The 70304-nt window shown below is 46.6% G+C and overlaps 5 protein-coding genes across 12 annotated transcripts; 3 read left to right on the top strand and 2 right to left on the bottom strand.

Moving 5' to 3' along the window:
- The first annotated feature begins 1637 nt into the window (after positions 1–1637).
- Positions 1638–23981, top strand: ANTKMT (adenine nucleotide translocase lysine methyltransferase). 4 transcript variants are annotated; one of them, XM_069982180.1, is made up of 6 exons: positions 1638–1693; positions 19148–19311; positions 19391–19495; positions 19573–19713; positions 23397–23447; positions 23515–23981. In XM_069982180.1, the coding sequence occupies exons 2-6, from the start codon at positions 19150–19152 to the stop codon at positions 23701–23703; spliced, it is 648 nt and encodes a 215-aa protein (XP_069838281.1). In that variant the 5' UTR covers positions 1638–1693; positions 19148–19149; the 3' UTR covers positions 23704–23981. The 4 variants fall into 4 exon arrangements, with proteins under 4 accessions (XP_069838281.1, XP_069838280.1, XP_069838283.1 ...); XM_069982179.1 differs by lacking the exon at positions 1638–1693 and adding an exon at positions 12135–12328; XM_069982182.1 differs by lacking the exon at positions 1638–1693 and adding an exon at positions 12385–12402.
- Positions 23982–24842: 861 nt separating this feature from the next.
- CCDC78 (coiled-coil domain containing 78) lies at positions 24843–32600 on the bottom strand. Of its 5 annotated transcripts, none has more exons than XM_069982190.1 (15): positions 32347–32600; positions 31534–31665; positions 31005–31091; positions 30418–30597; positions 30080–30238; positions 29772–29822; positions 29577–29665; positions 29425–29503; positions 29195–29320; positions 27808–28010; positions 27458–27632; positions 27340–27374; positions 27101–27176; positions 26017–26117; positions 24843–25436 (listed from the first exon to the last, which is right to left on the bottom strand). In XM_069982190.1, the coding sequence occupies exons 1-15, from the start codon at positions 32410–32412 to the stop codon at positions 25313–25315; spliced, it is 1683 nt and encodes a 560-aa protein (XP_069838291.1). In that variant the 5' UTR covers positions 32413–32600; the 3' UTR covers positions 24843–25312. The 5 variants fall into 5 exon arrangements, with proteins under 5 accessions (XP_069838291.1, XP_069838287.1, XP_069838288.1 ...); XM_069982186.1 differs by having other exon boundaries at positions 30122–30238; positions 32347–32513; XM_069982187.1 differs by lacking the exon at positions 30080–30238 and having other exon boundaries at positions 32347–32513.
- A 10979-nt stretch (positions 32601–43579) lies between these two features.
- IGFALS (insulin like growth factor binding protein acid labile subunit) lies at positions 43580–47778 on the top strand. Its single transcript, XM_069982184.1, has 2 exons — positions 43580–43661; positions 45199–47778. The coding sequence occupies exons 1-2, from the start codon at positions 43643–43645 to the stop codon at positions 47013–47015; spliced, it is 1836 nt and encodes a 611-aa protein (XP_069838285.1). The 5' UTR covers positions 43580–43642; the 3' UTR covers positions 47016–47778.
- Positions 47779–51815: 4037 nt separating this feature from the next.
- Positions 51816–53884, bottom strand: LOC138800484 (E3 ubiquitin/ISG15 ligase TRIM25-like). Its single transcript, XM_069982185.1, has one exon. It carries the CDS (start codon positions 53871–53873, stop codon positions 52302–52304), a length of 1572 nt encoding a protein of 523 aa, XP_069838286.1. The 5' UTR covers positions 53874–53884; the 3' UTR covers positions 51816–52301.
- Positions 53885–67595: 13711 nt separating this feature from the next.
- Positions 67596–68524, top strand: LOC138801859 (chemerin-like receptor 1). The gene has a single exon (XM_069984959.1). It carries the CDS (start codon positions 67646–67648, stop codon positions 68522–68524), a length of 879 nt encoding a protein of 292 aa, XP_069841060.1. The 5' UTR covers positions 67596–67645.
- Positions 68525–70304: the final 1780 nt, after the last annotated feature.

Genomic DNA, 70304 nt, shown 5'->3' on the forward strand with positions numbered 1-70304 from the left:
TAATATATATACATGTACACATAGGTGTACAGTAATATATACATACATGTACACACAGGCGTGCAGTTATACACATACATGTACCCACAGGCGTGCAGTTATATATGCACAAGCCAAAAAGACAGAAATGGCTGCACATCGCACCCATGGCTGACACGAAAGCTTATTCAGCTACATTTAAAACCAACATCAGAAGTTAGTATATAATTTGGCCAAACCATATTGCCTCATGTACCACGTGCAGGTCTTCTGATACACATGAGTCCCTAACCAAAAAACATCACTGTGCCGGTCAGCGACCACAATCCCCGCAAAACGTGCGCAAGCAGAGAAGGGGGGCCATGGAACGGCCCTGCAACCCCATTGTCACAGGACCAGACCCAAAAGGGCCCCCCCAAACCCTGCAGGCGCCACCGGCGGAAAAAGTGGACGCCAAGCAACACAAGTGTGAACAAGCTCTTACCTCTCTCCATTCCTCTGCAGGTAGAATGGGAGAATACTAGGAGATCCTCCCCTTATGTACACAGGTGCTTCCTGCTAATTTGGATCACATGGGTCTTACACAGCACGAGTGCTAGCCACAATGAAAAAAGGGACAGAATACATAAAATATGCACAAGCCAAAAAGACAGAAATGGCTGCACATCGCACCCATGGCTGACACGAAAGCTTATTCAGCTACATTTAAAACCAACATCAGAAGTTAGTATATAATTTGGCCAAACCATATTGCCTCATGTACCACGTGCAGGTCTTCTGATACACATGAGTCCCTAACCAAAAAACATCACTGTGCCGGTCAGCGACCACAATCCCCGCAAAACGTGCGCAAGCAGAGAAGGGGGGCCATGGAACGGCCCTGCAACCCCATTGTCACAGGACCAGACCCAAAAGGGCCCCCCCAAACCCTGCAGGCGCAGTTATATATACATGTACACACAGGTGTGCAGTTATATACATACATGTACACACAGGTGTGCAGTTATACACATACATGTACACACAGGCGTGCAGTTATATACATACATGTACACACAGGTGTGCAGTTATACACATACATGTACACACAGGTGTGCAGTAATATATATACATGTACACATAGGTGTACAGTAATATATACATACATGTACACACAGGCGTGCAGTTATACACATACATGTACACACAGGCGTGCAGTACTACACATACATGTACACACAGGCGTGCAGTTATACACATACATGTACACACAGGCGTGCAGTACTACACATACATGTACACACAGGTGTGCAGTTATACACATACATGTACACACAGGCGTGCAGTTATATACATACATGTACACACAGGTGTGCAGTTATACACATACATGTACACACAGGTGTGCAGTAATATATATACATGTACACATAGGTGTACAGTAATATATACATACATGTACACACAGGCGTGCAGTTATACACATACATGTACACACAGGCGTGCAGTACTACACATACATGTACACACAGGCGTGCAGTTATACACATACATGTACACATATGAGTAACTTATATCACAGTGCCAGTTTTTCCCCATGTATCTGATCACTTCCTGGTTTCCTCCCTGACCTGTGACCCTGCAGTTGCCAGGCAACAGAGCATACACTTTCCCACAATCCCCCTTGCTGAATGTGAAGTGAAAACCAATTGCCAGTACTAATGGAGCAGATCATGTGAGTGGGATTGAACTGAGCATGTGTGACCCAACCTAGTGGATGCCTTGTGGGCCGTAACCGAGGGCAACAGGTTATGACACACAGCAGCACATGGGGGATTAGTGAGTCTCTATCTCTCAGACCATAGACACCACTGCTTTAAGATTGTTTAGAGGTAATGTATTTGTATACAAGAAGGGACCAGTCATCATCCCAGCCCGCCAGGGGTTAAGGTTCTTGCCCGTCGCCGGCATCAGACGCCAGCTGAGATATTGGGGGGTGTCAGACTGTATCTTATAACGTCCACACAGCTGGCAGGGGGGCTGACATTACAGGCCGCAGACAGACAGATGTGCTGTGCAGGGCATTGTGGGTAACAAAGCCTATAAAATGATAGTAACCCCTTCCTCCCCGGGTCAGGGCTTTTATATGGCGTGGAGGTAATGGTGCTTTGCAGCTGCCATGTCCTTGAGGTGCCGCTCTAAAGATCCCTGCACCTGTTGGCTGAAATCCCCCAGTGCTGGAGGTAGATGGCGGCCATGCTGCACCTGTCAGGGTCTCTATCCAGAAGTGTGAGAACGGAGTGCTGGCAGCCATAGAGCAGGAGAGGGGCTTAGGATGCAGCCTGGCGGCCGGGGAGGTGTACTGGTGCCCCTCACCCCTTCACTGTCTGTCTCCCCCTCCTCCTCCTCTCTCAGGCCTACCTTTGTCTACGCTCATAACTTTCCCACAGCCCCTGGGCCTCTGCATGAGAATGGCTTTCATTAGGAGAGAAATCCGGGCTGAGAAAGAGACCAGCGGGGGACGCCGGCCACCGGCCCACTCCCTGCTCCGCCACATATACATTACATATATACTGCTCCGCCACATATACATTACATATATACAGATCCGCCACATATACCTTACATGTATACTGCTCCGCCACATATACATTACATATATACTGCTCCGCCACATATATATTACATTTATACTGCTCCACCACATATACCTTACATGTATACTGCGCCGCCACATATACATTACATATATACTGCGCCGCCACATATACATTACATATATACTGCTCCGCCACATATACATTACATATATACTGCTCCGCCACATATACATTACATATATACTGCTCCGCCACATATACATTACATATATACTGCTCCGCCACATATACCTTACATGTATACTGCTCCGCCACATATACATTACATATATACTGCTCCGCCACATATACATTACATATATACTGATCCACCACATATACCTTACATGTATACTGCTCCGCCACATATACATTACATATATACTGCTCCGCCACATATACATTACATATATACTGCTCCACCACATATACCTTACATGTATACTGCCCCGCCACATATACCTTACATATATACTGCTCCGCCACATATACATTACATATATACTGCGCCGCCACATATACATTACATATATACTGCTCCGCCACATAGTGCATATACATTACATATATACTGCTCCGCCACATATACATTACATATATACTGCTCCACCACATATACCTTACATGTATACTGCCCCGCCAAATATACCTTACATATATACTGCTCCACCACATAGTGCATATCCATTACGTATATACTGCTCCGCCATATATACATTACATATATGAACTGGAGAGAGTGGAACGGCTGCACATCCCATCTATGGCTGATACTAATGCCGCTAGGCCTATATTAAAAATCAACACCAGAGTGTCTGTATATGAATTGATCAAGCCATATTGCCCCGTGTACCACCGTGCAGGTCCTCTGGTCCACACGGGTCCCTACGCTAACTCCACACCGTGTCGGTCAGCGACCGCCAACCCCGCAAAGCGTGCACATGCAGGGAAGGGAGGCCATGGAACGGCCCTGCAACCCCAATGTCACAGGACCAGACCCAAAAAGCCCCACCAAAACCCAGCCAGCACCACCGGCGGGGAAGGCTGCCCCCAAACGACACAAGTATGGATATGGTATTACACTTACCATTGCTGCTCTCACAGAATCTCCTAGTATTCTCCCATTCTACCTGCAGAGGAATGGAGAGAGGTAAGAGCTTGTTCACACTTGTGTTGCTTGGCGTCCACTTTTTCTGCCGGTGGCGCCTGCGGGGTTTGGGGTGCCCTTTTGGGTCTGGTCCTGTGACAATGGGGTTGCAGGGCCATTCCGTGGCCCCTCTTCTCTGCTTGCGCACGTTTTGCGGGGATTGTGGTCGCTGACCGGCACAGTGATGAGGTTTGGTTAGGGACTCATGTGTATCAGAAGACCTGCACGTGGTACATGAGGCAATATGGTTTGGCCAAATTATATACTAACTTCTGATGTTGGTTTTAAATGTAGCTGAACAAGCTTTCGTGTCAGCCATGGGTGCGATGTGCAGCCATTTCTGTCTTTTTGGCTTGTGCATATTTTATGTATTCTGTCCCTTTTTTCATTGTGGCTAGCACTCGTGCTGTGTAAGACCCATGTGATCCAAATTAGCAGGAAGCACCTGTGTACATAAGGGGAGGATCTCCTAGTATTCTCCCATTCTACCTGCAGAGGAATGGAGAGAGGTAAGAGCTTGTTCACACTTGTGTTGCTTGGCGTCCACTTTTTCTGACGGTGGCACCTGCGGGGTTTGGGGTGCCCTTTTGGGTCTGGTCCTGTGACAATGGGGTTGCAGGGCCATTCCGTGGCCCCTCTTCTCTGCTTGCGCACGTTTTGCGGGGATTGTGGTCGCTGACCGGCACAGTGATGAGGTTTGGTTAGGGACTCATGTGTATCAGAAGACCTGCACGTGGTACATGAGGCAATATGGTTTGGCCAAATTATATACTAACTTCTGATGTTGGTTTTAAATGTAGCTGAACAAGCTTTCGTGTCAGCCATGGGTGCGATGTGCAGCCATTTCTGTCTTTTTGGCTTGTGCATATTTTATGTATTCTGTCCCTTTTTTCATTGTGGCTAGCACTCGTGCTGTGTAAGACCCATGTGATCCAAATTAGCAGGAAGCACCTGTGTACATAAGGGGAGGATCTCCTAGTATTCTCCCATTCTACCTGCAGAGGAATGGAGAGAGGTAAGAGCTTGTTCACACTTGTGTTGCTTGGCGTCCACTTTTTCTGCCGGTGGCGCCTGCGGGGTTTGGGGTGCCCTTTTGGGTCTGGTCCTGTGACAATGGGGTTGCAGGGCCATTCCGTGGCCCCTCTTCTCTGCTTGCGCACGTTTTGCGGGGATTGTGGTCGCTGACCGGCACAGTGATGAGGTTTGGTTAGGGACTCATGTGTATCAGAAGACCTGCACGTGGTACATGAGGCAATATGGTTTGGCCAAATTATATACTAACTTCTGATGTTGGTTTTAAATGTAGCTGAACAAGCTTTCGTGTCAGCCATGGGTGCGATGTGCAGCCATTTCTGTCTTTTTGGCTTGTGCATATTTTATGTATTCTGTCCCTTTTTTCATTGTGGCTAGCACTCGTGCTGTGTAAGACCCATGTGATCCAAATTAGCAGGAAGCACCTGTGTACATAAGGGGAGGATCTCCTAGTATTCTCCCATTCTACCTGCAGAGGAATGGAGAGAGGTAAGAGCTTGTTCACACTTGTGTTGCTTGGCGTCCACTTTTTCTGCCGGTGGCGCCTGCGGGGTTTGGGGTGCCCTTTTGGGTCTGGTCCTGTGACAATGGGGTTGCAGGGCCATTCCGTGGCCCCTCTTCTCTGCTTGCGCACGTTTTGCGGGGATTGTGGTCGCTGACCGGCACAGTGATGAGGTTTGGTTAGGGACTCATGTGTATCAGAAGACCTGCACGTGGTACATGAGGCAATATGGTTTGGCCAAATTATATACTAACTTCTGATGTTGGTTTTAAATGTAGCTGAACAAGCTTTCGTGTCAGCCATGGGTGCGATGTGCAGCCATTTCTGTCTTTTTGGCTTGTGCATATTTTATGTATTCTGTCCCTTTTTTCATTGTGGCTAGCACTCGTGCTGTGTAAGACCCATGTGATCCAAATTAGCAGGAAGCACCTGTGTACATAAGGGGAGGATCTCCTAGTATTCTCCCATTCTACCTGCAGAGGAATGGAGAGAGGTAAGAGCTTGTTCACACTTGTGTTGCTTGGCGTCCACTTTTTCTGCCGGTGGCGCCTGCGGGGTTTGGGGTGCCCTTTTGGGTCTGGTCCTGTGACAATGGGGTTGCAGGGCCATTCCGTGGCCCCTCTTCTCTGCTTGCGCACGTTTTGCGGGGATTGTGGTCGCTGACCGGCACAGTGATGAGGTTTGGTTAGGGACTCATGTGTATCAGAAGACCTGCACGTGGTACATGAGGCAATATGGTTTGGCCAAATTATATACTAACTTCTGATGTTGGTTTTAAATGTAGCTGAACAAGCTTTCGTGTCAGCCATGGGTGCGATGTGCAGCCATTTCTGTCTTTTTGGCTTGTGCATATTTTATGTATTCTGTCCCTTTTTTCATTGTGGCTAGCACTCGTGCTGTGTAAGACCCATGTGATCCAAATTAGCAGGAAGCACCTGTGTACATAAGGGGAGGATCTCCTAGTATTCTCCCATTCTACCTGCAGAGGAATGGAGAGAGGTAAGAGCTTGTTCACACTTGTGTTGCTTGGCGTCCACTTTTTCTGCCGGTGGCGCCTGCGGGGTTTGGGGTGCCCTTTTGGGTCTGGTCCTGTGACAATGGGGTTGCAGGGCCATTCCGTGGCCCCTCTTCTCTGCTTGCGCACGTTTTGCGGGGATTGTGGTCGCTGACCGGCACAGTGATGAGGTTTGGTTAGGGACTCATGTGTATCAGAAGACCTGCACGTGGTACATGAGGCAATATGGTTTGGCCAAATTATATACTAACTTCTGATGTTGGTTTTAAATGTAGCTGAACAAGCTTTCGTGTCAGCCATGGGTGCGATGTGCAGCCATTTCTGTCTTTTTGGCTTGTGCATATTTTATGTATTCTGTCCCTTTTTTCATTGTGGCTAGCACTCGTGCTGTGTAAGACCCATGTGATCCAAATTAGCAGGAAGCACCTGTGTACATAAGGGGAGGATCTCCTAGTATTCTCCCATTCTACCTGCAGAGGAATGGAGAGAGGTAAGAGCTTGTTCACACTTGTGTTGCTTGGCGTCCACTTTTTCTGCCGGTGGCGCCTGCGGGGTTTGGGGTGCCCTTTTGGGTCTGGTCCTGTGACAATGGGGTTGCAGGGCCATTCCGTGGCCCCTCTTCTCTGCTTGCGCACGTTTTGCGGGGATTGTGGTCGCTGACCGGCACAGTGATGAGGTTTGGTTAGGGACTCATGTGTATCAGAAGACCTGCACGTGGTACATGAGGCAATATGGTTTGGCCAAATTATATACTAACTTCTGATGTTGGTTTTAAATGTAGCTGAACAAGCTTTCGTGTCAGCCATGGGTGCGATGTGCAGCCATTTCTGTCTTTTTGGCTTGTGCATATTTTATGTATTCTGTCCCTTTTTTCATTGTGGCTAGCACTCGTGCTGTGTAAGACCCATGTGATCCAAATTAGCAGGAAACACCTGTGTACATAAGGGGAGGATCTCCTAGTATTCTCCCATTCTACCTGCAGAGGAATGGAGAGAGGTAAGAGCTTGTTCACACTTGTGTTGCTTGGCGTCCACTTTTTCTGCCGGTGGCGCCTGCGGGGTTTGGGGTGCCCTTTTGGGTCTGGTCCTGTGACAATGGGGTTGCAGGGCCATTCCGTGGCCCCTCTTCTCTGCTTGCGCACGTTTTGCGGGGATTGTGGTCGCTGACCGGCACAGTGATGAGGTTTGGTTAGGGACTCATGTGTATCAGAAGACCTGCACGTGGTACATGAGGCAATATGGTTTGGCCAAATTATATACTAACTTCTGATGTTGGTTTTAAATGTAGCTGAACAAGCTTTCGTGTCAGCCATGGGTGCGATGTGCAGCCATTTCTGTCTTTTTGGCTTGTGCATATTTTATGTATTCTGTCCCTTTTTTCATTGTGGCTAGCACTCGTGCTGTGTAAGACCCATGTGATCCAAATTAGCAGGAAGCACCTGTGTACATAAGGGGAGGATCTCCTAGTATTCTCCCATTCTACCTGCAGAGGAATGGAGAGAGGTAAGAGCTTGTTCACACTTGTGTTGCTTGGCGTCCACTTTTTCTGCCGGTGGCGCCTGCGGGGTTTGGGGTGCCCTTTTGGGTCTGGTCCTGTGACAATGGGGTTGCAGGGCCATTCCGTGGCCCCTCTTCTCTGCTTGCGCACGTTTTGCGGGGATTGTGGTCGCTGACCGGCACAGTGATGAGGTTTGGTTAGGGACTCATGTGTATCAGAAGACCTGCACGTGGTACATGAGGCAATATGGTTTGGCCAAATTATATACTAACTTCTGATGTTGGTTTTAAATGTAGCTGAACAAGCTTTCATGTCAGCCATGGGTGCGATGTGCAGCCATTTCTGTCTTTTTGGCTTGTACATTACATATATACTGCTCCGCCACATAGTGCATATCCATTACATATATACTGCTCCGCCACACATACATTACATATATACTGCTCCGCCACACATACATTACATATATACTGCTCCGCCACATAGTGCATATCCATTACATATATACTGCTCCGCCATATATACATTACATATATACTGCTCCGCCACATAGTGCATATCCATTACATATATACTGCTCCGCCACATATACATTACATATATACTGCTCCGCCACACATACATTACATATATACTGCTCCGCCACACATACATTACATATATACTGCTCCGCCACATAGTGTATATCCATTACATATATACTGCTCCGCCACATATACATTACATATATACTGCTCTACCACATATACCTTACATGTATACTGCCCCGCCACATATACATTACATATATACTGGTTTCCCGGTTCGTCCGCTCTCGAGCCAATGTGGTGGAACGCCACCAATTGGAAGGCGACAACATGTTGTCGCCTCATGGTTTCCGACGGCACACATTTGACCGACATAAGATCTGACATCTTCCTCTCAGGTATACAAGACGGCATAGAGCAGGCCATATACTTGCTGGGCGGGGGTCGGAGTCCTGTTTAGGTTTATCAGTCCTCCTCCGTGGCGGCTTTGGTGGATTTAAAGTAATGGAGCAGTTATGGTTTAGCCAGTAAGAACGATGTGCCCGTTGGGAGTCCAGCGGCCGGCACACCGCTTCCGGCTCGAGTTTGGTATCTGCAAGTTGAAGTTAAGTGCCTTATAATTACTTGGAGAAGTAAGTTAATAAAAGCTGTGGCCGACCACCGTCCAGCAAAGATTTAACCTGTGTCGTATCTTCATTATGCCTACCCAGGTTTAAGGGGTTATAGCTCACCTTACTGCAGTCCTGTTCTGTGACATCACTGTGTGTATTATCCCTGTACTGTTACATCACTGTGTATTATCCCTTTACTGTGACATCACTGTGTATTATCCCTGTATTGTGACATCACTGTGTGTATTATCCATGTACTGTGACATCACTGTGTGCCTCATTCCTGTACTGTGACATCACTGTGTGTATTATACATGTACTGTGACATCACTGTGTGTATTATCCCCCCTGTCCTGTGACATCACTGTGTGTATTATACCTGTACTGTGACATCACTGTGTGTATTATACCTGTACTGTGACATCACTGTGTGTATTATCCCCCCTGTACTGTGACATCACTGTGTGTATTATACCTGTACTGTGACATCACTGTGTGTATTATCCCTGTACTGTGACATCACTGTGTATTATCCCTGTACTGTGACATCATTGTGTGCCTCGTTCCTGTACTGTGACATCACTGTGTATTATCCCTGTACTGTGACATCAATGTGTATTATCCCTGTACTGTGACATCATTGCGTGTATTATCCATGTACTGTGACATCACTGTGTATTATCCCTGTACTGTGACATCACTGTGTGTATTATCCCTGTACTGTGACATCACTGTGTGTAGTATCCCTGTACTGTGACATCACTGTGTGTATTATACCTGTACTGTGACATCACTGTGTGTATTATCCCCCCTGTACTGTGACATCACTGTGTGTATTATACCTGTACTGTGACATCACTGTGTGTATTATACCTGTACTGTGACATCACTGTGTGTATTATCCCCCCTGTACTGTGACATCACTGTGTATTATCCCTGTACTGTGACATCACTGTGTGTATTATCCATGTACTGTGACATCACTGTGTGCCTCATTCCTGTACTGTGACATCACTGTGTGTATTATACCTGTACTGTGACATCACTGTGTGTATTATCCCCCCTGTACTGTGACATCACTGTGTGTATTATACCTGTACTGTGACATCACTGTGTGTATTATACCTGTACTGTGACATCACTGTGTGTATTATCCCCCCTGTACTGTGACATCACTGTGTGTATTATACCTGTACTGTGACATCACTGTGTGCCTCGTTCCTGTACTGTGACTTCACTGTGTGTATTATCCCTGTACTGTGACATCACTGTGTGTATTATCCATGTACTGTGACATCACTGTGTATTATCCCTGTACTGTGACATCACTGTGTGTATTATCCCTGTACTGTGACATCACTGCGTGTATTATCCATGTACTGTGACATCACTGTGTATTATCCCTGTACTGTGACATCACTGTGTGTATTATCCCTGTACTGTGACATCACTGTGTGTAGTATCCCTGTACTGTGACATCACTGTGTGTATTATCCCTGTACTGTGACATCACTGTGTGTATTATTCCTGTACTGTGACATCACTGTGTGTATTATCCCTGTACTGTGACATCACTGTGTGTATTATTCCTGTACTGTGACATCACTGTGTGTATTATTCCTGTACTGTGACATCACTGTGTATTATCCCTGTACTGTGACATCACTGTGTGTATTATCCCTGTACTGTGACATCACTGTGTGTATTATTCCTGTACTGTGACATCACTGTGTGTATTATCCCTGTATTGTGACATCACTGTGTATTATTCCTGTACTGTGACATCACTGTGTGTATTATTCCTGTACTGTGACATCACTGTGTATTATCCCTGTACTGTGACATCATTGTGTGTATTATCCCTGTACTGTGACATCACTGTGTGTATTATCCCCCCTGTACTGTGACATCACTGTGTGTATTATCCCTGTACTGTGACATCACTGTGTGTATTATCTCTGTACTGTGACATCACTGTGTATTATCCCTGTACTGTGACATAATTGTGTGCCTCGTTCCTGTACTGTGACATCACTGTGTGTATTATTCCTGTACTGTGACATCACTGTGTGCCTCGTTCCTGTACTGTGACATCACTGTGTGCCTCGTTCCTGTACTGTGACATCATTGTGCCTCGTTCCTGTACTGTGACATCACTGTGTGCCTCGTTCCTGTACTGTATATGTAACATCATTATTAGACCAGATTAGGATGGGCCCTCATCCATGTTTGGCTATGGGGCCCCATACACATCATGCTTTTGATAAGACATGTATCGGGCTCAGTTATGAGGATATGTAAGGCTGTCACTGTCATCACCCAACTTTCCCCAGATTTATTAGTGACAATCTGCGCTTCATGAAGTGGTCAGGGAGTTGATCTCCTGCGAGGCGGCCATCATGGACATCTGGTCACCAGGTAATGGTCAGACGTGTCCTCACTTGTCCTGCAGGACAGATGGCCATTCCCAGGGAGTCATTGAGATGGTAATGTCCTGGATGTGATGGATTCTTAATGATCTCCTGACATCTTCATTGTCACAAGCTTCACCCATAATCAATACACATGATAATACCTTAGAACGACCCCACCCATGGAGAGAGCGGGGGGGTCCTCTGAAAGCCAATGCACCTGGCAAAGTGGAAAGATGTCCGCTGCTCTCCCACTATCCTAATAGGTGGGGGTCTGTTTTATCAATAGCAGTGACCCTCAAACCTGGACAATCCCTTGAAGTCCCAACTCACCTGTACAGGAGGACCCCAGAATTACTAGTTGGTGGGGGCACCATAAGGGTCTATTCACATGTTACGTGTGGCCTGCTTAAGGCACCATTCACATGACAAAACATGGCTGCCTTTTCAATATTGGGACACCCCTGCCCTCCTTCCCCCTGTGGTTCAAATGGACTGAACTTAGATCACTACAGAACTCTATGTGACCTGGGGTCAGTCCACTTGTATGGAGGGGGGGACAGGGGATTGTAGCTGTAATATAGACACCTGAACAAGGTCTGACTCTTTTATGTGTGACGGGGTAGAGACGTGTATTTGAGGTACATACAGGGTCGGCAGCAGACCACCATGATTAAAGATTACGACACAAGAAGCTGTATGCTTGACTCTCTAACTCAGCAGTAACCATGGTAACACCTCATAAAAATATTATCTCCTAGTTGAAACCAAAATGGCTGCTCCCTGTCCTGTCACCTTAAAGGACTCTCTCGCTCTCTGATAACGTCTATATAACACAGTCGCTGATCTCTGCTCCCTTGAAGTGTCAGCTGTGATCACCTCATAACAATCGCACTGACCCCCGAGGGTGAAGTCAGGCCACAAGATGGCGGCTATAGTCAGTCCTGGACAGGTGACAAGTCCTGACGTATCCTCGGCTCATCCCTCAGGTTATACACCATCACCTATTGTCCCTAAATCCCCCCATTGTGCCTCCCTCCCCCTCCTCTCAGGGGGGATTAAGGTAAAGAATTGCTAATTGAATGAATATTCTGATAATTAGAGATTTTTTTTAGGGATTATTCAAGTCAATTACCAATGACAATAAGGTACAGGAGGGCACGAGGCGTCTATAATATAAACACGTCACTGTATAAATCCCTGTACAATAGCCAATAACTTTACCCATACCTATCCGTCTCATATGTCTTACACACAAGCCACCATCCTGATGGTTTTCTATTACCAGAGAGCAGGGCATCATGGGAGCTCACAACAACAGCTGTGATGTAAGGACCAACACGACATAGAGAGAAATCAAAATTTAATTCCAGCAGAATTTAGAATGCAGCTCTGGAGTATATAATGTAAGTTATCCAGCGTTTAAAAAAACATGGCCGCTTTCTTCCAGAGACAGCACCACTCATGTCTCCAGGTCAGGTGCAGTTTGCAGTTAAAGGGGTACTCCAGCAAGGGGCACTTTTTCACTGGGACCGGGGAGGAGGTGTCTGAGGGAAAAGACGTCCATGATCCCGCCTCTGTCACTGACTGGCTGAGCGGACTTGAAACGGATCCCGCCTCCTTCACTGACTGGCTGAGCGGACCTGAGACGTCACGTCTCGGGCCCGCGTCAGACACCAGGAAGCATCCGGGAACCGGGCACCGGAATCCCAGCGAAAAAGTGCCCCCCCCCCCTGGAGTACCCCTTTAAACTGCATTCACTTCAATAAAACCAAGATGGGAAAACCGGCACCCAACCTGGAGACAAGAGCGGTGCTGTCTCTGGAAGAAAGTGACCACGTTTTTCTAACACTGGATAACTCCTTTATGGTGCGTTCACACCTACAGGATCCGCAGCAGATTTGATGGTGCAGATTTGATGCTGTGTTCAGCTATTTAAATGAAATCAGCTGCAGATCCTGTAGGTGTGAACGTACCCTTAAAGGGCGAAAATCTTTTTCTTTCAAATCAACTGGTGTCAGAAAGTTATATAGATTCGTAATTTACTCCTACTTAAAAATCTCCAGTCTTCCAGTACCTATCAGCTGCTGTATGTCCTACAGGAAGTAGTTTATTCTTTCCAGTCTGACACAGTGCTCTCTGCTGCCACCTCTGTCCGTGTCAGGATCTGTCCATAGCAGGAGAGGTTTCCTATGGGGATTTGCTTCTGCTCTGGACAGTTCCTGACATGGACAGAGGTGGCAGCAGAGAGCACTTATTCAGACTGGGAAGAATACACCACTTCCTGCAGGACATACAGCAGCTGATAAGTACTGGAAGATTTTAAATTTTAAATAGAAGTAATGTACAAATCTGTGTAACTTTCTGAGACCAGCTGATTTAAAAAAAATTGCTGGAGTAACCGTGGAGTTACTCGCATTACCTAATGGAGTATACAAAAATGAGGTTTCCGTCGTGGACACATCAACGTAGATGCAGCCTCTGCCTTCTGATTCTGATAGGAAACCCATCTACACAGTACACATCACAATGCCATGATGCTAAATTTAGGCGGAATTCCCCTTTAAGTCATATTTAATATTAGCACTAAGGGTTGCTCATTGGGAGTTAAAATCCTGACAGCCCCTCATCCACCACTAAAGGTATATACTATATCTACTATCATAGAGTGCCGCATCTCCTTGTATCTATGCTGTGAGCACACAGTGTGGTACAGGGGGACACCTAGTGGCAGTGCCCGGTACTGCAGGGAGTTTATGCTAAAACTACAATTCACACCAGAACTGCAATCTTTCCCATAGCGCTGAGGTCTGGTCTTGATTTGGGGTATTACTGACTTTCCTTCCCATACCGCCGGAGTATGACTAATGGGGCAGCTGGGATTGTTTAACTACAACAAGGAAGACCCCTCACGACGCCGGGCTGTCTTCAGGAAAGGCTTTGATATTTGTAGGGGGGCAGAAAAACTTGTGGGGATCTAGTAAAAAAAGAGGAATAGAGGAAATAAATATATCTTTATTAGTTACATGAACGGCGGTGAGAAATATCCTGGCTGGAGGTTCACATCCAGCTGTGTGTCAGGGCGGGTTCTTGTATGGTGATCTGGCATGGTTACCAGCGGTGGTTGCGGTCTGGTGCCAAGCTCCATTACAGCTTATAGGGCACCAGATACAGTGGGTCCAGCTTGTTGCATCTGGTGTTCAGGAGCAGCTGCCGCCTAGAGAGAAGCAAGCCTGGAGACTGTAGGAAGTATAAGCTGCAATGCATATAGCATCACCTCTTACCTTTAGGCTGAGTGTACAGGAGCAGGGACACCTCTCAAAGATACCTGTCTCTGCTACTACACAGTACACCTGAGCGGGTGGGCCAGGTGCACAGCATACGGCCTAAAATGCGATGCATATAGGATCACCTAGGCTGCTAAGTGTACAGAAGCAGGGACACCTCTCAAAGTGTAATGCCTGGAGTCGTGGATCCACTGAACCGTCACTAGCGATGGCAGTAACCGCACCAGGGAGCGGAGTCTTGCTGCGGCAGGCGACCCCCAGGTCGCTACCCCTGGCTTGGTTGCTAGTGACAGCAGGCGAGGCGTGGCAGGAGCAGTAGGCAGAAGATAGTGCAGGCAGAGGTCTGTAGGCGTAACCGCAGGTGGCAGGCAGTGCTCAGGAACAATGGGTAAGCAGCGGACAGGGGCTAGGGACCGGGACAGCGGACAGGAACTAGGAACAAGGACTGAGGACAGGAACAACAGGGAGCTGGGCCAAATGCTATGGGAAGCATGCAGAGGCTCCAACACCTGTAGTGGGGCAGGGCTGGAATTTGTAGGAGAGTGTGATGTGCAAGAACCAATTAGGGTCGCACTGCCCCTTTAACTCTGAGACAGCCTGCGCGCGTGCGCCCTAGAAGGCGGGGACGCGTGCGCCGGCCGGCACAGCGACGGACAGGAGCGGGGCAAGGTGAGGCGCCCCCAGGGGCTGAAGTGGCAGCAGCGCCGGGTCCCTGCATGTGGACACCGGCGGCTGCAGGACAGGGTGAGGGGGTGCGGCAGATACCTGTCTCTGCTACTGCACAGTACACCTGAGCGGCTGTACCAGGTGCAGAGCCTACAACCCGGAGACTGTAGAAAATATAAGCTGAAATGCATACAAGATCGCCTCTCACCTTCAGTTTACAGGAGCAGGGACCCCTCTCAAAGACAAGAGTCCCTGCTCCTGCACAGTACACTGAGATACTGGGCCAGGTGCTGGGCACACAGCCTGGAGACTGTGGCAAGTATAAACTGCGATGCATACGAGATCACCTCTTACCTTTGGGCTGCTAAGTATACAGGAACAGGGACACCTCTCAAAGACAAGCGCTCCTGTTACTGCACAGTACACTGAGAGACTGGGCCAGGTGTAGAACACAAGGCCTGGAGACGGTAGTAAGGGCCAGTTCACATGAAGTAAAACTAGCGGAATTCCCGCCAGCCTCTGTGTCATACTGGCAGTCTATGGGAGACGGAGAGAAAAGCTCACACACAGATTTTTGTGTCTTCAGCAGAAAGCAGCAGCTGAGAACAGGGGGAAGGAGACTGAATAGATACTAACAAGTATGGAAGGAATTGTTAGTCTCATCATGGGCAGTTATGTTTGAGTGGAATATTCCATTAAACAACCATTGCAGCTACAACTTATGGTGATGAGAAAGGGGGACACATAGCAGTACCCTCCATTACCGGAGTCCATTCTCCCTACAATGCTGTCTCCATTTCTTTATATGACTGCCTATTCTTGGATCTAAATATGGGGGGAGGGTCCCATCCAGTTATTACGTTAGATCCACTGAAATGAATGGGTCATACTATATCATGATTATATTATGATTATATATATATGTATATATATATATATATATATATATATATATATATATATATGTTGTAATCTAAGTTACATGGATACATTAGGCTGAGAGATGGTGAGTGTAACCACACACTGTGCACCTGTAACTTTAGAAAAAAAATGGCGACGTGTTGTAGACATAACAAAGTTTCTGATCAGCAAATTTCTAAGTGTTCCGACCCCAACCAATCGCTAAAACTAGTGGGGAGAGAAGCACCTGGTAGAGCGCTTCTCTCTCTCCTCTCTGTGTATGCGACTGCGATGGTCCCATAGACTCCCAGCGGAGTCCCTCTTAGCACCCACCTTTCCTAGCCGATTCTAATGATCGGTTGGGGTCTACATACCCAAACCCTGACCAATAAAAATAGGAATGACACTACACATTTAAAGGGGTATTTCACCAAAAAAGGTTTGTTTGTTTTTTCATAATAAAGTGGTGCCAGAAATTTGTAATTTACTTCTATAAAAAAAATAAAAAATCTCAAGTCTTCCAGTACTTATCAGCTGCTGTATGTCCTGCATGAAGTGGTGTATTCTTCCCAGTGTGGAGAGCAGGGGGGGGGGGGGTTTCCATGGGGTATTGCTGCTGCCCTGGACAGTTCCTGACATGGACAGAAGTGGCAGCAGAGAGCACTGTGTCAGACTGGAGAGAATACACCACTTCCTGCAGGACATACAGCAGCTGATAAGTACTGGAAGACTTGAGGTTTTTTTTTTTATAGTAAATTGCTAAATCTCTGGCACTTTCTGGCACCAGTTGGGGGTGTTTACCAACATTTTTTGTAAACAACCCCTTTAAGGCCTGATAGGATAGACTTGATTAACCACTGAACAACAACTTATGTGAAAGTCTATGGGCCCCTATGTAGAAATCCGACTTACATCTAACTCTCTAATCTATTGATAAACTACAACTCCCAGCAACAGGCTGTGACCAGAGATCAGCAATGAGTTTTTCTTCATAGGTTTCTACATGACTTTGTAGTAGTGTTTCCTCTCACACAGACACAGCCACCCACAGCTACAGTCACAGTAACAGAGGTTTGCACACCCATAACACTGCACATGGCAATGCAACCTGCATTACAGCCTGACCTACCCAGAACTGAAGGCGTCCGACGATGTTCCGGCCGGTCAGCATTTCCGTGTGCACACTTCCTGTTCTCGCGGCTCGGGTAAGCGGGGTGAGACGCTGTGTAGTTGCTATGGTGATAACAATAGGGGAAAGATAAGGGGCAGCTGGACAGAGGAGACGGCTGTCAGTGTGCGCGGGGGGTTGTGGGAGTGTCTGGGCGGGAATCGGGTGGTACGTGGTATAGACTGAGCACGTGACCTCTAAGGTGTCCAGGGGCGGTGGAGGAGCCGTGTAATATATCAGTATAGACACCCACATGTGTAACCTGCAGTCCTATGTAACACCACAGATAACACAGTGATATCTCTGAGTACAGAGAATGTAGTAGATGTCACCTGCAGTCCTATGTAACACCACATACAACGCTGACTGATCTCCTCTGCAGTCCCATGTAACACCACATATAACGCTGTCTGTTCTCTTCTGCAGTCCCATGTAACACCACCTTTAACGCAGTCTGTTCTCCTCTGCAGTCCTATGTAACACCACATACAACGCTGACTGATCTCCTCTGCAGTCCCATGTAACACCACATATAACACTGTCTGTTCTCTTCTGCAGTCCCATGTAACACCACCTTTAACGCAGTCTGTTCTCTGCAGTCCCTTGTAACACCACATATAATGCTTCCTGTTCTCCTCTGCAGTCCCATGTAACACCACATATAACGCGGTCCGTTCTCCTCTGCAGTCCCATGTAACACCACATATAACGCGGTCTATTCTCCTCTGCAGTCCCATGTAACACCACATAAAACACGGTCTGCTCTCCTCTGCAGTCCCATGTAACACCACATATAAAGCTGGCTGCTCTCCTCTGCAGTCCCATGTAACACCACATATAACGCGGTCCGTTCTCCTCTGCAGTCCCATGTAACACCACATATAACGCGGTCTATTCTCCTCTGCAGTCCCATGTAACACCACATAAAACACGGTCTGCTCTCCTCTGCAGTCCCATGTAACACCACATATAAAGCTGGCTGCTCTCCTCTGCAGTCCCATGTAACACCACATATAATGCGGTCTGCCCTCCTCTGCAGTCCCATGTAACACCACATATAACGCAGTCGGCTCTCCTCTGAAGTCCCATGTAACACCACATATAACGCGGTCTGCTCTCCTCTGCAGTCCCATGTAACACCACATATAACGCATTCTGTTCTCCTCTGCAGTCCCATGTAACACCACATATAACGCATTCTGTTCTCCTCTGCAGTCCCATGTAACACCACATATACAGTGTACTGTTCTCCTCTGCAGTCCCATGTAACACCACATATAAAGTGTACTGTTCTCCTCTGCAGTCCCATGTAACACCACATATAAAGTGTACTGTTCTCCTCTGCAGTCCCATGTAACACCACATTTAGCGTGTTCTGTTCTCCTCTGCAGTCCCTTGTAACACCACATGTAACGTGTTCTGTTCTCCTCTGCAGTCCCATGTAACACCACATGTAACGCGGTCAGCTCTCCTCTGCAGTCCCATGTAACACCACATTTAGCGTTTTCTGCTCTCCTCTACAGTCCCTTGTAACACCACATGTAACGTGTTCTGTTCTCCTCTGCAGTCCCATGTAACACCACATGTAACGCGGTCAGCTCTCCTCTGCAGTCCCATGTAACACCACATATAACGCGGTTGGCTCTCCTCTGCAGTCCCATGTAACACCACATATAAAACGGTCTATTCTCCTCTGCAGTCCCATGTAACACCACAAATAATGTGTTCTGTTCTCCTCTGCAGTCCCATGTAACACCACCTATAACCTGTTCTGTTCTCCTCTGCAGGGATGGATGATGACGGCGGGCAGGACGTGGTGTCGGCCCTGGAGGGGCAGCGGTTGGGGGGCTGGGGGCTCCTGCAGGTAGCCGGATGCACAGGGCTGGCAGCGTACTCAGTGTGGGCGTTGGTGTTGATGCCCGGATTCCGCAGAGTGCCCCTCAGATTGCAGGTACACCAGTGATGTCACCTGCGTCCAGTGATGTGATTGGCCGTCGTAGTGACCTCCTTTATGACCTCTCTCCCCTCAGGTGCCGTACCTGCCCGCCAGCCGCAAACAGGTGGAGAATGTAATGACGCTGCTGCAGGGGCGGGCAGGAAAGATGGCGGACCTGGGCTCCGGGGACGGCAGGATTGTGAGACATTCATTATGACATCACATCTAGTTACAGTGATGTCACCGCCATATTTAGTGACCCTCTCCTCATTGCAGGTGCTGGAGGCGGCCAGGAGGGGGTTCCATCCCGCCGTGGGGTACGAGCTCAACCCCTGGCTGGTGCGCCTGGCTTACTTCTACGCCTGGAGGTCCGGATATCACCGGAGGGTCACATACTTACGGGAGGACCTGTGGAAGGTAACACTCTAATAGGCCTATGGGGGGTCTCTGCTTACTATAAGTGAATGGAAACCCAAACAGTATATGTGACCTACAGTCCTATGTAACAGCACACATAACACAGTGATATCTCTCTGAGCACAGATGTCATCCGCAGTCCTATGTAACACTACTAGTGATGAGCGAGCATGCTTGTCCGAGCTTGGTACTCAGTCGAGTATTAGGGTACTCGATGGTACTCGTTACTCGGACGAGCATCTCGCGATACTGGAGAAAATCTCATCATCCGTTTCCTGTAAGTTTGGGCGCTATTTCTCAGCCAATAAACATGCAGGAGACTCTTTGGTACATCCTGCGATCACGTGGGACCCATACATGTCGATAGCAGCGATTGGTTGGCCAGATCAGATGACCCTGCCATATAAAACTCTGGGCCGCAGAGGCTCGGCTCACATGTATGCTGGAAGAGAATAGGGACAGAGCTGCTGCTGGTCAGGGAGAGTGTTAGGGAGGGAATTAGCATTCCAGTAGGCAGGGAATACAAGACAAAGAACCCAACAACCCTTGTAAGGGCTTAAATCTTTATTTTTTTTTTTTTGAGTACTCCAGACTTCTGGCTGGGACTTGCAGTGCAGCTCCCACGATTTTAGCAGCACACTGTGGTGACCGGCTGCTGGCAGAAAGGGGACAGCAGGTGGTGCATACAGACCCCTAAGAAGTGCTCAGTACTATTGTATTATTTTGTGGCTGGTGCTACTGCTGTTGTACATTGTATTGCTGTGATTTGTAGTACACCTGCATAGAATTTCACGACGGACTGTAGTGTGCAACGTGTACCACGCCAGGATTAGCAGGGGAGCCACCACTACCAGCATGCGCAGGCATGTGAGTGCTAAACACCCCACTCAGTGGAACCAAGGCCGGTCAGTGACTGCAAGTCGCACCCCTGCTCCTTCCTCTGTGTCACGTGCTGGCTCTGTCAGTCTATATCTCCCTGACGGCACATTGGGTCAGCTTGGTGGAGGCTGGGACAGAGTCTGACCCTGATTCCACTCATGTGCTGCCCACACCGAGGATTGCGGGGCCTACCTCAGTCACGGTCTCTCATAATTTGTATACCTCTTTCTCCTCCTCCTCCTCTTCTTCCTCCTCCTCTCTATTACTCTCCATGAGCATGTCGCCTTCATTTGGTAGCGCTAGGAGCATCAGCACTGCGGTGGGTAAGCTTAGGCGACAAAAGGGAACACCGCCCAGGAGCTGTTGCAGGGCATCACGGCGCCGACCGATCTTTGTCTCGCTACGGAGCCTCAAACCAGGCATGGTTATGTGTGACAACGGGCGGAACCTGGTGGCGGCTCTGCAATGCGGCAGCCTCACACATGTACCATGCCTGGCCCACGTGTTCAACCTAGTGGTGCACCTTCCAGATGGTAGCCACGGTTTACCAGCAACGCAGAGCTATTGTGGAATGCCAACCTCAGGTCAGTCAGCTACCTCAAATCTACAATGAGGAGTGGACGTGGATGTTATCTGTCAGGTACTGGGCCCCTTTGAGGAGTCAACATAGATGGTCAGCGGAGATGCCGCCATCATCAGCCTCACCATCCCGCTGCTGTGTCTGCTTCAAACCTCCCTGCTCAGCCTGAAGTCTGACACTTTGCCTTCGTCTCAGGAGAAGGGTGAAGAACAGCCGCCGCTAGATAGCCAGACCACCCTGACGTTAGTTTCTCAGCACAAAGTAGAGGAGGAGGAAGAAGAGAAGGAAGAGGAGCAGACTGGTGCCGCCACTGAAGAGAGTACCCATGCTCAATCCTTAGTTGTTGAGTGTGTATGGCCTGAAGAGGGTGAATTGGAGGAGGAGGGGGAGGAAATTGAGCCTATTGGAGGGAATTCTTGCGTGTTGGGACCCTGGCGCACATGGCTGACTTTATGTTAGGCTGTCTTTCCCGTGAGCCTCGGGGTAAAAAGTTTTTCGATAACACAGATTACTGGGTGTTCACCCTCCTGGACCCTCAGTACAAGCAGAACTTTCCCACTCTCATTCCTGCCGAGGAACGCAGTATGAAAGTGAATCAATATCAACAGGCCCTGGTGCAGACGCTGAAAATGTACTTCCCATCTGAGACCACTAGCGCCAGAGGACGTAGTCCATAAACCGGGGGAGAGGAGGGGTGGAGCAGGCAGCTTGTCAAGGGGCAGGGGAACACTCTCCAAGGCCTTTGACAGTTTCATGGCACCCCAACAAGACTATGTCACCCGTCCCCAGTCTAGACAGAGTAGGGGGGGGGCCTTCAGGAAGATGGTGAGGGAGTACCTTGCTGACCATACCACCGTCCTTCCCGATCACTCTGCTACCTACAACTACTGGGTTTCAAAGCTGGATATGTGGCCCGAACTGGCATTTTACGCCTTGGAGGTGCTGGGCTGCCCTGCCGCTAGCGTGTTGTCAGAGTGGGTCTTCAGTGCAGCTGGTGCCATCATCACTGATAAGCGCATCCGCCTGTCAACTGACAGCACTGACGGGTTGACGTTTAAAAATGAACAAAGCCTGGATTTCACCTGAATTCAACTGTCCACCCGGGGAAAGCAGCTCAACATGAGGATTCTTCGTATATCCTCTCCTCCTACTCCTTCAATTCTCAGCCAACAGACAATTCTTCTTCCGCCATGCTATGTTTGGCATAATTTTTGGGAGGCTCACCTGCTACCGCTTTTACCTTAGTCACTCTGTTATCACCGACATGCTGTGTCTGGCATCATTTTTGGGATGCTTACCTGCTACCGCTTCTACCTTGGTCACTCTGTCCTTACTGCCACTGACACAGCAGTCTGGCATAATTTTTTGGAGGCTCACTTGCTACCCCACTTTTAATGGTTCCCTGTGTTCTCACTTCCATGCTGTGTCAGGCTAAATTTTGGGGTGGTTCATATGCTACCACTGTTTTAATAGTTCCCTATGTTCTCACTGCCATGCTGTGTTAGGCTGTTTTTGGGTGGTTCATATGCTACCTCTGTTTTAATGGTTCCCTGTGTTCTCACTGCCAATTCTGTGTCAGGCTAAATTTTGGGCTGGTTCATATGCTACCTCTGTTTTAATCCTTCACTGTGTGATCACTGCCACGCTGTTTCCCAGAATTTGGCGTAAAAGTGCGATTAGGCACCCTCAGAGGCATCCATACATGCTGCCCCTGCTGTCTCCTGTCCATTTCCGTTGTGTTTTCATCATTTTCTGAGGTTGACAGGTTTTCACACTACCTTCCCTCTGCCAAGCTTGGGTCCCCTGAAAAAATGCTCGAGTTTCCCATTGACTTCAATGGGGTTCATTACTCGAAACAAGCACTAGAGTATCGGGAAATATTCGTCTCGAGTACCGAGCACCTGAGCATTTTAGGACTTGCTCATCACTAAACACCACAGATAACACAGTGATATTTCTGAGTACAGATAATGTAGTAGATGTCACCTGCAGTCCTATGTAACAATGTAACACCGCAGATAACAGTGATATCTCTGAGTACAGATAATGCAGTAGATGTCACCTGCAGTCCAATGTAACACCGCAGATAACACAGTGATATCTCTGAGTACAGATAATGTAGTACATGTCACCTGCAGTCCTATGTAACACCACAGATAACACAGTGATAACTCTCTGAGTACAGATGTCACCTTCAGTCCTAATGTGATGTCTCCCCCTACAGGTGAAGCTACAGGACTGCGACAACATCTCCATATTCCTGGCCCCCAGTGTGGTAAGTCCCCCCCCCCCCCCGGCCTCTCACTGCTTTATATAGAGTATAACGCTGTTATTACTCACAGCTGACACTGCTGGAGAATAAGATGCTGGACGAGCTGCCCAGCCATGCCCGGGTGGTAACTGGACGGTTCCCACTACCCACATGGGTGCCCAGTGACATCATCGGTGAGGGCGTAGACAGAGCCTGGGCCTATGATGTCAGAACTGTACGGCAAGCTGTGAAGACCAAACAGGCGGGCACAGAAGTGTGACCATGATAGAGGCTGCCGGTCACACCTGGTCACTGGGTGTGCTGATCGGGGTCACTGGAAACAGTCAGCAAATCTGTCAGTAGGCACACAATGTATGGAAGGGGGCAAAATCATCCGACTACTGTATACTGACTGCTGTGAAGTCATCTAATCCCCCAGGACAAGCAGGGCCGCAGAGGCCGAACAAGCAGGGAATGCTGGGAGATTTCAGCTGTGAAGCTGCAGATAATAAATGCAGCTGTGCAGTGTTTTACAGGCTGTAATATATTCTATGAAATGTAACAGTATATATATATATATATATATATATATATATATCGTTTTTAAAGTATTTTATTGGTATTTATATGATTAAAAAAAAAAACATTTCTGATTTTAACTTCTTTTTTTAAGTTCACTCAAATGTTACTAATATTTTTGGCACAAATAAACATCCCTGTAAGGTTCTGTACGTTTTGAAGAGTTTTCATATTCGATAGTTGGAATGTGATGGGATTGGGGATTTTTCTCTAAAATGAATGACAATCCTATGAGGCTGCCTGTGATTGTAGATGAGAAGTGATTACAGTGCAGGACCGTGCACTATAATATTTTTTTCTATATTGCTTTCACTTTCAGTTTGGTTTGTAGATTGCTGTAGGGAGAGGCCCTCGTCCGTGCTCCCACTATACATTAGGAGATGGAGCCTTCTGCTCTTCCACCATAGCTGTGACCCAGTGCTGTATAATGTAATGTGATCTGCTGGATGTCACACCGGCTATGGTAGCAGAGCAGGACGCCGGTTGGGAGCATGAACAGTGGCCGATCCCTGTACTGTAAGGAAGTTGAAACTGAGAGTGAAAATAATATAGGGAAATGATTATAGTGCACAGTCCTGCACTGTAATCACTTCTCATCTACATTTACAGGTACAGCCTTTATGAGAGGGCACCCAGCTTTCCCCGAAACAGAAAACATAACATAGAAGCTTTCTTTTTGCCATTTTAAAGGGGTTATCCAGGATTAGATAAAAATGTCCGCTTTCTTCCAGAAACAGCGTCTCTCCTGTCCTCAAGTTGGGTATGTGTTCTGCAGCTCAGTTCCATGAGTTGAGTTGTAATACCTTACGCAACCTGAGCACAGGGGTGGCGCTGTGAAAGTAGCTGTAAAGGTGAATTTTTATTTTTTTTAAATAATTTTGTTAACCAGAAAGTAAGACAATATAAGATGCTGCCCAGGCTCCTCCCCCTTGTTGAGGCTCCTCCCCTCCGTGCAGCCTTTTCATTGGAGGTCCTCTTGTATCTCTGGAGACTCAGTTGCTGGGATGTACAGCATCTCTCCATGGTCCCCCCCATGGTAAGTACAGCTGCAGTGTAAAGCATGGGGGAGAGCTGTATCTTGATTAGAGACCCCTCCCCTCCATGGTCAGTACAGCTGTGACCTGATGATAGGGTAATAAATATTACTATAATATAGTCCTGTAGAGGTATTAGTGGTTGTAGTGGGGTCCCCCTCCTCTGCCCCCCTGACTATAACACAGTCTGAGATCTCCCATAGGTCGTACAGCTTGACTGATGAAGTCTATGAAGAGTCCGATGTGCAGTACTGCTAAAAGCCTGTAGAGGGGGGATCACATCTCATGGCTGTTCCTCCTGGCAGCTCGATGGTGCAGTGACTGGGGAGTGTCAGCGCTGAAGGCTCTCTGACCGTCCGTGCCCAGAAGTTTCCGCAGTCGCATTATTTCTTGTTTATACCTGTGGAGGGAGATAGTCAGCTCCAAGTATCCAAGACCCCGCACTGTATAACATCACATTCTGTATTATACAGCTGCAGTCTCTGGAAACAGTCAGCAAGACCCCCCCCCCCCCCACACACACACACACAATATAACATCACATTCTGTATTATACAGCTGCAGTCTCTGGAAACAGTCAGCAAGACACCCCCCCCACACACACACACACACACACAATATAACATCACATTCTGTATTATATCGCACAGCTGCAGTCACTGAAAACAGTCAGCAAGACCCCCCCACACACCATATAACATCACATTCTGTATTATACCACAGAGCTGCAGTCACTGGAAACAGTCAGCAAGCTTGCAGGCAGGTACATTCTCCTATAATGTAGGGTGGGGCAGCCAATTATTTATCCAGATAGCAAGAAATGCTGGAGATGCTGTGAAGCCAACAGAATTGTGAATGCAGCTCTGGGCTATAATACATGCTGTTTTTGGCTTTCTAGATAGTTGAATGCTGCAGTTTCCCTTTGGTTGGATGTATATATATATATATATATATATATATATATATATAGCTTTCCTCACCTCCCTAAGTGCTTGTCCACATACTCCTGCAGCTCGGCCACCTGCTCCTCCGCCACCACTGCCCTCGCCAGCAGCTGACTCCTCTCCTTCTCCAGATCCTCCTATGGACCCAAGGGACAAAAAACAGTCAACTCTGCCACCCAGTGCACAGTGCACTGTATCTAATACACAACAGGTTGTGGGTGTAATATTCCACTTCACCATTAGATGGCAGCAGTCATCACTGTCACCCAGTGCACTGAATCTAAAACACTGCAGGTTGTGGGTGTAATATTCCATCTCACCATTAGATGGCAGCAGTCATCACTGTCACCCAGTGCACTGTATCTAGACAGGTTGTGGGTGTAATAATCCACCTCACCATTAGATGGCAGTAGTCATCACTGTCACCCAGTGCACTGTATCTAATACACGGCAGGTTGTGGGTGTAATACTCCATCTCACCATTAGATGGCAGTAGTCATCACTGTCACCCCCCAGTGCACTGTATCTAATACACGGCAGGTTGTGGGTGTAATACTCCATCTCACCATTAGATGGCAGTAGTCATCACTGTCATAGAAGCTATTAGAGATCACACTTATGTGGTGTAATATAGGGTTTTGTGCACACAGCTCTATTATGGATTATTCTATGTCACTGAGGTGCTGTAGTCTCTGGTACCACATGGTGGCGCTCTGAGTACCTACAGGCCTGTAATACATGTGCACAGTCCTAAGTGACTATGATTACAGGTTACAGGGATGCAGATGATCCAAGTGCAAAAGTGTGAGCTAAATTCTAAAGACAGGAAGTGGTGTATTCTCTCCAGTCTGACACAGTGCTCTCTGCTGCCACCTCTGTCCATGTCAGGAACTGCCCAGAGCAGGAGAGGTTTCCTATGGGGATTTGCTGCTGCTCTGGACAATTCCTGACATAGACAGAGGTTGCAGCAGAGAGCACTGTGTCATGCTGGAAAGAATACACCACTTCCTGCAGGACATACAGCAGCTGATAAGTATGGGAAGATGAGAGATTTTTAAATAAAAGCAAATTAAAAATCTATATAGGTTTCTGACACCAGCACAATGAGGCCTGCATATACCTGTGTGTTGTGGGTGAACTCTCTCAGCTGCTTCCTGATCTCGGCCCAGTTCTCCTCGCTCAGCTGGCTCCGCTGGCTGCAGGGCACAGGGACACATGTCACTCATTGTCGATAAAAGGTGCAGCTGCTGCCCATAACAGCGCCACATGTGTCTACAGGTTGTATGTGGTATTGCATCTTAGTGATGCAATACCACATTTTACTCTATGATTTTTACTCTTGCCCCGCCCCTTACTTACTGTTGATTGGATATCGTGTTGTCATTTATTCTTCTCTGTAAAAGACACAACAATGAATAATTCATATTAGCACGTAAGTAGCACGTAACTCCGCCCACAATACATCTGCTCCACCCACCTTCTCTTTAAGGTCCTGGATCTGAGACTCCAGCCGCGCTTTGTCCTCTCTCAGTCGGTTTAACTCCAGGGCGGACTGTGACTGTAGATCGGGGTCAGTGATGGAGAAGTGATGTTCGGGGGGCCCAGGGTCTACGTCATTGTTCCCCAGAGCCAAGATCTGCTCCCGCTGCATGCTGGGAATGGATGAGAATACTCATTACAGTGTGTGGGACTACAACTCCCAGGATAAACATAAAGCTGGGAAAGACGGGTTATAAGCCCCGGGGTCAGATTTAGTGACCACCCTGGGGCCCCCACTAGGATCCGTCCTCAGGGTCACATACACGCCCCCTCCCCCTGTGACATTACCGATAAGCGATCAGCAGGGTCTCGTGCTTCCTCATCAGGTTCTGCATCCTCTTCTTGTACTGACGCGTCGCTGTTGCCAGCTGCTCCTCCCGGGAGCGGTGAGAGGCCTTGATGTCGCTGAGCATGCTGTCCACATACTGCTTCATGCGGGACGCCTCCAGCTTACCCCCTGACCCATTCCTCAAATTCCCATCTACATAATCCTGTAAGGGAGCAGAGGGGAAATTATCCTATAACCCTTTACAATCACACATCCCACCATTACCCTACATCACTCACCATCATCCATTCCACCATAACCCTACATCACCCACCATCATCCTACATCACCCACCATCATCCATTCCACCATAACCCTACATCACCCACCATCATCCTACATCACCCACCACCATCCATTCCACCATTACCCTACATTCCACCATCATCCTACATCACCCACCATCATCCATTCCACCATAACCCTACATCACCCACCATCATCCTACATCACCCACCACCATCCATTCCACCATTACCCTACATTCCACCATCATCCTACATCACCCACCATCATCCATTCCACCATTACCCTACATCACCCACCATCATCCTACATCGCCCACCATTACCCTACATCACCCACCATCATCCTACATCGCCCACCATTACCCTACATCACCCACCATTACCCTACATCTCACCATTACCCTACATTCCTCCATTATTCTACATCCCACCATTACCGTACATCACCCATCTTCCATTCCACCATTACCCTACATTTCCCACCATTACCCTACACCTCCCACCACCATCCATTCCACCATTACCCTACATTCTACCATCATCCTACATCACCCACCATCATCCATTCCACCATTACCCTACATCACCCACCATCATCCTACATCGCCCACCATTACCCTACATCACCCACCATTACCCTACATTCCTCCATTATTCTACATCCCACCATTACCGTACATCACCCATCTTCCATTCCACCATTTCCCTACAACCCACCATTACCCTACATTTCCCACCATTACCCTACACCTCCCACCATATCCATTCCACCATTACCCTACAACCCACCATAATCCTACATCCAATCATCATCCAACATCTCCCACCATCATGCATTCCACCATTACCCTACAAACGACCATCATCCTCCATCTCACCATAATTCTGCAGTCCACTATCATCTCTCTCTCCTCCATCCCTCCTCCCACCAGCATCCATTCCACCATTACCTTACAAACTACCACAGTCCTACTTCTCCCACCATCATCCTTTGTCTCACCATAATCCTGCAGTCCATCATCATCTCTCCCTCCTCCATTATTCCCTATCTCACCATCCATCTTCCTCCCACCATCATCCCTCCTCTCCATCTCCTTACAGCTAGATCCTGGATATAGCGGTTCAGCCTGGAGCGATACTCTTCATTCAGCTCCTTCAGCTGCATCTGGAGACGAGAGTTTTCAGCCTCAATTTCCTTCAGCTGACTTTGAGATGTCAAGAGAACCTGAGAAGGAGACAGAGAAGAGTCTTCAGCTTCTCCCACCTTGGGCGATGGAGCAGACACAAGGACGGTACACATTATCCTGGCTCCTCAGATGGGTCACTCACCGCTGACTGCTCGGCCATCTTGTGCTGGGTGTTCCGGATGGCCCTCTTCGCCTCTTGGAGCTCCTTACCCATAGTGATCCTGTGGTTACACATCACATATCAGACAGACATCCTCTCACGTGGATCCTGGAGAGAACCTGACAACTACTTACACTCTCTCCTCTAACTTCTGCTGCTGGGTGTCATGGATCTTCTTCATGCTCTCAATCTCTTCCTTGATTTCATCCTGGTTCCCGAGAAGCTGCAAAGGTCCAAATATTGTCTGGTTAGAAGATACAGAGACCAAGCTAGATCATGGAGCAGGTGACATCTGTTATCATGTGACCAGGTGTGACATCATAACTTACGCTTCTTTCCAGTTTCTTTCGCTCATGCTCTGAGGCCACCAACTCTTCAGGCTGCAAAACCAAACAATTCCACAATTACAGGAATTCGAGAACCATCTGAACCGGTTGTACCAGTTTCTGTGAACACAGTTGAGTACAGCACTCAACCATTATCATAAGTCCTATAGAGAGTGAGTGGAATGGTGGCTAGGTGTACATGCTCCCACTCCATCCACTCAGGGTTTAGGGGACCCCCATTCCTGTGGCCCCACCTATCAGCTAGTTAACTTGGAATCTTTAAGGCACTGATGTGACTGTGTCGACCGTACTTTGATCTTACGCGCTGACAGGCGGTTGACCATAGCTCGCACCCTGTCCAGTTCCGCCGTGGCTTCGTTGACCAGAGCTCGAGACTGTGCGTAGGTGTCATTTTGGTCTCGGTTGACCAGATTGAGAAGCTCCATGCTCAACTCCTCGTTCTTAGCAACCTGTAAAGCAGATGAGAACGGGGAGTAAAGATGTTAGAAAAAGAAAGTTCCCGAATTCAGTGAACCATTGGGCGGCACAGTTGGCAGGGAATGTAACCCTATAGAGTTATTCCATGAGTTGTGATGTTCTTATTCATAAAGAAAAGAAGTGGGAGTAATGTAGCCTGTGAAGTTCTCACCTCGCGCTCATGCTCTTTGCTCAGTGCCAGGTAGTTACTCTTCAGTACTATGTATTCATCAGCCAGCTCCTTACGGTTGACCTCCACAGATCGGAAGCGTTCCTTCAGAGCCTCATGTTCTCCAGTTAACTTCTCCTTCTGAAGTTCCACAGTCATCAGCCGGTTCTCCAGCGCCAAGATCTACAAGGATCACAGAGTATAGTTATGAGGAACGTGGACCTTTTAGTGATCAGTGCCTCTGGCTTAGCTGCATTGTCTATCAGGGGCCTAAGGTTGTCTGAAATCTACCTCCTGTCTCATCAGCGGATTGGGTGCTCTGTCTTTCCCCTATGCTTTACACTGCAGCCCAACAGGAAGTCAGTACATAGAGAACTGAACTGTCTAAAGCCCCAATTACACGTGGCCATGTCCGGGAGCAAGCGAGTGCCAACCTGTTAGGTCAGTGCTCGCTTGCTCCTCATTCTCCGCTCGCTTTCGGTGCTATTACACGCGCCAACAGTGAGCGGATAAGCGGGTAAGTGCCGTAATGGCCGATAATGGGCCAAATATGGCCGATAATCGCTTTATGTAATAGGGCCCTAACTTACCGTGTTCTTGAGCTCGAATGTCTCGGCCTCGTAGTGCTCCCGGATCTTGTTGGTTTCAATCTGAAGTTCAATCAGTTCCTTAGAAATCTGTGAATAAGGAAGAAGTGTATAATAGGCGCAGATATATCAGAGATTTTTCGATATATTAGTGACCACAGTATCACCAGTCCACTACAAACCGCGCCTCATATCTCAGCTTTATGTGGGCTGTTACATGGGGAATAGGAATAGCATTTCTATCTGCTCCATTTCATCTTGTTCCAGAACATTTAAGGGTATAAACCCACACACCGTATACACAGCAAATACGCAGCATATGTGATGGTGAAGATTTGATGCTGTGTTCAGTTATTTAGATCTAATCTGCTGCGTATTTGCTGCGTATCGCAGCATTAAATACGCTACATATACGGTGTGTGGGTTTATACCCTAAAACAAAGTTCCGGCAGTTATGCAACATGTACAGTAAAGTTCTAGAACATCAGAGCATGAACCACCAAAGTTCTAGAGCGTACAGAACATGTTATACCTTCAGCTTCTCCTCCTCGCTGAGCACCAGTCTTGATGACAGATCTGTCTTGGACCCTGCAAGTTTCCCCAGCTTGTCCTGCAGTTCGGTCAGCTTGGCGTATAGTCTCTCGTTGCGATCCTGCAGCTGAACCTGAGAATTAGACCCTGGTCAACAGTACAGAACACAGCAGCACATATGGAGGTTCTTAGGTGGTCCATGCTGAAGTTACGGACCTTCCCTTATGTTAACCAAGATACAGAGCTAATATCTGGATGCGTAACGAATGGGTGAACGCTCATTCCATTTACGTTTCGGGAGATCAAGTTTTACTCAGTGATGGGGTTGGTATGGACTGCGAGAAAACTTTACAAGTAGAACTGTATGTATCCCACCCATATAGTAGACATAACTAGTCAAACCTGCAAAGACAACGCAATTCAAGGTCCATCCTGACCCTTAATATGAAAACCCTGAGATGTAATATGAAGCTCCCACCTACCAAGTGCCATACAGTGTCGGACTGGCCCACCAGAGCACCGGAGAATCCTCCGGTGGGCCCCAAGCTTTAGAACCTGCACAAACACTGACTGACTTGTTGTTTCTCACTGGGTCTTCATTGGTGGCCCCCAGGATCATATCCTCTGGTGGGCCCCAGATACCCCAGTCCGACACTGGTGCCATATATAATACAGGGGGAACTTCTACCTCCGCACCCCCTATAGCTCCTGGTTCAGTCCCTGTAGAACAGACACGACTAATCGATCACCCCCTGAGGAGACCCAGTTTTTATATCGTCAATGTTTGGCCAGAGATTACTTGTGATCTACTCACATTCTCGTTGTTCAGCTGCCGGACCTGTTCCTTTAGAGACATGTCACTGTCTTGAGAGGCGTCCATGGCTGTCACACAGTACAGAGAGTCCACTGATACAGAGCAATGCACCCGGGGCTGGATGTGTTTACAGCAGGGAGAGGGGTCACTATGGAGACCTGGCGAGCGTATAGGCGGCGACTCCCAAGTGATGGGGAGGGGAAGAGAAGGGTGACACAATGGAGGCACGCTGAGGTTATCCTGACTAAATATATATTATAATGATTGTTTAACCCAAAGCTGACCTGTCCAGACAGAGGAGGGGATAAGCAGCCTGGCAGTAGTCGCAAGCAGGAATTATTCATCACAATTACATTTAGTTCTCAGACGGAAAAATCTTCCATGTGAACATGCCCCAAGAGGATGTTTTTAGGATACACATATACCTGGAACCTGTATACACCCCCAATGAGGTGCTGTTGATTTCAGTAGGACAGAAACATGCCTTACTTCTGACTTTACATACAAGTGACTGGTCTTGTCACTCTGATATGTATCCCATTTAAAAAGGGTTATCTAGGATTACAAAAATAGCGCCACCCTTATCCTCAGGTTGTGTGTGGTATTACAACTTAGCTCCATTAATTTTAATTAAACTGAGATGCAATACCGCATCCAAACTGAAGACAGGAGTGGTGCTGTTTTCATTAAAAAGCAGCTATTTTTTTCTAATCGTAGATATCTGCTTTAGGGTAGCTTCACACATACCGTATCGCAGCGGATTTGATGGTGCAGATTCGTAGCAGATTTGATCTAAACAATTGAACACAGCATCAAATCTGCTGCAGATCCTGTACGTGTGAATGCACCCTTACAATAAAAACATGGCAAAAAAAAAAAAAAAAAAAAAGAGTCAAATACACTTTTAAAAAAATGACCGAAATTGGAAATACACAAGTAAAACGTGTGTATTTGTGATGCTGCTGGTTTCATTGTTTCTTGCGTTCTACGCTGTGTGAATGTGCTCTTATGTATACAGTGAGCTTTATGTGTGTGCAGAGGCTTTATGGTTACTAAGCAACAATAACTTCCTGTGATAACCAGAACAGGAAGTGGCTTGCCTTCCACACACTGAAGAGTATAAGTCTGTGGTCTCTGGTTACCTAGGAAACACAGTCACATGATTCTAGGAACAGCTGAGGGAGCACTTGGGAGAGGCTGTGTTGCTCAGCAACTGGTAAGCAGCCCACCAGAGATATTGAGTGTTTCTTGGCATTGGGCTCACAGGTCCCTTAACATTACATCATATGTGACTGATATCAGCCGCTCCTCTTATAATGCTCCAGCACTGATATATCCTCCTATTACATCATATGTGACTGATATCAGCTGCACCTCTTATAACGCTCCAGTACTGATATAACCTCCTATTACATCATATGCGACTGATATCAGCCGCTCCTCTTATAACACTCCAGCATTGATATAACCTCCTATAATGCTGCGTTTACACGTAACGATTATTGGCCCGATCGTACGATTAGCGATGTCTGATTTACGATTTTATTTTTATAACGATCAGCGTTTAGATGGTACGATATATCGTACGAAAATTCGCACTGCAATCGTTTTGCGATCGTTTAAGCCTATCTCACACATTGGTTAAATCGGCGAACGACTGTTCACACGGAACGATTTGCGAATTTTTTGCGTACGATGAACGACGATTTGATGACCTGATGAAAGATCAAAATGTACGATTTATCGTGCGTCGTTCGATCATTCGCTGCGTTTACGCGTACGATTATCATTCGAATCCGACCGTTATCGCGCAAATTCGCACGATAATCGTTACGTGTAAACGCAGCATAACATCATATGCGACTGATATCAGCCGCTCCTCTTATAACGCTCCAGCACTGATATAACCTCCTATTACATCATATGTGACTGATATCAGCCTCTCCTCTTATAACGCTCCAGCACTGATATAACCTCCTATTACATCATATGTGACTGATATCAGCCTCTCCTCTTATAACGCTCCAGTACTGATATAACCTCCTATTACATCATATGTGACTGATATCAGCCGCTCCTCTTATAACGCTCCAGCACTGATATAACCTCCTATTACATCATATGTGACTGATATCAGCCTCTCCTCTTATAACGCTCCAGCACTGATATAACCTCCTATTACATCATATGTGACTGATATCAGCCTCTCCTCTTATAACGCTCCAGCACTGATATAACCTCCTATTACATCATATGTGACTGATATCAGCCTCTCCTCTTATCACGTTATAAAGTATTTGATAAAATGTTCTATAGAGCGCTGCTCTGCTGGTAAACATAATAAACTTGTTATGCACAAGCCAAAAAGACAGAAATGGCTGCACATCGCACCTGCGGTTGACACGAAAGCTTATTCAGCTACATTTAAAACCAACATCAGAGGGAGCATGGTGCGCCTCTCCACAGGCGGCATATACAACCTCCAATTTTAGGACACTGAGGGACGCCCTAGAATCTCGCTTGGTAGCGTAAATGTATACTCGATTTCACTTTATGTTTAGTTACTCTACTTTTGTTCAGTTAAGCGATAAGTTAGTTCGCTGTATATTTTTGCTTAATTACTTTGTGATGAGGAAATGCATCATTTGTAAACCTCCGCTGTGACGGAAATGTTTCTTTCTTCTCCTCTCTTCACATTTTCAATAAAACGAATTTAAAAAAAAAAAAAAAACCAACATCAGAAGTTAGAATATCATTTGGCCAAACCATATTGCCTCATGTACCACGTGCAGGTCTTCTGATACACATGAGTCCCTAACCAAAAAACATTACTGTGCCGGTCAGCGACCACAATCCCCGCAAAGCGTGCGCAAGCAGAGAATCCCTCCTGTCTTTTCCCATTCTGTCTGCAGCAGCTATGGTGAGCACAATACCTCATCCAGACTTGTGCTGTTTGGGGGCGACCTTCTCCGCCGGCGGAGCTGACCGGGTTCTGGTGTGGTGTTTTCAGGTCTGGTTCTGTGATATGGCCCCCGTTCCCTGGCTGTGCACGCCTGCGGGGATGGTGGTCGCTGACCGGCACGGTATGGACTTAGGGGGGCATTTATTAAGTCCGGCGTTTTTTGCTCCGGCGCTACGGGGATTTATGTAGAGGCGGACTGCCTCTACATAAATCCCGTGCGCACCGCCGAAAACCTACGCCAGCTGAGGACTGGAGTAGGTTTTCGGCGTACATTTGGGCGGAACGGATGGTAAATTGCGCGGACTCTGAGTCCGCGACCTCCGTTCCGCCCACTACACGCCCCCTTTCCGCCCCTCTGGCGTACTCGGTGGAAAGTGCCGATTTGCGAATATTTTATTTGCAGATCGGCCATTTGTGTATAAAAAAATACGCAAATCGGCACTTTGCGCCGAAAATCATCCGTTCGCCAGATGATACATGTGGCCCTTAGTGTAGGGACCCATGTGTATCAGATACCTGCACGCGGTACATGGGGCAGTGTGGCTTGATCAATTCATACACAAAATTCTGATGTGTTTTTTATTTTGCCTAGGGGCACTAGTATCAGCCACAGGTGTGAGGTGCAGCGCTCTTTTTCTTCCCTGAACCTTATAATAAACATGTTATGCTTACTTCTCTGCGCTCCCCTGGTGTCCTGATGCAGCCTCTCCAGTGTCCTCCAGTGATTACAGCTCCGCTACTTTGGAGACAATCTCATCTTGGGAGTGACAGCCTCCTCAGCCAATCACTAGCTGTGATGGGACAGCCCCACGGCCAGTGATTGGCTGAGCAGCTTGTCACTGCCAAGACGAGTTCAGGACACTGTGGGAACGTAGAGAGGTAAGCATAACATGTTTATTAAGTTTACCAGCAGAGCAGCATTATATAAAAAAAATTAAATTTCAACCCCTTTAAGGCCCCATATACCTTCAACAACTGATGTCTGTTGTTATCTTTGCCATCAGTTCCCCCTATACACAAGTACATTTGGCATGGCCGAACGTTGCCGTGTTCTCTATGGGGAGTGGCTGCCTGTGTCTGGATGGTGGACAAGGAAACTTAGGGAACTTCTTGAGGGATCTCCTGGTGTCTGTCTGGGGCAAGCAGAGTCTGTTCACCATGGGGGACATGGTGTACTCAGGCGCCCACTTCTCCTGGCCAGGCTTTGTGCAGGAATTCTTCGCCTCCTCGTTAGTGGGGCTTCAGCCCATGTGTGTCCACTCATAACCATTGCCCCCCAACATCTCCTAACAGATCAGTCTGGATGGGGACAATTCATTCTCTCAGCCCAGTCCTGCCCCTCTTGGGTCACTGGCGCTGGCTAAGCAGCCGGTGACTGTGACTGACGGGGACAGGGGCGTAGCAAGCACCCAGAAGGCGGTCCATGTTGGGGGCGGTCTGGGGGGCGTGGAAAGAGGCTAATAAAAGTAACTGGCAGGAAGTGGCAGAACACCACACCAGCATGACAGGCATAGGTTAAACAGCTTTCCCACCCACCCTCCCTAATGTTTTTCTGTGGAAGAAGTTTATTTGTTTGTATGTGTTTATTTACTGTTTTATTACTGTTGTCACAGCTTGGCGCTGGGGGGGACCTTGCAGAGGAGGAAGGAGAAGCATCGGCGAGGCACCTGGCAGAACAACTAAGACATGCCCACCGCCGGAGCGGTGGCCTGGCATTCCGGTGTCCTCGCCAGGAAGGCCACAGCGCAAGGTCCTATCCTCACATTAAACAAATACATGTTTTAAAGTTTAAAATAGTTTTTAAGAAAATTAAAAAAGCTGTGGCCTACCCCCACGCATTTAAAAAAACAAACAGTTGTCAGTGTGTAATTAGTAGCATAAATTGGGATTACTGCATTTCAGAGGCAAGATAGCCAAGGTGCAATGGGATGCCGGCAGTCCATAGGCTGTCAACTGGGCAAATGGAGACATGTCTAGCCATTACTGTTGATCGAACTGTTTGAGAAAAGTTAAGTTCGAGTCAAACATCTCAATTTTCTCGAACCGAACTGAACATTTTTACTGTTCGTTCGAGTTAGCGTTCGAGCGCCTTTTTTTGCCAGCCAATCAGTGCAGAGCAGAAAGGTCATTGCTGAGGTGTAGGGACATTATTGACTGCTAAAATCACATGACCATGTGACATAAAAGTCACTGTGCCCTGTTCTGGGTGCTATTTTCTCCCACCGCCACCAACACGGCTGGCACCTTCTCCTACCACCAGCGTGACCTGTACGCTGTTGAGCTGACTGTCCGGCAGCCAGCCTTCTGTGTACCAGGTGTTGGAGCATAGAAAATGCTTTCACCTCAACCAGCCAAAAAACTTAATGTCGGCATTGCCAGGCTGTTGGCTTTGGAAATGTTGCCTTTCTGTCTAGTGGACACAGATGGCTTCCGCCACGTTATGGTCCTGGCATGTCCCCAGTATCAGATGCCTAGCAGGCATTTCTTTGCAAGAAAAGCTGTCCCTGCCCTGGCACAGCACAGTGCAGAAAATATCTCAAGCGCGTTGGCTGCATCTGTGTCCACCAAGGTCTATGACTACAGACACATGGACCAGTAAGCACGGTCAAGGTCACAGCTAGCGTTCCAAGTGTTTTAACGGAATATATTTTTGAAAAATACACCTGTATGAACTTGATGCGCACTACATACATCCTCTTTCTCCTCATCCTCTTTCTAGGCCTTAAAATGCTTATTTTTTAAATGCCTCTTTCTCTCCTGCTACCTGATTGAGTTGAACCGCAACCTCCGTGTTCCCCGCTGAGCTCTTCTCGCTGCCACCAATGGTACCAATTTGTCCTCAGTGGGTAAAAAGCCAATTTTTGACAGTCTGCATTGCAGATCCACTTTTTTTCAATAATCTCTTCATCTGTTAGATGTATCGATGTTTCTTACAGAGGAAGTTGTGGTTTGATTTTATCCTGAATGGATACAGAGCCCATTTTTGACAGTTTGCATTGCAGATCCACTTTTAAAAAAAATAATCTCATCATCTGTTTGATGTATGTTCTAAAAGCCAAATTTTAGAGTTCTTCCATGGAAGAGTTCTTCCATGTTTACAGTTTACTGTTCTGGAAAATAATTACAGTTTCTCCTACATATAGGTGTCAAAATTAACCTATACATCTCCCATTGAGGGGTGTCCTCTGCCTTCATTTAATTTTGTAGCTGTTTCAAAGGCAGAAGCCAGCGGCTCGGTAAAGGCCACTTTATCGGCTGTTTTTTAATCTTCGATTTCAAATCACATCAAAAGAACAGACAGTGAAAATGCAGCATGGTCATAGTGATGCTTTAGAACATCTTCACATTCTCGCAGTCGTCTTCAGTATTTCATGTACACATAGTTACAGCTATCCATTTCATTAATTTCCTTTAGAAAGTAAAAGAGTTGAGTATGTTTCTCTAGTGTGGTTAATGACTTATCAAACACATATAGTTGTCAAAATGAACCCAAACATCTACCATTGAGGGGTGTCCTCTGCCTTCCTTTCATTTTTTAGCCATTTTAAAGGCAGAAGCCAGCAGCTCGGTAAAGGCCACTTTAATCAAAAGAACAGACAGTGAAAATGCAGCATGGTCATAGTGATGCTTTAGAACATCTTTACATTCTCGCCGTTCTCTTCTGTTTTTCAGGTGCACATAGTAACAGCTATGCATTTCATTAATGTCCTTTAGAAAATTAGAGAGTTGAGTATAAAGATTCTCTAGTGTGGTTAAAGGGGTTATCCAGTGCTACAAAAACATGGCACTTGCACCCTACTGTTGTCTCCAGATTGGGTGGGGTTTTGAAACTCAGTTCCATTGAAGTAAATGGAGCTTAATTCCAAACCACACCTGACCTGGAGACAACAGTAGGGGGAAAAGTGGCCATGTTTTTGTAGCGCTGGATAACCCCTTTAATGACTCATCAAATTCAATTCAATCTTTCTTTTCTTTTCTTTTTTTTCTTTTTTTTAATGGTATCAACTTGAATACTTGAGGCACACCATGGCAACAGGCTAATGATATCTGGCTATTCCCGTGTTTTGAGACTCGCAACCGAAGCGCCACGGACTCCTTTTTTGCATATTTAAATTTTGGGGGCATCAGTGGAGACTCTTGATTCAGTGGAGACTCTTGATTCAGTGGAGACTCTTGTTTGAGTACTTCATTGGAATTTTTTTACTGATCTCCTTGAGCTCAGTGATTGCTGTTTTGCAAACTGAATACTCCCAAGGGCCACAAAATCTATTTTTGTTTTTAGGTGGAAAAGGTCACTGTTTAGCAGGCAGGATCAATCAGGTCGGTAGAGGCGGTAGTAGTGGGTGGATTTTCCATCTAATTCAATTTAAATTTGCCTTCTCTTAGATACTATTTAAAGGATTTAAAGTGTGAACATTCAAATTCCAGGGTCTCTTACATGGTTTCTATGACACCACTGCAGAACGTGTCTGACCAAATACCACGCACACAATGACAGTTAGCGGTGGGTGCTGTGTGCAGGGGAAGCATGCCTGGATGCATCTAACACTAGTGATGAACTTAAATTGAAGCATATGTTTCAGTCTAGCGTGAATAGCGTACTATTCGCTCATCACTAAATGAAGTATTTTACCCTCTTAATTTTTTTCTGTCATTGTTGGAGCCAAATTTTCTTCACTAAGTTGTTCCATGTATCCAGTTTCCTCTTCTGGTGGTAATTCCAGCTTTCCCTCGCCTGTATAGGTGTCAAAATTAACCCAAACATTTCCCATTGACTTTAATGGGGTTCGAGTTCGAGTCGAACTTCGAACTGAACTTCATTGCTGTTCGAGGTTCAACTCGAACTCGAACATTTTACTGTTCGCTCATCACTACTTGCCATCACTGATCTCTACACTACCCAAAAGTAGCATCTCAGAGCATTTCTGTGTGTGTGTGTGTGGGGGGGGGGGGGGGGGGAGCACTCTTACGCCCTGTTGTGGTGGAACCCAGTGTATAATCAGACCTCAGCTGTAATCATTACATATCTGAAGTAGCATAACTCTCCTTTTTATTATTTATATTATTGTTATTTCTATCACTGCCTCTTTATTATTATTATTATTATTATTACCATTAGTATTACTCTAATTTTTTTTTATTAGTAGTAGTATTACTTTCCTTTTAATTATTTATATTATCATTATCACAATTTTTATTATTACTACTACTATTATTATTATTATTATTATTATTATTATCATTATAATCTGTTCTCCTCATTAATGATTCATTAATAAATAAAACACTTAGTCAGCGATGACCGGTGTCACGTTCCTCGAAATCCGTGCCTCTGTGTATAGTAGCCGGCGTGTCCCTGCTGTATACATACAGTAGGTCCTTGTACAGTCTATAGGTCACCTTCCCTGGAACATTCTGTTCCATAAAAATCCTAGAAATGTGGCTGCCCTATCAGCGCTTTATCTGACCCTAACCCTGACCTGTAAACACCCGCTCCCCCCCCCCCCACGCTGTGCTCCACACTGATGATTCCCAGCATCTCTCCGTTATATCCTGTATATAGGATCATTCGGCTGTAATCTGTAATGTAAGGCCTGCTGTATACTCCGCTCCGTATTGGTCATCACAGCTCACACATCTCTGATAACATACTCTAGTCACATCCAAAGCTGCAAACACATTGCTAGCTGGCTTCCTGTAGGTGGCGCTAATCAGCAGTCAGTTAGAGAGTGAGCAGCAGAGTTGTGTGTGCAGCTCTGGAGGTGACTGGAGTATAAAGCTTTCCTGTATCCTGCTATATATACTCATATTAACCCTTTGTATGCGGCAGTCTACTCATCATGCACCATGTGTGATGTCCTGTATGTATTGTGATGAACGGCCGGAGCAATGACCGCCCAGCTATGAGAGGTGACCGAGACACGGCCCGAATCACAGCCACATCAAGCAGACTTTGGCCGATTGAAAGATTCAACAAGTTCATTGCCGAGGTTATAGATGTGACCTGACGGGCAGAACGTATCTAACACACCCACTCCATGCCCACCTAAACCATCCCCAACTGTATCTAAGCTTATCATGTCTTTGACAACTGTATCTAAGCCTGTCGTGAGATAGTCTGCTGGAATGCTATAAATTTAACATCATGGGTGATACAGTCTGCTAAGCTGGTGTATCTAAGCCTATCAGGTGTGACACCTGACTGGTGAGCCTCATATCTATCATGTATAGGGTTTGCTGGATCGGTGCATCAACTATATGTAATACTGTATCTAATCCTATCATGCATGATCATGTCTGTTGAGCCACTGTATCTAAGCCTATTATATGTGATACTCACGGCTGAGCTGGTGTATCTAATTCTATGATGAGTGGTATTGTTGGTGAGATTCTCTATTACTTGTGACACTGTATAGTGAGCTGCTGTATCTAATCCTATGATGTGTGATACTGTCTTCCGAGCTAAAGTATATAATCCTATTCTGCAATCTGCTGAGCTGTTGTATCTAAGCCTATCGTTCAATACAGTCTTCTGAGCTGTTGTATCTAATTCTACTATGTGTGATACCATCTGCTCAGCTGCTGTATCTAAGCCTACCATGTGTGACACAATCTGCTGAGCTGTTGTATCTAAGCCTATCATGTGTGACACAATCTGCTGAGCTGTTGTATCTAAGCCTACCATGTGTGATACCATCTGCTGAGCTGCTATATCTAGGCCTACCATGTGTGATACCATCTGCTGAGCTGCTGTATCTAAGCCTACCATATGTGATACCATCTGCTGAGCTGCTGTATCTAAGCCTACCATGTGTGATACCATCTCCTGAGCTGCTGTATCTAAGCCTACCATATGTGATACCATCTGCTGAGCTGCTGTATCTAAGCCTATCATGTGTGACACAATCTGCTGAGCTGTTGTATCTAAGCCTACCATGTGTGATACCATCTGCTGAGCTGCTATATCTAGGCCTACCATGTGTGATACCATCTGCTGAGCTGCTGTATCTAAGCCTACCATGTGTGATACCATCTGCTGAGCTGCTGTATCTAAGCCTACCATATGTGATACCATCTGCTGAGCTGCTGTATCTAAGCCTACCATGTGTGATACCATCTCCTGAGCTGCTGTATCTAAGCCTACCATATGTGATACCATCTGCTGAGCTGCTGTATCTAAGCCTACCATGTGTGATACCATCTGCTGAGCTGCTGTATCTAAGCCTACCATATGTGATACCATCTGCTGAGCTGTTGTATAGAGCGCCCCCCCCGCTGGCAGAGCTCTGACACCTTATACCCTCGTGTACGGGATTATTCTGGCGCGGTGATGACTGTAATTACGGGCAGCGGATTCTTATCACGAGTCTTGTTTGCAAACAAAGTCCCTGTCCCTGCTGGCGGCGCTCCTGTGTACACATCCCTGGTATCCTCCATCAGGGCAGCACGGCCCATCTCATCCCCCAATGGTGGATAGAGAAAAAACTTACATGGAAACCATCAGCAAGCAGGACAGGGGGGAACCATCAGCAAACAGGACAAGGGGGAAACAGTCAGCAAGCAGGACAGGGGTGGAAACCATCAGCAAGCAGGACACGGGTGGAAACCATCAGCAAGCAGGAACAAGGGGGAACTGTCAGCAAGCAGGACAGGGGGGAAACCATCAACAAGAAAGACGGGAGAAACCGTCAGCAAGCAGGACAGCTGCCATGGGGTGACAAAATCAGTCAGAACCACAGTCCATTCACAGCAGGCCACCATTATAAGCCATAAACATAAGTAGATGATAAGAAACAGCTCCGTCAGCAGCTGCTTACTGACAGTTTCCAGGTCAGGCTTATGCCAGGATCCAAGATCAGTCAACAGCTGCTTACTGACAGTTACCAGGTCAGGCTTAAGCCAGGATCCAAGCTCCATCAACAGCTGTTTACTAACAGTTATCAGGTCAGGCTTAAGCCAGGATCTAAGCTCCATCAACAGCTGCTTACTGACAGTTTCCAGGTCAGGCTTCTGCCAGGATGCAAGCTGTGAATGCATCAGTACATGGTTTACAATGTCATCCTATTCCAGTGTCTCCCAGGCAGTGAATAAGTTAACGCTGCAGAGTCTTTCCAGGACACGTCCCTTTAATTCCTCAGCCTGTGACATCATGAGCTATGAATAGGCGGCCACCTAGTAACCAACGTGTTAACCTGGCACCCCCGGCACTCACAGGGTTAACAAGGCAAGTGCTTTCCAGGACCCAGCCTATTTCAAGCTGGCCAGGAGCGCTGGCTGTCAGTACTAGCAGGGACCCAGGAGCCGCCGTGTCCACTCTGCTATGTGACAGTCAGCATGGGACCTACAGGTGCAGGTAGGTGACCCTAATAGCCCTCCACTCCTGGGGTATACACCCTATAACCTGTAACCCGGGGCTGTGCCGGGATTTGAAAGTTTGGGCAAAATAAAGTAAAGTTGGAGTCGCGTCTGCGCCATAGTCCTTGTGCCACCCGAGGAGACTGTGCCCCGGGCTACCTGCTGATGATCGCCCATCCAGGGTGTGGCTCGCAAGGTGCCCACTGTGGCCGCTGTTAACCTATTCATAACTGGGGATACATATACTAATGATATATATTACTTGTATATAGGTAGGATTTATATGCGGGGTAAATCTGGAAGGTGACGTAATATGGCTCTGGTCTATATGAGGGTTTATATACAGGTGGTCCTCGGGTTACGACGGTCTCGAGTTACGACGTTTCGTGGTTACGACGCTTTGTTCCGACGCCTTGTTCCGACCTACGCGGTTCCGTCGTAAGTCGAGTACGTGCAGTGGCGGAAGAATACAGTACAGTAGTGTACTATACTATACAGTGACAGGTTCCAGACTGAGAAAAACGAGTCTCCTGGCTGCTATAACGCCCTGCATTATGGCTCCCAAACCTAAGCCAGACTCTGCTGATGCCACCTGATGTACCTATGTGTTTATTGATACTTATGTAGGGTACTGTGTTAGCATACAGTAGGTGTTAGGATAGGCTAAGTGTTTACAGCACAGTACTGTTATTATGGTACAGCACTGTATGAATGTATGATCCGACTTACGTCGAAATTCGGTTTACGACGCCGCGCAAGAACGGATCAACGTCGTAAGTCGAGGACCACCTGTATAGTAATTGTGTGAACCAGTGGCCATGAGGCCAACCGGAGCCATCGCCACCCTATAGAAGCCATATGGGATATGCTCAGCATATGCTATGGGATATTTATAGTGTACCTGGAAGAAGAGGACAAGCCGCATTCATTCCCCTGTAATGTGGACTGGTGCTGCGAAATTAATAGGCAACCTCAAAGGGTTAATAAAATCCCACATGCCCCCCTAATATTCCCCGCCGCAGGCTCACATGACATGCTGAGTCAGGAGCTGGCGGCGTGATGCCAGTGGTTTTTGACACCTTCCCAAAATTCAGGAGTGAATAGTGAATATTGTCCTATAATGTAATAGATATGTTCCGTGCATTGGCCAGGTATATATATTGGCTGCCAGATCTGTTCAGTTATGTGGCGGTAGAGAAGTGGGAGCTGTGAGTAACAGTGGGGGGTTTAGGAAAGCTGGGTATTGGAAGTTGCAAGGGCAGCCATGTTGGTGGTGACCCAGCTTTCCCAGGAAGAGATGGGGCTGAATAGAATATAAAATGTATATCTAGTTGTATCTCTTGTTTATCGTATGTACACACCCCTTCTATTTTCTTTACATTGGACAGGAACACTGGAGGGGTGATAGGACAGATTTCTATTGCCTCCATTATGTCCTGTTTATATGCATCATCCAGTCTGAAGAGGCAGAAGTGTAAAGCATGGTGGAGGGACACCTTCTTGTGTTACTCAGTTTCCCTTTATCTTCCCCACAGAGGTTGTAGCCGTGATCCTTCTCTGCAGTTTGGCAACAAGTTATTGTTCGGCTTCAGAGTCTCGTCCTGCAGAAGAGGAGACAACGCCATCATCTCCAGAGTCCAAGTGTCCAACATTTTGTCTCTGCAGTTACGACTACAATGAGGATTACAGCATCTTCTGCAGCTCACGGAACCTCTCCCGTATTCCAGATCCACTGCCCATAAATGTCCGAGCCTTGTGGCTGGATGGCAACAACCTCACCACCGTGCCCACCGAAGCTTTCAAAAACTTATCCCAGCTTGACTTCCTAAATCTGCAGAGCAGCCACCTGACTAGTTTGGAGCCACATGCTCTCCATGGCCTCAAGGCTTTAGCCCATTTGCACTTAGAAAGGAATATCTTGAAAGTTTTGGCCCCTAACACCTTCCTCCACACCCAGAACTTGGTCTCCCTGAGCCTCAACAACAATTTCTTCCCAAAAATTGAAGATGGCTTATTTGCGGGTCTTTCAAACCTTTGGTACCTAAACTTGGGCTGGAACTCACTGGTGGCCCTTCCAGACACCGTGTTTCACGACCTACCTAACCTAAGAGAGCTTATTTTGGCTGGGAACCATCTCACCTATGTCCATTCTCCGCTGTTTGTCAGCTTGGTGGAACTAAAGGAGCTGGACCTCAGTGGCAACATGTTACGGGGGTTGAAGGCTCACATTTTCATCAAGTTACACAAGCTTCAGAAGTTGTATCTGAACCACAACATCATCTCCACCATTGCTTCTAGAGCGTTCTTTGGAATGAAGTCCCTGCGATGGTTGGATCTGTCACAAAATCGCCTGCCAGCCCTTTCTGAAGACACCTTTGGCGGTTTGCTAAGCCTCCATGTTCTTAGATTGTCCAACAATTCCCTCAGCAGCCTGAGGCCGAGGGTCTTCAAGGACCTACAGTTTTTGGAGGAACTCAATTTGAGTCACAACAAGATCAGGACTCTCGTTGAACGGGTGTTTGAAGGTCTTGGACAACTTGAGTTTTTGTCTTTAAATAACAACAACATTCAGGAGATCCGTCCAGGAGCGTTTACAGGACTTTTTAATGTGGCGGTTATGAACCTGTCAGGGAACTGTCTGAAAACACTCTATGAACATTCCTTCAGAGGACTGGGAAAGCTTCATAGTTTGCATGTAGAGAACAGTTGTATCACTAGGATAAAGCCTCACATGTTCTCAGGCCTCTCAAATCTTAGGAGGCTCTTTCTCCAGCGTAATGACATTTCAGTGATTGATGACAACAGCTTCTCTGACCTTCAAGATCTACTGGAACTGGACCTCAGGTTCAATAAGCTGACTCAGCTCTCAGCTAGATCCTTCACAGGACTTAAAGATCTCTCATACCTTCTTCTGGCCAACAACCAACTGCAGACCCTTTCTTCAGAGTCCTTTAGTCCATTTCAGAGGCTACAATGGCTTGACCTTTCAGACAATCAGCTAAGTGTTGTTGATACGGATATCTTTCAGACATTTTCACGTCTTAGATATCTAAGCCTTCAAAGGAACCCATTAAAAACCATCTCGGTTAGTTCCTTGCTCATAACTTCTCCAATCCAGCAGCTGTGGTTACACGGAAACCATTGGGATTGTAGCTGTTCCCTGAAAGACCTAAAAGATTTCTGCTTAAGAAATGCCACCGTTGTCCCCAGAGTGGTACAGTCTGTGTCGGAGGGTTATGATTCCAGTCCTCCTAGTTACATCTACAACAATATCACTTGTGCAAGCCCTCCACAGGTTGTAGGACAGGATTTACGGGACTTGAATGATGAACACTTTTCTCAATGTTCTTGATAATCCTGAGAAGATTTATACCACCAAACAATGTTACTGGGACCATAGTCCTGTAGGACACCAGGCTTGATAAGGTTTTTGACATGTAAAATGTAGTCAACCCCATACATCTTTCCCACTATGGGAAGAGCTTAGTTGTCTGAAGCCTATGAGCAAGTGTGTGAACAGATATGTCACTGCTATGACCGCCACACATTGCCATAGAAAGACACTAACCACAAATAGAAAGGGCAAAAGGCTCTACCAAGTGGTAGGTAAGGAATGCATATAAGTCTAGGACTACGCATAGACTTGGGTCACAAGGCCAAAGATTGCCAAGGATCCTGCTACATAGCAGCTAATGTTAGTGAATGTGTTTGCGTTGCAACCTAAAAGTAACCATGACTGAGACCCGATGGATGCAAGAAATCCATTGTGGGTCAATTTCTTAAAATTGTTGGGTCACAGTTGCAGCTACTTGTGGTCTACAATGCAACCTTATGTCATGGCCAAAGTCGCTGTCTAGCCATTGCCTTATTTTCATTTTTACTAGAGTTCTCTTTTACAGAAACCCTACAAACACTATTACTGTACAGTGAAACATCATAGTTATCCGACACCATTCATCAGTTACCCCCACAGGATATCCATTAAGGCGTAGATCCATCTATATATTAGTAGGTCTGTGGTGTATGTACCTAGTGGACTGATGTGATGATATACAATGCATGCACATTTCTTTTATAGCAGACATAACCATATACACATAAAACAAAGAAAATTCCATTGTCTTCCAGTGGTGGTGATGTTTTCATATTGGATCTTCAACTGCGGGCATCATAGAACTTGCTTTATATGGTTACTGAGGTATACACGGCCCTGTTGGTTTATGATTGAGAAAGTGGCGTACAGAGTTCTGTGAAGGCGGCAGAGAAGGTGCGGCCGTACAAACCAAATATCTAGATTGAACCCACTAATTTTGAAGGGACTGGATGACCATTTAATGTGTACACTGGCCTCAGGACAGAAACTGTCACGGGAGAGAAGGATCAGGCAAGTTGGAGTTCAACATCCCAATACTTTTTTTGACAGGGAGATATGCTAGAGGAGTCTGGCAGCAGCTTTCCCTTATATCCCGGAAAGTGTTACTGTATTTTAAACAACCTTTGACATGTCAAAAGTTTTGATCAGTCTGGGTGCTGCGACCTCCACTTTTCACTAGAATGAGCAGGAAGAAGTGATCAGCTAAGCGCTTCTCTCTCTTCTCCCTGCAAATGATGGGCTCTATAAAAAGTCTATGGAGCCTGTAGCTTGCAGTAAGGAGACAGATGGGGAGAGAAGCACTCATCCAAGTGCTTCTCCTTGCCATTTCTAGCAATTGGTGAGGGTTCAGGACACAGATCCTGACTGATGAAAACCATAGACATGCCTCAATATCACATCAAAAGTTATTAAAAATGACACTAACACCTGGAGGGATATGCACCTGTTGGACCCATCAGATCTGTTCTGTGATGGTGTAAGAGGCAGATGTGAAATCCTGTGATATAATAATGTTATTATAAGGTGAATCTATATCAAGTCTCCTCTATAATACTGTGAGACTGATATCACCCAGACACTGCACTACGATTACATCACACCATACATGAATGATGTCACTACTCTTTAGGTCTTTTCTCATAATAGTTTTAGAATTAGTAACATTGTGTAGCCTCTGCTTCATTCATTGGGTAAGGCAGTGCCATTTCCTGAGTCTCCAGCTGCCTGATCAGATTAGAGACTGGCAGTTACACCTGATCAGATTAGAGACTGGCAGTTACACCTGATCAGATTAGAGACTGACAGTGACTCCTGATCTTTCTGTCCAGAGATCTCACTTCATACCTTCTACTCCTGAACATCTATGTTTTCCCTGCTCTCTCCAAACAGATCCCTCTAGTGGTAGCAATGGCTGCTTCTTCCTTATTCTATAGCCTTGCAGATTCCTGTTTCTTGAAATTCATTGCCGATAACTCCCCAAACTGTGGTCACCTATGTACAAGTCAAAAAAGACTTCTCCTCTATTCGTATAATAGTAAATAGGTGTATGAACTTGGGGGTTTTCCTGCAGTCAGACGCCCTGTGATCTCTAGAACAGGTCATCCTACTTCGAACATTTCTTAATTGTGGAACAACCCCTTCAATATATAACACTACAGGAGCTCCTCGGGTGTCAAACATTTCCTGTAATATGTTAGTAGAGGCTCAATAATAGTACAATTAATCAACATGATGGTCATGACATATTGTAAAAAAAACAAAAAAAAAAAAACATATATCTGTGTGTGTGTGTGTGTGTAAGGGGGGTGCTTGTGGAGAAGGGGCAGCACCAGGCAGAGAAGTAAGATGCCTTTAAAGCCCCTATTACACGGGGCGACAGAGAGGAGCAAACGAGCGCTGTCAGTGCTCGCTTGCTCCTATCTCCCCACTAGCTGCGGGGGAGGGCGGGTTATCGCTAGATCGTCCGGACAGCCCATAGAGGATAGCAGTGGTCTGCTGCTGCCGCTCCTATTACCCAGAGCGACGGCAGCAGATCGTTGCTATCCTGGCTGATCGCTGCCTGCTATTACACAAGACGATTATCGTCCGTAACGGCCAAATATGTACAATGATCATTTAGTGTAATAGGGCCTTAAGACAACTGCAAGCACAGTGCCCACTACAGTGTCACCCGATATACCAGTGCCCCAGTAACAGCCACCTTTCCTCCCTCCAAAACATCAGCCTACTTAACCTCTTTGTCTAGCTACAAGGCAGAGCAAAGCAGTCACTAGCAGAGTAAAGACTGTACCGCCACCTTCTGGCTGAATGTGTTATATCATACCTCCCAACCGTCTCGGATCCAGCGGGACAGTCCCAGTTTTGGGGTGATGTCCCGCTGTCCCCGGCATTCGCACCGGCAGCTGCCGGGTGCAGACTGCAGCCCTTACACTGTGAGTGCTCCTAATGAGCGCTGACTGTGACACCTACTGGCCGGGCGTATGCCGCTGCCTACGCTGAGGAGGTGATGCTCAGGCTTCTGGAGCAGACTTCCTCTTCCAGCCCCACGGCGCCCGCACTCCTCTCCTGCTTGGCACAGATGATGTGAGAAGAGTGCAGGCGCCATGGAGCTGGAAGAGAAAGCCCATAGTTGCCAACAGGTATGACTCGGTAAGCCCCGCCCCCAGGGCCAGAGGAGGAGACACACCATGGACAACTAGAAATATGGTAAGTATAATGGGTCAGTCTCTTACCATATTTCCTGTTGTCCATGGCGTCTCTCCTCCTCTGGCCCGGTGTACTCTGCTGGTTAGTTAGCCCTGCAGTTGGTGCAGTGGGCGGGGCTTATCGTGATGGGGGCGGGGCTTACACCATGCACCAGAAGTTCCACGAGATTGAGTACTAAAAAGGTACTAAGGGGCATACTAAGGGAGCAATAAGAAGGTACTAAGGGCGTACTAAAGGGATACTAAGAGGCATACAACATAGGGGCATGCTTGACACATTGACTTGACTGTCCCTCTTTCCTCTGCGCAAGTTGGGAAGTACGGTTATATAGCTATGCAGAACCTAAAACCTGTTGCACCAGCATTGGGAGGGGGGGGGGGGGTAATAAGAAAAATAAACCCAATTCAATGTAAAACCTAGTTAACCTGGATACCCACAGGAATATATAGAGTCATATAGCTGATTAAGCAGTGTGTATTGTCCTTTCTGTTTTTCTGGCCTGCTGACCCACTGTGCGGGTTAAACAGATAGGTGACACTGCACAAACACTGTATAATCAGCACCATAACCCATTCATTGTTACAATTTATCAGGTTCCTTGGGCTCAGACACTCACCGTAAAAATTATAAAATGATGGCAAATGCTGGTAATAAGCTATCTACAATTAATGCCGGGTATAGTTTGGCACAAGCCAGCGTATACCTTGGGAGATGAACGGTCCTAAGCCAAGCTATACCCTGGGGTGTAAAATAGCCTAGGCCAAACTATACCCCTCCAGGCCAGAACATACCCATTTAATGTCAAACCTGGGTATAGTCTGGCCAAAGCCACAGTATACCCTGGTGGATAAACTCTAGGCCAGCCTAAATCCCTCCAGGCCATAATGTTATCACTTCCCTGGTTTTCTCACCTCAGGCCCAGGCCATAGTATACCCCTGGGATAAACTCTATACCCGAGGGTGTCAAATGTCCAATCAACCCACAACAGCCGTTATTTTAACCAAAGCAACGTTGTAGAATGATCCTTGTGTTGTCCCCCTTATGCTGCTGCTCTATAGATGCCCCCCTCTATAGATGACCCCTCTGCAAAGCAAATAGAAAAAAAAAAAAAAAACAGAATTCACCTAACAACTTCCAGAAGTACCAGCCACCGACGCACACGGAGCTCCCTGGTGCCTGTGCTTCCCGGGCATAGCATGAGACAGCAGTGTGGTGGCCCTCTTCATAGGCGGTCAGCGCAGGCACCAGGGAGCTCAGTGTCCACCAGGGCCGGTCCTTCCGCCACAGAGAGCGCGTGTTAGAGACGCTCCCTGTGCCGGAAGTACCAGCCCCGGTGGACACTGAGCCTGCGCTGCCCAAGAAGCCTCTCGGCCACCGGGTGCTGCAGGCTACGGCGGTAGATCCGCCCCTGCACAGAAGCCAGGTGATCAGTCAATAATCATGTATTATAATCAGTCAGGTTTCTTCCGTTAAAGGTGATGAAGGGGGTGTAGTTTCAGATCAGCTTCAGCTACCTTTTTTAAGCTAATTTATTATATGCAATTTTTATTTTACACAATAAAATTGCGCAGTCGGGTGTATTTTGTATGTATTCGCTCATAACAATGTTAGACAATCTGATCCATAGAAAGGTGTAGCATTTGAAAGCGATGGATAAGGATAAGGCTAGGTTCACACTGCGTTTTCAGCATCCGTTTAACGCATCCGTTTTTTGCAAAAAACGCATGAAAAACGGATTGCAAAAAACGGATTCATTTGTGTGCATCCGTTTTTCCATTGACTTCCATTATAAAAAAAAACGGATCCGTTTTTTTTGACAGACCAAAACGGACCAAAAAACGTTGCTGACCCTATTTTTCTGGACGTTAAAGAAAAACGGATCCGTTAAACGGATGCTGAAAACGCAGTGTGAACCTAGCCTAAGCTGTAATATGGGGCACAACCCATGGAGAGTAGTGGCCGTACATTTCATTCCTGAACACAGAATATTACGTCAGGGGTCTTTGCCCTCTATATTTAACAGAACACAGGTAAAGTATTACATATATAAAGTCTCCTCATCCAATAAATCTGATACCGTTATCAAAAATATAAGCCCCAGCATAGAGCGGCTCGGTGAAGGTGGTGGTGAAGGTGTGTAGGTGTCTGATGGAGTCAGAAAGCTGATAGAAGGACAGACGTCCGGCCTCATAGTCCAGATAGATCCCGACAACCCGCACAGGGGAATCTGATACCAGCTTCTTATGGATATTGTTATGACATGCTCTAAAACTATTATTCACATATACAGCCCAAGATTTCTCATTATAACCAATATAAGATTCATTATCCACCAACTTCCTCTCCAGACTTTCCCCGGCCGCCCCTATCAGCCATTTCTCTGCCTGACTCACATCCACCTCCCAGTAATGTCTCCCAGAGGAGAAGCTGCGGGAACTGAACACCTGATCGAATCTGAACCTCTTGGGCCCATCAGGTCTGTTCTGTGATGTAGCGGTATAAGAAGCAGATCTGAGATCCTGTGATATAATAATGTTATTAGAAGCCGTGTCTATATCCAGTAATATGTCTGATTTCTCCATCACTGAGAACTGTCTCTTTATCTTCATATCAATCAGATCATCAGCAAAGTGCCCCAGTCCCCTGTGTACCATCTGTGACACTATACCTTCATCCAGACACTGGACGTCTCTTACATCACTGATGACATCACAGCTTCCATCACTGATGTCACCGCTGGTAATATCTTCTTGTAGGAAGGTCAGCGGATCAGTGATGTTACATAATCCCTCAAGCTGATTCATCTTCTCGGTCAGCTCCTCCTTGTGTAGCTCCACCTGTCTGACCAGATCACAGACTGACACTGAAACCTCTCCCTTCTGTCTGGAAATCTCTCCCAGGATTCTCTTTTCTACATTATCCAGCTTCTTCCTGAGATCAGTAAACAGCCCAGTGACTCTCTCAGTGAGTGCAGATGATTTTTCTTCCTGTTCTCTCCCATGGTGCTTTAGTTTCTGGACTTTTCTTCCAGCTTCCTCTCGCTCTGACTTCAGCTTCTCAATGACAGATCTCAGTTTCTCTTTCCCCTTCTCGGAGGCCACGTCCAGTAGCTCCACGTCATGTCCCTTGTGATCTCCGGCCACCCAGCAGGACACACAGATACAGGCGTTGTCTACAGGACAGTAATATTTTAGCACTTCTCTGTGTGTGGAGCATTTCCTTTCCTCCAGGGTTACAGTGGGCTCCACCAACGTATGTTCTGATGACTTACTGTGTCTACTTAGGTGTTTTTCACAAAAAGAAGCCTCACATTGCAGACATGTTCTCACAGCCGGTGCAGGAGAATCGCAGTAAGTGCAGAAGATTCCGGTCTCCTCCATATCAGGCTGAGTAGATAAGAAACGCTCCACTATATTACCCAGCTTCCTGTTCTTCTCCAGGGCCGGACGCTTCAGATATTCTGCTCTGCAGTCAGGACAGGAGTAACCTCCAGCCCCGTCCTGTGTATCCAGCACCTGAACAATACACGAGCGGCAGAAGTTGTGTCCACATCTCAGGGATACGGGATCTGTATAGAGGCTCAGGCAGATGGAGCAGTTCAGCTCGTCCCTCAGCTCAGCAGACGCCATTGTAGTATAAAAGAGCCGGAATCGAAAGCTAAAAAGTTTCTATACACAGGAAGGGCGGAGAGATTCTGTACAATAGTTAACCTATGAAGTCCCGGAAGTTTTAAGCCAATTCACATGCTTATGCATAAGGTTCATTCACTTGACAAAGGCAAAATGTGTGTCCTTTTGGCATCTGTGGGGCCAATATAGTATAAAAAGTAAAAATATACTATATAGCAGGAGTCCTCAACTGGCGGACCATGGAGGCCAGCCGTCCGGACCCCTGCTGTAGCTCAGTATACCTGTATACTGAGCTGCGCTGCTCCCCTCTGCACAGTAACTATAAGCGCTTGTAACGAGCGCTCATAGTTACAGTGCAGGAGCAGCACTGACAGAGAGGGAGCCATTGGCTCCCTCCCTGTCAGTCATTCTTGTGGCTGCAGCGGTCACAAGAGGCGGCTCTGTCCGGTCTCTGGTTTCGGCGCTTGAGTGACGTCACTGGAGCGCCGATGACAAGACAAGGGGAGAGCTGCCTCTTGTGACCGCTGCAGTGTGGCCACAAGAGGGGAAGAGAAGAGGAGACGCCCGGACCCAGGTGAGTATAAGTGTTTTTTTTTTTTTATGTTATATGGGAAGGGGAGTGCACAGGGGGGCTATATACTACTAAGGATTGCACAGGGGGGCTATATACTACTGGTGGAGTGCACAGGGGGGCTATATACTACTGGGGGAGCGCACAGAGGGGCTATATACTACTGGTGGAGCGCACAGGAGTCTATATACTACTGGGGGAGCGCACAGGGGTCCATATACTACTGGGGGAGCAACAGAGGGGCTATATACTACTGGGGGAGCCCAACACGTTTACTAATGATGTTCAGCTCGGACCTTCACCTGACAATAGACCCCAGTAAGTGGACCTTCACTAAAAGTTGTTGAGTACCCCTGCTGTATAGTAAAAATATTTACTGCGTCTACTATATGTTACAGACTCTATTTTGGATGGTGCAGAAATCGAAAGCTAAAAAGTTTCTTTACACAAGAACGATAGAGAGATTCTGCAGAACTGTTCACCCCCAGTCCCAAAACTGGCTGTCACACTATGTTTTTTTTTCTTTTCTTGTATCATCTTTTTTTTTTTTTTTTACTACACACAGAAATTTTGTATATTAAGGGGGAATATGCTTACATTATGAATAGTCTAAATTCTTCTCATAGAATACAATATTACATTTTAAGGCTGGGTTCACACTATGTATATTTCAGGCAGTATTTGGTCCTCATGTCAGGTCCTCATAGCAACCAAAACCAGGAGTGGATTGAAAACACAGAAAGGATCTGTTCACACAATGTTGAAATTGAGTGGATGGCCGCCATATAACAGTAAATAACGGCCATTATTTCAATACCACAGCCGTTGTTTTAAAATAACAGCAAATATTTGCCATTAAATGACGGCCATCCACTCAATTACAACATTATGTGAACAGAGCCTTTCTGTGTTTTCAATCCACTCCTGGTTTTGGTTGCTATACAGCCTCACAAATACAGCCTCAAATATACTGTGTGTGAACCCAGCCTGAATGTGTTTTCCCTTAGTCCCATCAGCAGCAAAATAATGGGGGTTCTTGCTCCTGTGAGCTCGCAGCACATCTTTTAATTGTAAAATATCAATTAAATAACTAATAAGCACCTCCCCCACAGAAAATATAATGGCAAAAGCCCTAGATGCCAGTGAGTAGATTATAAAGTAACATAAAATTAGGCTGCATTCACACATCTGTGATATATGGTCCGTAAGCTGACTGTATATCATGGACTGAACGCTTCACCCTCTATGGGACTCCCTACAGTGAACACAAAGCAGCTCAATCACTACGCAGCTGAACTGAGACGACTGTGTCAGTACAGTAATGTAGACCTTCAACTGTTTCAGAGCAAACCGCATCATAATAAATTATAAAGCAGGGAGTTCCGTAAGAGTTGAACAGTTTACAGACATGTGAATGCGGCCTCAAAGACGTTTTCCAGGAAAAAACTTTAACTATGCATACTGCCTCCATTAAACATGGCGTGAAACGAGAAATAGACCAGACAAAATAATTCCATCCTCTCTGTTATATGTATTTCTCTGTACCAGTGTAACTGGCAGGCAGAGAATGGGTTACATGCTTTACACTGCACACCACACAAAACAGTGACACCTACTGTCTTTAGGAGGAACTGCTCTAGCTAGTGTAGTAAGCCCCTAGAACTATATAGAAAGTGGGCGGAGTATGCTAATAGGCCCCCTATAAAAGGTTTGCAAATGCAGTGTGTAGCTGAGACAAGTTGAGTAGCTGTTGAGGAGACAACATTGCACAGAGCAAAGTGAGGAAAGCTGCTGAGGGGAACAAGGAGAAAGGTTATTATAAACAGAGCAGCAAAAGAGCTGGAGGTGAGATAAAGAGAGAGACTTTGAGAGAAAGTTTGTCAGGTGCACCTTCAGGAAGGGGCCAGCACTTCTACCGTCAGTGGGAATCCTAAGGACAGGCACCTTAAGTGAATGGACTTGACTGTATAAGGGAGCAGAGTTAACTTATGTCTCTGCACCCATCTTTCTGAATTTGGGAGGTAAGATTTAATAGGACCCCTGTGTACCTCTAGGACCCGAAAGTTGTGGTCTAAGGCCCGGCCTAGTAACCTTAAGGGTAAATTGACACGGGCGGATCCGCAGCGGATTTAATGTTGCGAATTTGCAGCTAAATCCACAGCGGATCCCTCCCCTGTGAATTCCAATGTAATTACATACTCGCAGTGGGATTGTCATCCAGCTGCCAGTATGTAAGTCCTGGCCCCATTAACCCCCACCACCCGGGATAATACATTACCGGCAGCATGATCCGTCCGCATCTGAGGCTCCCGGAGGTCCCGTGCAGCCAATCAGTGACTGTAGCTGGGCCGTGCACTGATTGGCCGCACGGGACCTCCGGGAGTCTCAAAGGCCCCCGGATCGTGCTGGCGGTAATGTATTATCCTGGGCGGTGGGGGTTAATGGGGCCGGGACTTACATACTGGCAGCTGGATGACAATCCCGCTGCGAGTATGTAATTACATTGGAATTCACAGGGGAGGAATCCGCTGCGGATATAGCTGCGAATTCGCAGCCTTAAATCCGCTGCAGATCCGCCCGTGTGAATTTACCCTAATTCAGAAAGCTCCTGTTAGGGTGAGACTTAGAATAAAGTCTCCCCGCTATACCTGGGTGCTGCCTTATGCTGCAGCTGGTCTGGTCTGTGGGTCTCTGAACCATAATTCTACCAGGATTGGTTGTCGTCAATGCAGATATGATGCCAGTCCCATCTGGGGTGCCATTAACTGGGGGGGGGGGGGGAACACCCACCCCAGTCTTAGCGGGACTCTAAATTATCAGTAGGGTATTTTTACAAGCTTGGGAGACATGACACAGACACAGGATTCTGTGAATCAAGCTCATCATTTATTGGATAAAAACACATATTTATACATAACAAAGAAAGTTGGCGTCCAACCAAGAAGGAGATGGGCAGTGACCAAGCTCCTATTGGTTAGATGTTACATACATAATAATTCTTGTTCTGATTGGAGTGAGTGTCAGTTATGTATTCTATTACTCAGCATGTGAGAGGCGAAGATTAATTAAACAACTTCTTATTTTCAAGGGATCTGAACCCTGGGTGTTTACATATCTTGCAAGAGCTGCCATGTGTCCCAAGCTGTCCTTGCTCTAATCTTATAGTCAACGATCCTCAGACCCTAAGGGTGGTATTACACGGAACGATAATCGGCCGAATTGGCCCGATTTGGCCGATTATCGCTCCGTGTAATAAATGCAACAATCAGCCGATGACAACGATCATTGGCTGATCGTTGATATAGGTTAGAACCTATTTTCGTCGGGCGCCGACCGCGCACCGATGAGTGTAATAGCGGTGCGTGTCCGGCGACTAACGATATACATTACCCATCCACGTTCCAGGGCTGCTCCTGCGTCCGCTTCTCCCGGGGTCCCGCGCGCGCTCTAGCGCTGTCAGCTGATAGGCCGCTCAGCCAATCACAGGCCGTGGCGGTCCCGGCCTGTGATTGGCTGAGCGGCCTACCAGCTGACAAGCCGCTGTGATGCTAGAGCGCGCGCGGGACCCCGGGAGAAGCGGACGCAGGAGCAGCCCTGGAACGTGGATGGGTAATGTATGCCAGTTTAGCAAGGGCTGCAAGGACATCGGTAACGATGTCCTTGCAGCTCTTGTCAAACGATTATCGGGCTGTGTAATAGGCCCAGTAAACGAGCAACGATCTAGCAGATTGCTGCTCGTTTACAGGTATTATCGGGCCCTGCTCGGCCCGTGTAATACCACCCTAAAGGACAGAGTAAATAAACAAGTTCTCCTTGTAATAAAGATGGTAAATAGACAGAGCGGGGGCCTCTTTCCCAATAGTTGCATACACAGCATTTATACACAGCATTATACACATTTTAAGACTATAGAATGGAGGAACAGAGACAAAATGTCCTCTCAACTCCACACCCCCTAGCTGACAGGGAGGGAAACAGACTCAAGCACCATTGGGGAAGAGGTCCATAGGATCACAGTGCCCACCAGTGTCCCACACGTACTGACAGACCAAGATTGGAGGCAGACCATCTCTCCACACACCACCAGACTATCTGCAGGCACAGTAACCCAGTCCAGGCCGCCAGTGTTAACTGCTGCATGCCACAGGACTGTAACAACACCTGCAAATCAGTAAAGGAGTTATTGTTATACTGCCTCCCTCCTTGTCTCCCTGTTGTCCTGGTTATCTGTACCACACCACCATTAAGGGCCATATTATCGGACAGCAATATCTGAGGTTGGCTCCGGGGGAACTACAGGCAGTGGCGGTCTTTGGCACCAAGCACCCCAAGCGATTGCTTGGGGCCCCCAACATCCAGGGGGGCCCCGCTCTTTGCTCAAGACCGCTGGACAGGGCCGCTGCCCCGCTCGCTGCTGCCATCTGAACTGTAACTATGAGCACTCATGAGCGCTAACGAGAGCTCATAGTTACATGCAGCAGCACTGACAGGGCGGGAGACATTGGATCCCTTTCTATCAGTCACTCTTGTGGCCGCAGGAAGGGTTTTCCCTGCGGTCACAAGTGGCAGCTTTGTCCTTGTGGTGTCGGCGCTCCAGTGACATCACTTGAGCATCGGCGCCAGGACAAGGGTAATGCGGCCTCTTGTGATCGCCGGGAAAACCCTTCCTGCGGCCACAAGAGTGAAGAGAAGAGACGCCCAGACCCAGGTGAGTATAAGTGTTTGTTTTATTGTGTTATATACTATATGGGAAGGGGAGCACACAGGGGTCTGTTTAACTGGGGGAGCACACAGGGGGGCTGTATAACAGGGGGAGCACACAGGGGGGCTATAGACTACTGGGGCTTCACAGAGGGGTCTATATACTACTGGGGGCAGCACACAGGGGGGCTATATACTACTTGGGGCAGCAGAATGGGGTCTATATACAACTTGGAGAGCACACAGGAGGTCTATATCCAAGTGGGGGAGCACACAGGGGGGCTATATACTACTGGGGGAGCACATAGGGGTCTATATACTACTGGTGGGGCACACAGGGGGTCTATATATAACTGGTGGAGCACACAGGGGGCTGTATACTACTGGGGCAGCACACAAGGGGTCTATATAATACTGGTGGGGCACACAGGGGGTCTATATACTACTGGGGGAACCACACAGGGGGTTTATATACTACTGGAGGAGCACACAGGGGGTCTATATCAAAGTGGGGGAGCACATAGGAGGTCTATTATCAAGTGGGGGAGCACACAGGGGGGCTAAATACTCCTGAGGGAGCACACAGGGGGCCTATATACTAGTGGGGCAGCACAGAGGAGGTCTATATACTTCTGGGGGAGCACACGGGGGGGCTATATATAACTGGGGGAACACACAGGGGTCTATATACTACTGGGGGAAGCAAACAAGGGGTATATACTACTGGTGGCAGGACACAAGGGGTATATACTATTGGGGGCAGCACACAAGGAGTATATATTACTGGCGGTAGCGCACAAGGGGTATATACTACTGGGGGCAACACACAGCGGTCTATTGTTTTGGAACGCATGGCGAGGGGGGGGCCCCAGACATAAGTTTGCTTGGGGCCCCAGAAATGCCAAGACCGCCCCTGACTACAGGTCCACATCATTGACCACCTTACACACAGGTGCAGCCCCCCCCCCCCCTACAGGAACCTCTGCAGTAGCCCCCAGAAAAGAGAGAGAATACAAAGAAGCGCCAGAGAGTCCCCTGTACCTGTGGAAGCCCCCGTGCCCACCTGAGACTGTGACAAGTCAGTAAGGTGGCTGCGGTGCACCACAAGACCCAGCCATCCTGCAGGTACAGCACCCTCTCTCTCTGCAGCCTTCAGTGCATCCCCTCACTCAGGAGCTCAGCACTACGCGCAGGAGAGGCATAACCACCCACAAGCCAAAAACCACAACCACCATCATCCTCTCCTCATCCCCTCACTCTCTTCCACACACCCCGGCTCGCTGCACCATCACTGGAGCTTCTGGGCTGGTCTTTGAAGTGACAGGATACTGGCTGCAGGACATCTGAGATCACGGACAGATATAAGTTTATAATTTTACACTTATTAAGCAACGGCTGCATAGACATCGCTAACAATTTGCTGCATGATTAACGAGCAGTGTAATAGGCTCAGTAAGCGAGCGCCAATCTAGCAGATCGGCGCTCGCTTGAATTAGTCAACGGCCATTGTTTAATTTGTGTCATGAATGTGCCTGGGACGAACTCCGTGCGCCCCTCAGCTCGTGCTGCGCGGCCGAGAAGGCGCTGATATTCAGTGTTTTTGTACGTCTTGTGCAAAAACCTGAACCCTGTCTGAACACTGGCCTATTTCTAGCATTATGTTCAGCCCCACCCGTCTGCTGTGTGCTCTGGCTATTAAAGGGGCTATCCAGCGCTACAAAAACATGTCCACTTCCCCCCTACTCTTCTCTCCAGTTTGGGTGGGGTTTTAAAACTCAGTTCCATTGAAGTAAATTGAGCTTAATTGCAAACTGCACCTGCACCTTAATTGCAAGCTGCTGCAGAACCTCATAATATACACCTCACAGCTGCTGTACCCCATAATATACACCTCACAGCTGCAGAACCCCATAATATACACCTCACAGCTGCTGTACCCCATAATATACACCTCACAGCTCCTGTACCCCATAATCTACACCTCACAGCTGCTGTACCCCATAATCTACACCTCACAGCTGCTGTACCCCATAATATACACCTCACAGCTGCTGCAGAACCCCATAATATACACCTCACAGCTGCTGCAGAACCCCATAATATACACCTCACAGCTGCTGCAGAACCCCATAATATACACCTCACAGCTCCTGTACCCCATAATATACACCTCACGGCTCCTGTACCCCATAATATACACCTCACAGCTGCTGCAGAACCCCATAATATACACCTCACAGCAGCTGTACTCCATAATATACACCTCACAGCAGCTGTACCCCATAATATACACCTCACAGCTGCTGTACCCCATAATATACACCTCACAGCTCCTGTACCCCATAATATACACCTCACAGCTCCTGTACCCCATAATATACACCTCACAGCTCCTGTACCCCATAATATACACCTCACAGCTCCTGTACCCCATAATATACACCTCACAGCTGCAGATCCCCACAGTACATACCTCATCTACTGTAGAACTAGAAATGAAGCCCTCCCAGGTTCTGTGGAGTCACATGGTCTATCACATGATCCCTCTTCAACCACTGAGCTGCTACTAAATAAACCATGGCAACTTACAGTTCTGTTTCTGAGGAGTCCTGCAGAGTATATGATCACATGATCCCTTTCTGATCTGCTGACTGGCTGAGAGGGGTCATGTGATGCCACTAGGCCATGCTCTGGGCCATGTAGGAGACATAGTACCCCCTGGTATACCTGTGCTGGGGGCTGTGCTCCTCTCCTCTGTTTTATAACAATCATTGTGTTATTTTATAGCATATCTGCTCATGAATATTCATTACAGACTCCACCAATGGCCAGAGCATATACGGTGAGCCCCTCTACATTCTGGCCTCTGATTGGCCCATCCAGTGGCCTCACCTTTACACTATATCCTCTGTAAATGAAGCCCAGAGAGACCCCAACCACATTGCCATGACAGCCAGTTAGCCCAACTCACATAGACATTTCAAAAGTGGCCGGGGTCTGTGTGTTCAGATCCTCACTGAGCGTTAGAAGGGAGAAGGGCAGAGATGAGCGCTTCACTCCTCAACTCACTGCTCTCCTTGTCTTATTGCAGATGATGTATTCCCTGGTGATTCTATGGAGCCGTTCTCCAGCTCTAAACAGAAGCAATCAGCTGTGCCCTTAGCCATCATTTGTGTATAAGGGTATAAACACACACACCGTATAAACAGCGTATTTACTGCTGCGATATGCAGCAAATACGCAGCAGATTAGATCTAAATAACTGAACACAGCATCAAATCTGCTGCGTATTTGCTGCGTATACGGTGTGTGTGTTTGTATCCTAAAAGTACATATCTCCAACTGTCCCTGATCCAGCGGGTCATTCATAATTTTGGACTGAAGTCCCCCCGTCACAGAACAGCCTCCCATGTGTCCCGCTCTCCCATGCTGAGGGGCCCTTTAAATGTCAGCGCTCATAGTTAAATGCAGTACCAAACGTCTATGACAGAGCAGGAGCCATAGGCCGCCCGCTCTGCCAGTTACTCCTGTGGCAAAAGGCAATATTCTGCCTCCAGCCATAAGACTCCGCTCTCTCCCGGCATCAGTGACGTCACTTGTGCACTCAAAGGAGACACCGAAGGGGTCCAGCAAGGTGCAGGTGCTATGTGAACGCATAGATTGGGTGAAAAGCAGGCACCATTACAGTGAGGAGCAATGGAGACTTTGTATAGAAGTGAGGATGGTGCCAAGCAAGGAGCCAAAATATTTGGCAGATTCTGTGGAGAAGAGGCATTACCAGGAGGTCTTCATGATGGCAGGGCCAGATGGAGAACAAAAGGAAAAGTGAGTGACTCTAATCAGAGAAGACGCTCCCCTGTGAGTCTTCCAGTACTTATCAGCTGCTGTATGTCCTGGATTGTCATTTTGTATTTCTTCCATTTTCTTACTATTGCACCAACAGTTGTCTTCTTCTCACCCAGCATCCTACTTATGGTTTTGTAGCCCATTCCAGCCTTGTGCAGGTCTATGATCTTGTCGCAGACATCCTTAGACAGCTCTTCTGGTCTTGCCCATGTTGTAGAGGTTAAAGTCTGACTGATTAAATGAGTCTATGGACAGGACAGGTGACGAGTGGATTAGGAGCGTCTACCTGGTCTGTAGGAGCCAGAACTCTCAATGGTTGGTAGGGAATCAAATACTTATTTCTCTCTGCAAAATGCAAATAAATCTGTATAATTTGTACAGTGTGATTTTCTGGATTTTATTATTGATATTCTGTCCCTCACTAGTTAAATTAACCTACCTTTAAAACTATAGACTCTCCGTGTCTTTGTCAGTGGGCAAACTTTCAAAATCAGCAAGGAATCAAATAATTATTTCCTTGACATTACTTTTGCCAGTAGCCGTCCGTCATATTTGGCTCCCAGCACTGCCGAAGCACGCGGCCAGCTTCCTGCTACTCCCAATTGCGCCCCTGGTAAATGTACAGCCGGTTGCTAGGGGCGCAGCAGCAGTGTCCTTTGTTCTTGCCGTGGTTTCACCACCCCCAGCCGATCAGCACATGTGCTCACTATTGTTATTGTCTGACAGGCGGCCGTCACCGCCAGTCAGCTCTGTGTGTTGTCGGAAGCTGGAGTCTCAGCCCCAATCACACTCTGGGACTGGGACTCCAGTCACCATAAACATACTCCCCTCAGTGTCCTCCTTGCCTGCGATAGAGCCTCTTTGAGTGTGACTAGGCTAGTGTTGTATCCTTGTTGTTATTCTCTGGTTTTCCTGATTTTGGCTTGACTTTCCGACTATCCCTCTGACTTCTGAATTTGTACCGTGAGAGCAAATAGATTTGGCTTGTACTCCACCCATGTCCCAAGGGTGCTATAAAAAGAGATCATGTGGATCCTTTCTGCCCAGTTGTAGGCTTGTTCAGCCCAGAAGAGGCCAGGTCATAAAGGAAAGCATGAGATTTCTCTTTTCAAATCCATTCCTGGCTTTGGCTTCAAATCTCAAGCAGATAATCTTTCTGTGTAAATAGACCCTATCTGAGATTGATTTCAGTGATCCAAAGAGCCCTGAGACACAATACCATCCATGAGCTTCATTGAAAAATCAAAAAATGTAACCTTTATGACACATAAATCCAATATGCATAATAAAGTGCAGTGATCAGTCTTCTGGTTGGGGCCAGCCTGCTAAGGAGCCAATCATCTCCAAAAGGAAGGGACAGCCTTTTGAAAAGCTACACTGAATCATATACAGGGGACTTGGTACTTACCTTTAGTTAAATGGCGGCTTGGACCAATACTTACAAACAGACTTTCAGAGAACCACTGTCACTGTTAAAGTGCAGGAAAGGGGATCAGCTTGATGCTTTAGATGTCTGATCTGAGGACACTGAGACCTGCCAGCTACTACAGGAGGGTTGGTAAGTACGCCATACACGTCTCTACATGCACCATACGGTAGCCAAATAAGACTGCTGACACACGGACCTTTCGCTCTTCTCTTTTACATCACATTTCTACTTTGTTCCTCTGACACAATCACAAATGTTAGATCCGTGTAACCCAATGTTAGAAAAATTCTATATCTATAATCTTTATTATAACCAATGTATTAATCATACTAAAATATACATAGAATTTTCTTGCGCTTATGGTACTTATGTTTTCACGCCCAATCTTGAGGATTAAGAAGCTTATTTTCAGTTATACTACTGACACATGTTTGTTTCCTGTTCAAAACCTTTTTAGAGATAGAACCGTTAGATAAGGATGTGAAGAGGTGTAGCTGAGTGGAAATAAAGCCTAGTGCCCTTTATCTGCCTCCTACACCTCTAGAGACAGAGGTAACACCTACTCTAATGCCCCTATTCCACGGGTCGTTTAGAGGAGCAATATCGTTCATATTCGGCCGATATCGGCCGCTACGAACGATATTCGTCCCGTGGAATAGAGTGCAACGATCAGCCGACATCGTTCATGTCGGCTGATCGTTGCAGTCGCTTGTTTTTCAACATGTTGAAAAACAAGCGACTGATATAGCAGCGATCTGCTGCCGTCGCTCCGTTGAATAGGAGCGTCGGCAGTAGACGCTGCTATATCCTATGGGCTGCCCGGACGATTAGCGATCCTCCAAGCAGCCCCCCCGCAGCTCCCCGCCGCCCCTCCCGCACTCACCCGCTCGCTGCCGCCGCGTTGGATAGCGGCGGCAGCGAGCGGGGAACGAGGAGCAAACGAGCGCTAATAGCGTTCGTTTGCTCCTCCAAAACGACCCGTGTAATAGGCCCTTTAGGCTAACCACAGATATCCTGTATAAAATACGAAGATAAGTTATACCTCTTGCACTTGGCTGAAGCATCTGCCCTTGTTAACAAGTAAAATAAACCTTGGTTCAGATCATCCGTGTCCCGTGATTGATAGATAAAGAAAATTCTCCTGACATCTTGGTCCTTCGAGCCGGAATCCGACACCTCTTAGCCTCGTCACGGTATGGGCTGAACACCGTATACGGGAAAAAGTCCACAATCTCCAGGACTTTTTGAACACCAAGCCCTCCAGCTTAAGATTGGTTGCAAACTGAGGCCTGTCCAACCGCGACTGAGGCAGGAGTGACGGATTCGAAAAATAGCTGGAGAATTTGGGAACGAGTTCATCTGAATTCTGGTAAGAAACATTTTTGATTTTTTAAATGAATTTGATCAAAAGAGGAATGTGTAACCAAAGGATCATCCTGGAACATCGGACGGTGATCTTTTGTGAGCCCAGGGTCAGTCCGGCTTGCTACAACACCTCAGTTTGAATAGACTGTGTGCTGGAACAGCAAGGCCAGGGACTGTAAAACCTAAGGGATGAGAGGCAGCCTAGGTCAGTGGCTTGTGACAACACCTAAGTTTGAATAGACTGGGTGTTGAAACTGTAAGGTCAGCGACAGCGGCTTGTGACAACATATAAGTCTGAATAGACTGTGTGACAGGGCTTGTGACAACACCTCTGGGTGTTGAAACTGTAAGATCAGAGACTGTCAAGCCTAAGGACTGCAAAGCTCTCCGTGCCGCACGTTAAAGATAAGCGATGAGCTCTAAAAAATTTGTTCCTCCAAAATTGATTGCAAAAGAATTCTGCAGATGACATGTAAAGTATACTGATAGTAAAAGGAAATTGAAAAACTTTGATCTCTAGAGCCCATGGTGCTCCTACGGAGTCATTATTTGGTGCTTAGTTTTATATCCTAAGATTGATAAAATGTAAACTCAAAGAAAGAAAAATAAAAAAATAAAAAAATTCAGGACAGTAATTTTGTGTCCTCAAAGTAATCCTGAATTGTAAAGAATTCCTCTCCAGCAAACCTCAAGAACTACCAATGGGTTCCATGAGGAGGATCTAGATCCCTAACTTATTTTGGGCCCTTCTATGTTTGTAAAAAAGCTGATATCTGTTTGTTTTCTTGTATTGTTGGTAAAAGTCTGATAACTGTTTAGTGTATTGTGATGTTATTTGTTGTCTTGAGTTTCTTGGCCAAAAGACATTTTTGTTTAGTCAAACATATGAGGCTCTCTGAATGATTTATGTGTATGAATGAAAATGAGGATTAAATCATAAAATCCTGCGTGTATAAGGGAGCCCATTAGGTGTGGTTTCGGTCTACTGAGCCTGAGACAAAAAATTGTGGGGAAAACAGTCAAACACATCACTAGTTATTCCCCATCCACCTCTTCGAGTTAACCCTATTTTGTTTGTTGGTCGTTAAATGGGTGAGGGGATGTGAATTGTTTTGAAGGTTTGATCCTTTTGTGTTTCCTTGTTATCACATTTTATTTGTTTTGTTTCCTCCTGGAAAATATTTTTGATATAAAAGACGTCTTCTAGACCTGAGACATACTCCGTGCACGTAAAAAGGTATGGTACCTAGGAAATTGGAATAAGAGTTAATAACCAAATTAAGATATACTGCAGTTTTTCGGTTTTTCAGTTTTTCGGTATTGCTTTATATTTTGTTGTTTTATAAGATTGAATAAGGTTAAGATTATATAGTGAATACTTAGGGTAATGCAGAACAGATTCCAGTTTGGTTTCCTTGATTAGAGGATATTTAAGATTAATTACCACATTTATTTACTAAGTGTAAGGAAAAAATTTTTTTGTTGTGAAATGGTAAAATGATGTATGTGATTTCCTCTATGTAACACCTGAAAGTCTAACCCTTGAATCCTACATCATTAGGACGAATAGTGTGATTGAAAAGTATTAAAGTCTAAATAGATAAATAAGTAATTCTATAGTTTCACCTAGTGGTCAGAGAAGAATAAGAAGGTTACAGACATATACATATTTGACCTACTTATAATCGTTATTTTTGTAAACCGTTAGTCATTTGGGCTGATACAGATTGCAGAGATAATGGAAAGTACAACACTGTTTCCTTGAAAAATGCTTATTATGTTGAGGAGAACTTTCCATCCAAAAACAATGTACAATACAGCAATCACACATCCATAAGATATAGAGATGTATGCTTCACAATGATCTACTCGCTGTTCTGGTTACTGGGAGTCATAGGGAATGGTCTTGTAATCTGGGTTGGGATTTTTAAAATGAGAAAGACGGTCACAGTGTTGTGGTTTCTTAGCTTGGCCCTAGCTGATTTCACGTTTTTATTGCTGTGCCCCTTGATGTATGTACAAATGTTTTTTGGGTATAAAAAACCCAATATTGTGTGTAAGGTAATTGATTTTTCATTGTACCTCAACATGGGAGTCAGTGTTCTCCAGATTACAGTGATCAGTGTAGATCGATGTATCTGTGTAGTGTTTCCAGTATTGTGTCAGAACCACAGGAGGCCGAAGCCGGCTTATACTATTGTTCTGATAATATGGATGATATCTTCTGCTTGGTCTGTGATTGCTATAAGGTACTCAAAAGCAGCTGATATTAATGGTAGAAATGTATGTATAGTTGATATCAATGAGTCCAGTTATGCAAGGAAGACAATTGTACAATTTGTGCTCTCTTTTCTCTTGCCTTTTATCATTATTGTTTTTTGTTACATTGTGATGGTTTGGCGAGTTAAAAGGAGAAACAACACTGTGTCTTATCTACCTCTAAGGACTATTGGAGCTGTAGTACTGGTCTTCTTTGTCTGTTGGTTCCCCAGTCATCTATTTTTTCTTGTCCTTATATTCGGGACAAGCGTATCGATTTCTTATGTAGATGATTCTGTATATCTAGTCACCATACTCCTTATCATTCTTAATAGTTGTATTAACCCTATCCTCTATGTTTTTATTGGTCGAGATTTTAAAGAAAAGTTGTTTGGCTCCTTCCAGGCCAAGTTGGAAAAAGCATTTATAGATACTCATAGGTCAGACCTTGTGAAACAGGAGAAGTCTAGGCCACATTGAAACTTTGAAACTTAGATTAAGACATAGAGGAAAGAGAGAAGAAGAAAAATATTGAATGGGCTTAAAGGGAACCAATCACCCAGAAAATCAATGTAAAGACAAGGATATGTGCTGATAGATCACCCAGCACACTTCCCAAATATGCCCCTGTAACCTCTGTGCCCCCCTCAATTAGACAGTAATCTTACTTTGTTCAGGTCACGCGCTGTATGTAAATTTTTGCTAAGTAGTCCTGGTGGGCGTATGTAGTCCTGGTGGGCGTATGTAGTCACGGTCCGGGGGCGTATCTAGTCACGGTCCGGGGGCGTATGTAGTCACGGTCTGGGGCTGTAATCACGCCCAGAGGGGCGTGATTCGGAGGCTTGCGGTCCAGTGACGTCATCCGGCGGCTTGCGTTCCGCGTCGCGGCCGCGCCGACGTGTTCGGGAACCCGCGCATGCGCAGTACGTCAGCGTCGTCTCCCGCCGTACTGCGCATGCGCGGGTTCCCGAACACGTCGGCGCGGCCGCGACGCGGAACGCCAGCCGCCGGATGACGTCACTAGACCGCAAGCCTCCGAATCACGCCCCTCTGGGCGTGATTACAGCCCCAGACCGTGACTACATACGCCCCCGGACCGTGACTAGATACGCCCCGGACCGTGACTACATACGCCCACCAGGACTACATACGCCCACCAGGACTACTTAGCAAAAATTTACATACAGCGCGTGACCTGAACAAAGTAAGATTACTGTCTAATTGAGGGGGGCACAGAGGTTACAGGGGCATATTTGGGAAGTGTGCTGGGTGATCTATCAGCACATATCCTTGTCTTTACATTGATTTTCTGGGTGATTGGTTCCCTTTAATAGAATGTAATGGTATTATATTTTTTGCAGAAACTTGATAGCAAAATATTTCTGCTAGCTTGGCTTATTATATGTATGTGTGTATGATCATTCCCCAGTGCTTTCCTATTATTTGTATTACTTTAAACATTGGAAATTAGATGGTTGACACAGAGGTCATCTGTGCGTTCAGCTAATAATCCTAAAATGATAGAGATATTGTCTGAGGGCAGGAATAGCCTCAAGCAAAGATTTATAACATGTTTTAAGCTGAAGATGCGGATGAGATGTTCTCTCAGATACACCGACTGAATGCTTAGGACAATGGGGGGTTCTAAAATTTATGAGTCTTTTAAAGGCTAATCATTATAAAGGTAGTGATAGTACATCTATTGGCATAAGAGTCGGTGTTCCTGGGGAAGCATGATGCTCGCATCAGGGTACTAGTAGTTATTAGTCTATATGGCAAGTGTTTTAAAAAAAAAAAAAAACACTGCATAATAGGGATGTCACGATACCAAAATTTTGAGTTTGATACCGATACCAGCTTTCGGATTTCGATACTCAATACCAATTCGATACTAAATAAAAAGTTTGAGAAAAAAAAAACACGTAAAAATACAAATATAATTTCCCTCCTCCCTGACTACAGATATGTTCCCCCCATGAACAACATTTTTATTTATGCGACTTCTTGATCACTTTGTTACATTTTATAGTTCGGACAATTCACATGTAATGGATGCCAAATACATGTATGTTTTTTTTTTTTTTTTTTTTTTTTACGTTTTTTTGAGGGAAAAGGGGGGATTATTAGAACCTTTAATATTTTTGTTTTATTTTAAAAACACTTTTTTTTACATTTTTTAATTCCCCTCTAACCTCAAGCATACCTCCCTGTGCACAACAACTCCCAGAATACCTTCTTGTGGGGAGCTGTACTGCACAGG

The sequence above is a fragment of the Dendropsophus ebraccatus genome, chromosome 9 (genome assembly GCF_027789765.1).
Source record: "Dendropsophus ebraccatus isolate aDenEbr1 chromosome 9, aDenEbr1.pat, whole genome shotgun sequence".
In the NCBI taxonomy this organism is placed as follows: Eukaryota; Metazoa; Chordata; class Amphibia; order Anura; family Hylidae; genus Dendropsophus; species Dendropsophus ebraccatus.

Coding starts and splice junctions, on each gene's coding strand:
- LOC138800484 (XM_069982185.1), bottom strand. CDS start 53,873: ATGGCGTCTGCTGAGCTGAGGGACGAGCTGAACTGCTCCATCTGCCTG.
- LOC138801859 (XM_069984959.1), top strand. CDS start 67,646: ATGATCTACTCGCTGTTCTGGTTACTGGGAGTCATAGGGAATGGTCTT.
- CCDC78 (XM_069982190.1), bottom strand. CDS start 32,412: ATGGACGCCTCTCAAGACAGTGACATGTCTCTAAAGGAACAGGTCCGG. Junction 30,598..31,004: donor CATTCGAGCTCAAGAACACG/GTAAGTTAGGGC, acceptor TGATCCTTGTAG/ATCTTGGCGCTGGAGAACCG. Junction 29,823..30,079: donor TGTCAGCGCGTAAGATCAAA/GTACGGTCGACA, acceptor TTGGTTTTGCAG/CCTGAAGAGTTGGTGGCCTC.
- ANTKMT (XM_069982179.1), top strand. CDS start 12,265: ATGGCGGCTATAGTCAGTCCTGGACAGGTGACAAGTCCTGACGTATCC. Junction 19,496..19,572: donor GCTCCGGGGACGGCAGGATT/GTGAGACATTCA, acceptor TCCTCATTGCAG/GTGCTGGAGGCGGCCAGGAG. Junction 23,448..23,514: donor TATTCCTGGCCCCCAGTGTG/GTAAGTCCCCCC, acceptor TATTACTCACAG/CTGACACTGCTGGAGAATAA.